Here is a 72,089-nt window from a genome sequence, read left to right on the forward strand (position 1 = left end):
TGCTCCAGCAGAAGCAAAACCGGCCCTCCCCCTCACCTCTCAGGTACAGATAAGCCCTCTTTTGCCCAGGTAATTACCCATTGATATGGAGATGAACTTCTCTCCACCCCTGAGGAATGATGCAAATGCACTGAAGTCACACTTCTTCCCACCTCTGAACACCTATTGATATGCAGATGTACTAAAGCCAGGTGAGGTATTCTGGAAATGTTACAATTTTACCCACACCCACAAAACCTTTCCTACTGTTAAAGTAAAATATGAAATGGAGACTAGACTTAAAATTCCTTGAGCAGATAAAACCATTTAAGCTATGTAAGTAAAACTAAATATAGCTTATTTCAAGAACATTAGTGAAAGTTAGGTTCTTATAAATGCCTCTGATAATCAAAAAGAAACTAAAGTCATTATCATAAATTGATATGAGATAATCACTTTTAACCAATTCCCTGCCATCTGGAAACCCCCATTGCAATAACCAAGCACTGTAAAACATAAACAACTTCCTCATTCTTCTTTATAAGCCATCCAGGAACTTCATGCCTCTCTGAACTGCATAATAGTCTTGAATTTGAAAGTGCCCAGTTCAAGAACTGTTGTTATATAACTCTTACTAAATACTATTTAACCAATCTAGTTTTAATTTTTCCTATTTCTGGATTTTTGACACTGTCCACCAAACCCCCAGGAATCTCTCCCTTCTTTGAGTTCATTCTTATTTCTTATCTGCAATATGCTGTGCCACATTGGAATTTCATGACCCTATGTTGCTAATTGGTGTGTATTTATTCCCACATAAAAAAAGAAACAGGTGATTTCCTTGAGAACCTGCACCATACATCACTTCTCCAGCACTGTCATTTTGTCTTTTGGGAAAAATGCCTTAAATTGGTTTTAATAGTAGCAGCTAACAATCATGAAAGCATTTGCTCCTGAACACCAGCCACTGGCAGCTTGCTTTGTAGTTATCTTCTCACTAACACCTCCTCTTGTAACATGGGAGCTCTACCCTCCTGCAGACAGTGCTTAGGTTGCACTGCCTCCAAAGGGACTAAGTTCCTTTCAGAAGCAAAGGGGAGAGCTCCTAACTCATGGCTTCACAGCCTCTGCCACCTGACTGGGGGCTCGGTGGGTGATCGGGAGGGTTGGGATGTGGTGTCAAGGAACTGGTAGGGACGGTCCAAAACTTAAGTGTGCAAATCATGTCTAATTATTTTGAGCTTTTGCACACCCAGAGATTCCACCTATTGACCTCTAATGGTAATGCTTCACTGTTATGTTTAAAGTTTTGTCAGTATGTTGATTTTCAGTCACTGCTTACCATAAATTTTAAAAAATGACATCCGTCCAGGCTTTCAGATGAATTTGGGTTTGTCAGAAACTGAATTTTTCAATTGGATTTTTTTCCCTTTCTGTAAAAATAGTGTGTAACTCAGTGACTTCTTCATTCTTTCTCTACCCCCATTGATAACATCTTTCTTCTGAGTTCATAGGTATAATTGTCAGGAAATCACATCCAACTCTTCTCAGAGTTTGGCTCTGAGTGGGATTTAGTGACTATGACCTCTCACATGTTATGAACTAGGAAATAAATACACATGATTTTACCATTTTATGACTTTGGTAAAATGCTATGTATAAATCATTTGACCAGATAGACTGCATTACCACTCATAAAATTCCTCTTTTCTTTCTGCCTTAGATATAGCCATGAAAACTTGAGAGTTGCAGACTTAACACAGATTAGCCAGAAATAAAAAGGTTTTAAGAGTCTGGGTTACTTTCCTTTTTTCTTTAAAGCCTTCCACAATGACCTGAAATGTGTTCTTGGTGGTACAGCCAGATTCCTGCAGGTCAGCGCACGGGCATGTGGTCCTTCTCCAGCCAGCACACCTCCAAGGAGCGCATCACCTACAGGATGTGCCAAGCCAATGCCTGGCCAGGCTGGGCTCTTCTGCACTCTGTCCCAAGATGGGTGCCTGGGGCAGCCTGGCTTTGTTCCCTGCTCCCAGAATTCAGGGGGAGCAGCGTGGGGAAAGTGACAGAACATAACAAAAGAGAGGCAGTCAACTACTTTACTTTGTAATAGAGTTCTGCCAGCCTGTAGTGAATCACAGTGACCTTTAAATCTAGCTTGATCATTGCCGAATGGGTGGAAACAGGCTCAGTTCCAGTTTTAGGGTCACATTGTCTTAGACAGCAATCACACCATGCACCAAGTTGGTAGCAACCACACAGAAGAAAACTTTCATTATTCAAAGGAGCACTTAAAAAAGGATGCTTCTCCCTCATTAATGCAGCAATTTAAAGCAACAATGTTTACACAGAGCAAGAACAAAGGAACGCTGAAGTTTCAGGTAAATTATGCTGATGCCTTCGAGGGCCCAGGACTCCCTGGAAGGTTAATTATCTCCTGGCTAATGTGCCAAAGCTAATGGGCTCTGGGTTTCTAGCCACCGCTCAGAAATGGAAATTCAGTGCCAAGCTATATGTATGAATATATATTTGTATATAATCTATATAAATAAAAAAGAGGATTAAAAAACCCTCAAAGCTCAGTTAATTTCTTCAACTAATAATGTTCATTTACAGCAGATTTTAGCATAGAGTCATCTTCACATGCAAATGACAGCAAGGCTATCCATTCATTACCAAGGTACCTCTTGTTGGAAAGTGAGATGTTCTAAGGGAACTTTCTAGGCAATGGAAACTAACATTTAAAAAGGAAACCCCTTAAAATGAATTTTCATCATTTTGTATGTTAATACATTTTAGTTTCCTCTATCTCCTTAAACAGTGTCTATTAAATGTAGTAGTCTAACATTGTTATATGAAACTTGTGTTACTGAAATAACATCAAAAGAAATCCTGGGGGCTATTTGCCCCTGCCTGTGACGGCTCTAGGAGGGAAGGCTCTGCCTTCTGGGCAGCTTCCTGCCCTGGTGTCCCTTCTCTGCCCTTACTAGCAGTTAGCACTCGGTTCTCACAGGGCTGGCACAGTACACTAGGGTCCACAAGAGGCAAATTTTTACCAATGTGGAAAATTCAGTTTTCCAAATAAATATTCATGCTTTTGAAATTATACTGATCTCAGTATATTCTGACATTTGGTGCTGAATGGATAACACTGAATGAGAATGGAGTCATGTTCCTGGAGTATGTGACCATTGTTCCTTCTAAGTATACAAAGGATGAGTAAATCGTTCTTCTCTGACTCTGTGGGTCACAGGAGGCCAAAAGGATGGTGCAAGAACTGGCGATGCTTTCATGGAACAGAGACAGTGCTACTGGAAGGGTGCCTCAGCGATGGCACAGTAATTATTGCCAACTTGCATCTTGAGACTTATTTTTTTTTACTTGTGCCAGTAAAAATTACACCGTGAAAGGTGTGCTTACTCAGAATTTGAGGAGCTATTGGGAATTTGAGAACAATGCTCTCCTTCATTTTCCCTGGGTTGGAAAGCCAGAGCAGTAATTTTGTTAGAACTGAGTACAGATTAAGTTTAAGTTCCAGGTGAAGCAAACAGAGGGCTTCCTTCTTATTAAATGTATTAAATGTACTTTACTGCCAGGCTGTAAAAAATACTTAAAACCATTATTTACTTCTGGGTTCCTTACCGTATTTTAGAAAGCTGAGGTTGCCTGACAGCACCTTAGAGAAGTAGGATGTTTGGAAAACTATCTTCAGCAAACTATGTCATGTTTGACTTCACACAAAAGGCTTGGAGGCACCAAGCTTTCCTAAAGTCAAACTCTTGGAAAATTCTTCAGCACTGCACTATGGGGAAAACTTCAAATGCATTAAAGAGATAGGTTCAAAATTTTACTGAGCAGGGTCAGATAAAGTAAGTGGTAAATACTGTATTATTTCAATTTCAACATCCAGAAGAAATTTTGTATCTAAATTTGCCAAGGAACAATCTGTTTGGCCATGTACACATTTCTGAATCTCTGTCCCCAAAGCATGGCCTTCCTGAATTTATCACTGCAGTATTTATCACTGGTTCCTCAGCACAGTAGTTTGGACAACCAAGCATGGAATGACTGCATGTGCTGCTCTGCCAGGAGCCCCTGGGGCTAAATTCTGATCACCTTCTATACATGCTTGTGCCAATTTAACATGAAATATTATTTGAAGCCATCTCCAAATTCATAAACACCTCCTCATTCACTTTCCAAAACGCAATGTGAGGCTGCTTTGTAGAAAGTTTAAGCATGATCATTTTTCAGGTTAGGAAAAGTGACCCCATGTCTTAGGAACCTGATCATTCCCAGACATTTTTTTTTCCTAAAATCATATCATATTCATCTGTTCATAAATATTTATTATTTGCCTTTTTTCTCCCACTCATCTTTCTCTTCAACCTTTGAATAAATCCCTTTTTAAACCTCATAGGAGTAGACTACTTTAGAGAGAAACCAGCCTCATAAATGGAGTCATCTGGGCCAAATTTGATGTGTCCGTGAATTTCCTTTAAGATGCCTTGGGAGACTGCTCCTACCCCTTGGTCATCAGTCCTCTGATGTTTGGGAGGTTGAGAATTCTTCTTCGGAGATGCTCTGTTCTCTTCTTACGGTGAGTGTTATCTGCAGCTCCAAAATCAACATACCTACTGGATACGTGCAACTTCAGATTCACTCAGAGTTGTGCTATCCTTCAAACATGAGGATTTCTGCTGCTTCTCTATCCTGAGGGCATGGTGTGGGACACTTAGGAATTCAGTCTAGCACACTCCTCCCTGGAGTGGGACCCTTCAGAATCTTATACTCCACTCGTCACTCCACCCTGTTCTGGCATTCATGTTCACCTCCAGCTTTACATGCTCACCTCCAACAACAGGGACCCCGAGTCAGCTCCCCACAGCTGTGCTGCCCACCTACCCCATCCTCGCATACCTCTGGGCCCCTGCTTCCCTTCTCTGGCGGACACCTCTCTCAGGACACAGGGTGGCCTCTGTCCATAGGCCAATCACAAAAACAAGTCCAGGGAAGATACACATTTCACATCTGACAGTGCAGGAGGAAAAACTCACTCAAATTTTTGTATCTCATCCTTCACATTAAAATCAACAAAAACAATGTGAAGACAATGAAGGTTTAGTGTGTTTTCTGCAGAGGCAAAAAAGCTTTGAAAGTCAAGCACTACACTCTTGGAATGCCACCCTGATTCAGGATCTCCTCTGTATGCTCTGACTCTGTACTTGCATTCCTCTCTCACAGGAAAGTCGGGCAGTGCTGGCACTTGGGCTGGCACATGGGGTTCTCCTGGTGTAGTCCACCATTTCTGTGAGTCAGTATCTCTGCCTCATACAAAGGCACTGTGACTTTTCCCAACCCAGCCATGCCCAGGACACCTGTCCCTACCCTCTGAGGACTCTCTCTTTCACTCCTAGGCCACTTACCTACCCTGTGGGAAGCAGTCTTCACTGTGGAGACACTGCCAGCACAGTGCAGAGAAACAGGTTCATGGGGCAGCCTAACCCGGGTGAGGAGAGACAGAACAACATATTGGGACTTAAACATCAGAAGGGCTTTGCTGGTGGCTATTCACCATCACAGGAGGTATGGGGTGGCACTGGGGTTAAGGGGTCCAGATAATTCCTTCTCATGCTATTGTTGCTCTGAGACAAGATGCGATGTTATACAACAGAGGGCCCTGCTTATGTCAGTGGGTATGTTTGAAGGCTGACACCACAGAGAGTGGGGTGGACTGGGAACTGCGTGCTCAGTGAGGTACATACCAAGCAGGTAGACAGACTTCTGAGTGAACAGCCTGGGGGAGGCCGGTCAGCTTGGCTGGCTCATAGTGGGACACCAGTTTTTACCAAGCCTCAAGCACTCCCTCCTAGGCAGCTGCCCATGGGAAGGGAGATGCGGTTGGCAGGTCACTGAACATTAGGGACCACACAGGGTCTTTCTAACTTCCCCAAATCCTTCATAGTGCCCTGTGTACATCATTTAAACCTTGTCTTTATGGTTTCAATAAAGGAGTACATTCATGTTACCTACATGGAGGAAAACTTTTGAAATATCAAAGCATAAGATTGCAAGCAGGTATGAGTTTTTAATTTATTTCAGCTTATAAATTTAAAAACTCTCAGATTAATTTGATAGAATCTGTTCATTTGGGGCTTTAGCATTTACATTCTGTGCTTTAGTACTAAGTTATGACAAATCACAATGCATTTTCAAAATGAAGTATCTCCTTTTACAAATAATTTTCTTCATTGCTTGTTCACCTCCAGAGAAGTGCTTACATTCCAGATATCTGATACCATCCTATTGCAAGAGAGTAGAGATATTATTGTAGCAGAATATTATAGTAATTCACTCTTAAGTGTATTTTTCCCTGTTATTTTATTGCAGCAACTCTTGAACCTTTAGTATAAAGAGAAATCAAAAGAAAAAATATTTACAATCTGAGTTAAGAAGTACACTGGGATCTGGTGACCTAAACCATATGTACAGGATATAAACATATTTATATTTTATATGTACACAGTTAATAGTTACTTATTCATTATAAATAGTAGGTTTAACTTAGATTCTACAAAAATAATGATTTAGGATGGGCACATGCAAACCAGTACACATAAACTTATTTATAAAACACATCTCTATGCTTTTCTTTTTTGTTTTTAGGTATAAATGTTGATTTTAGCCATCAGCTAAATGATTCAAATGCAAATCCAAAAGCCCCCGATTAAAAGTATAAAATCTGCTCCTAACCACAGTAACACACCGCATCAGGTATTCCTCACCTATTAGTAAAGTCTGGTAATTTTGTTGCATATGAATTATAGGTATCTATCCTGTTAGACAGTCGTCCAGAGCGAAAGCTTCCTTTGTTTTAAATATTGCCAACAGTAGACATTTGTTAAAATATCATCTTGGCTTTTACATTCTCATAAAAATGAACCAAGCAAAGCTTCTTCTTGTGATTCTGACCCTGGTGCATTAGGACGATGCAGCAAACCCCAAGGCTTCGTGGTCTGCAGAGCCATCGGGGTGGGCTGGCGACTGGGGGTCCACAAAAGGCTCATTCTGCTTCTGATCCTCCTTCAGACTGGCTGCCTGGTCCGTGATGGAGGAGAAGGACAGCTGGTCGTGCTCTATGATGTGCACTTGATCTTCGTCCTTGTCCTTCTTCACGTAGAACATCTTCCTGAATTTTTTCAGCTCATGGAGTTCACAGAAGGTTTCCAGAACTACCAACATGGCAATAAGGCCCAGGAGAAGGTAACCTGTGTGAGAAAAACAACAGTGTCTCAGCAGGACCTGGTCACGGACACACAGGCAAGGACATGGAAAGTCTTCTGATGCATACATTTGTTGCCCCTTGTCAGACATCTAGGAATGTTTTGAATTCCAGGCTCCAAGGGACTACCCAGGGAAAAGTACCCAGGGAACTTAACCTTCCCTTTGATTATTCAGAATCACAGGGTGCAATTTTTGAGGGGGAAAAAAAGTAGCCGGGTGGATGTGGACTAGTTAAATAGAGATAATGCACTGTGCTCACACACATTTGAGGAGAGGGTGCTCCACCTCCACTTCAGTCAGTAGCTCTCAAAAAGCCAGTGACAGTTTTGAAGAGCTTTTGATTTATCTTGTGTGCTCGGAAGCTTGGTATCTTTTTAGCACTCAACACTTACCATTATTTCCACTACAGGATAAGAAGCTTAGCAATAGAAGTTACAGATTAAGTCAGATGAAAATCCCATTAAGAATGAGTGTAGACATTACACACATCATTGTGTGAGGCTATTTGCACTTCTACCGGGGACTGGCAGCAAACCTTTCTATTCCGTGACAGGTTTTTTGGGCTTGTGGACCATTCTCTGCTCTACCAGCTTTTTATTCCAAAATGGCAGATACCTGTTGATTCAAGTAAAGTGCTAGTCCTTGGAATCTGTGATGTGAAAATGGCAATTTCTAGGTCAGTTCTAATGTGCAAAATAAGTTTCCAGAAAAAAAAAAAAAATTCATCATGGAAAGGAACAGAAAAGTGAAAATGAAAACTAAAAACAACAAAAATCCCCTTTCCAAATCCCAGTGGTAAAATGTTTAAGGAGTATTTTCAGAAAATAGATGAACCAGGAAAGCTAGAATTGGCAGCATACAGAGAATAAAGAGGCTGATGGTCTCTTAAAATATTAAGTGATGCAGTTCTAGTATCATTAGAATTGGGCTATTTGATAGTAATATTGATTTAATATATTTTTATATATTTGATCATTATAAATTGATAAATTACATATTTTGGAAATAGCAGTGACACACAGACTAATTGACAGATGCCCTCCTTTTCCTTTACCCATTGTTCAGTCAGACTCTTTTGAGTACTGACAAAAATACCCATGGGATTCCAGGCAAAAGCTGTGGAATTTTATTTTATCCATAACTAATATACCTTTGGAACATGCATTTGCTCCATCAACACATATCCTAGGTAGATTGCCTGGGACACCATGATATGCACTGTAATAAGTGTTAAAATGATGTGCAAGTATTTAGTATTATGTGAACAACTGAAAAAGTTAAACTGTTGGGAAAAATTTCTGAGATGACAATCAACACAAGAGAAAAGTAGAACCAGCAGACATAATTACAGAAACATATTTTAACTTCTCTAAGTCATGAAAAAATCAGATATGGTTAACTGTGTTATCACATCTGCAACAATACATCTATAAAGCTACTGGCCTACACCACCCCAGGTGTGCTGTGATTCAGATCATTTAGGTGACAGTATAAACTTATAATGCCATTTGGAAAGTACTGGGTCAATATATTCTGTGAGTCACAGAAAGGCACATTTGCTTTAGGTCAGTGACCCCACTTCTTGGAAAGATATCATAGGAGAAAAAAGTGTAAATACAGAAATACATTTTTTACAATGTTATTTATAATGCCACCAAATAGGAAGCAATCTAAATATTCAACGATAGAGGCATTGTTAAATTACAGTATTGCCACCCAGTGAAATGCTAGGTGGACATTAAAAATAATTATGGTAACTGGAAGAAATAAGAAATCATCCTTATAATGATTTGGTAAATTTTTGTTGAACTCATATGGCAGCCAGGCACTATAAAGCAATGGGGGTTTCTGAGTGAAGTACTTGTCATGGTTGAGCCCATGGTTTAATGGAAATATTAAAATACACATAGTTCAGCTAAGCATTTTGTTAGGTTAAAACTATGGCAGGGCTGCCTGAGTATCTACTATGATTTCCTAGAAGACAACATAAACTGAGCCTTGAAAAATTCTTGAGAAGTCAGAAATGAAAACTGTATGTACATGATGATGCAATTTTATACAACTTGAAAAGAAAGGAAAGGGACAAACAAAAATAAAGTTTCTTCAAAATGAATTTCTAAGTATTCCACAGTATCACAAATTCCATGAATTTTTAAAAATTGTTTAAAAATTACAAATCACTGGGCATCTGAATTTTAGTGCCTATTTTCCACCTATGAAATTCTGAAGATGGTTAACGTCTGCTAGCTTCTTTGAAAAAGAACCAGATGGACAAATGAGATAAACAACTATTTTAACCAGATTTTCCTGGAAAATTAAAGAACATGATTGACAGTAACAGGCTACGAACTAGACCTAGTTTTCTTAAGTTTAAAATATTTAATCAAGTATGGACAGTGACTGCAATTGGGTATGGGGGGGCCTCGATAACATGGGTGAATGTAATAACCACATTGTTTTTCATGTGAAACCTTCATAACAGTGTATATCAATGATACCTTAATAAAAAAAAATTTAATGAAGTAGAGCAACTTTCTTTTTTGTTAAAATTTGGTTATTACACATATTCTGTGTGGCACATTTTTATACTGCAATATAATGTCTATTACATTACTAGGAAGAAATTGATCAGTAATTTTAAGGTCTCTGGGAAAAGTAACTTTCAGTAATAAGATTTTTGCATAAAGACGTTTGAAGGGAATAATGATGAAATGAAATAGTTATAGGCAGGTGGCAAAACCGAAAAGTTATCAAAGAAACAGCAAGCAGGACTTTTATGAATGACTATTCATTAGTAGGTGGCACTCGGTATGGCAAAACAAGGCCAAGGGGGCAGAGCCTGTGACCCTTGGTACTCACATGTGATCCCAATCTTATAGAGCTCTCTGAATTTTTGATTGTAGCCTTCTCCAGGAACATAATCCCCTAGGCCAATGGTGCTCAGGGAAATAAAACAAAAATAAAAGGATTCCAGAAAGTTCCAGTCATCCTCCAGAATAGAGAACACGGCTGCTGGGATGAAGAAGAAGCAGGATACAGTGACAAAGCCGAGGAGAATGGCGTGGACGATGGCCACCACCTGTTTGGAGAAGCCCCAGCGGATATGGAAGTAGAGGATGGGCCTGCGGGTGACGTGGATGGTGACACGCTGGACCACCGCTGTCAGGAACAGGAGTGTGAATGGAATGCCGATGACAGAGTAGATGATGCAGAAAGCCTTTCCGCCGTCTGACAAGGGCACAGTGTGGCCATAGCCTGCAGGGAGAAGGAGGTCACTGAGTGAAGAGGAAGAGAGGGATAGAAAATGCGTTTTTAAGCAACATGTCTGCCATCCACCCTGCTTCCCTCCACCCAGGTGTGACACTTCAAAGTGATATTACCAGAATTGTAAATTCAACGGTGGATGCTATGCATTTGGGAAGTCCACTACTCTCTATAAAATCTTTCCAGGTCTTTCCAACACATCGAGTCTGGCTTTGAATTCATTGTCAGGCTGAAAGAGATGGATGTTCCACATGCTAAGGAGCAAGTGCCCACCATCCTGGACTTCCAGGGAAAGCTCATCATAGGACACCTTCTTCCCCAGGCTGACACTGCACCCACCCTGCTCCTCTAAGATCCTCATTAGTATCTAAACACCAGTCTACACTTGTGTCCAAAGCAAGCTTTTAACATGCTTCAACTGGGGGAACTGACAGAGCAGAGGCCCGGCATAGGCTGATGAGGAAGCCACGGTGGGTGCGGTAAGCTCAGAGAAACATCAAAAAAGAGGAGAAAAAGGAAGATTAAAGCACACAAAGTCACAAGATTAAGTACTTCTTAAAATATTTTGCTCAATTATCTAGTTAAACGGCAGTTTAGAAACCAGTATTTTTTTTTTCGCTTGTCTTTTCCACAGGTTTCATGATGCCATAAATTCCACAAAACATTAAAAAATTACACAAGGGCCACTGGCGGTCAAAGCATACGTCTGTTTTACCTTCCACTAGGTTTGAGTCATTCCCAGTCTAAGCCAGTTAACAAAGTTTATCCAACAAATGCCATCAAGAGCAAACCCTGCTGGGTGCAAGGCTCAGTGGATTATTATTTTTTAATCTCAGAAGCACTTCATCCTGAAACAACTAACGTGCCTGAACAAGTCAGTTCAGAAAAATTCAGATAAATGCATGTTTTATGGATTTGGATTCTGAAAAAAACCTCACACATGTGATTATAACTGAAAAGTGATTTCAAAAGCTTATTTCTGAAGTATATCCTGCAATTAAACAACTCTGAAAACCGTTCAGCTTCAGATCCCCAAATTCTCTGCCTTACACCAATTCCTGGATTAGGGCCCAGGTATACATGGTCATTAAAAAGTCCTACCAGTTAGTCATGAGTAGCGTCAGCACCACAGTGAGGTTAATCTATCCCCTGGAAGGCACACGGGTTAAGAGTGAACCAGGGGAATCTGCTGAGCTGTATGCACCCGTGTAACTTTGGAGGGGTGGGGGTGGGAATCCCGGGGCAAAATACCTTTGAAATCGAAACCAGTCCAAGGGAGACATAAAGTGGGAGAGACCCATTTATTGCTTACAAGCAGTCATCCACTTCTGCTCACCGGTACCTCTCATAATTCAGCTGCAGAAAAACGACCCCATGTAACTAACCTCTCAGGACTAGATGTGCCCTTGTTCCCCTGTGTAATCAATCACCTATTGATACAGTGATGACTACTTCTCTCCACCCCTTGGAAACACCTATTGATATGGAGATGTGCTTGCTAAGGCCAGTTGGGAGATTCTGGAAATATTGCATTTTTACCCATAACCTGTATGTCCATATGTGTGTGTTTTTCTGTGAAGAGGCTTCAGAGCTTACACTCTCAAAAGGATTAAGAACTGGTTTTCTGAGCATCAGTTCCTGAATCTATCTGGTCTTGGCACACCCTACAGCTGCTGGGATGCCATGGCTAATTCTGGGCATACTTAAAGCGGGAAAAGGGCAAGTAAGAGCATCCAGAGAGTAGGAGAAAGGATGGCAAGAGCTTGCTGAACAATGAGCATGGCAAGAAAAGGCCAAAGGAGAAAGTCAAATATTTATTTCTGATGAAAAAATGCAACTGAGCAATGAGGGTTTGTGCTGCTACATGCCACATAAGACCAGAGTCAGTCAGGGGTGCGACTGAAGCCAGACAGTAAGGAAGGGTGTTCCCATGTGTGCAATCTGGACATGGACATAGAATCTGAAAATGGAATGTTACTGAACCATATAAAAGCCAACAGGAAAGCAATCCACAAAATTTTAACAGAGCTTAAGCAGAGACAGCAAGGGATGGGTTTCACTTGGGCAGGAATTTTGTGGAAGAAACATTAAATTAGCTGAATCAGATGGCTCAGGTAAGAAAGATTTTAAGTCCATTATTTTATTATTTTTCATAGCATTTTTATAAATTATCTTTGCTGAAACTGCAACACACTTATTTTATACAGCCCACTTCTTCTCCATCATCTGTTGCCATAAATTACATGATTTTGGCTCTAGTAGGGAAAAAAGTAAACAAATTTCTAGTCTTGGAATATTTTTGAAATACAAGTTTTACTTCCTAGTGACCATAGCTCTTTCTCTTAGATTGTTAACTAAATCTCCACTTACTAAAATAAAATGTTATCTCCAAGCAATAGAGATAATGGTCACAGGAGTCTAGGTCTCTTTCTGCACTAATGCACTGTTATGCCAGTTATATATTGCCACTAAGAGATTTAATATCACCAATGCGTAGATCCTTACTGAAAGCCAGTTTCTTCTTCTGATGGTTATATAAATAATTTTTGTTAATGGAATAGGAAATGTTAAATTCACATCCCATTTATATTCTCTATGCTGTCAGCGAGGCCATAGTGGAAAACCAGCCCATGTGCCAAGTACACAGCAATTCTTTTGTGACAGCTTAGTACATCAGATGGAAACCCTCAGTCTTACTGAATTTTAAGGAGGTGATGAATAATTTACTCAAGTTCAATTCAAGGACCCCCAGAGCTCATTATTTTAAATTCTTACAGTCATATTAAAATCCATTACAAACCATGAAGAGCTCCGTAAAATGTTAACAAACCTCCCATATTTGGTGTTCTTTAAATTTTTCTAAGGCTATTCATGTAATTTTGGAGCCCAAAAGATTGAGCATAATGAAGTCTACTGACAAAGCAGACTTTAAAAACTTAGAATCCTGAGGTGGAACTCCCACAAATGTTCTTGTATCCTGGCCTGCGGCTCCACAAATGTGGTTTTCCCATCAGGACTCTGCACCTGCACTCCATGTTGGGAGTCATATACATGTTATGATGGTCTCCTAAGAAATCTGACTTCCTGTGGGTAAAATTGTAATATTTTCATAATATCTCTCCTGGCTTTAATTCATAGGCGTATCAACAGGCATTCCTCAGGGGTGGAGAGCAGTAGTTCATCTACATATCAATGGGTAATTACCTGGGTGACCAAGGGCTTATCTGAAACTGAAAGTTAGGGTGAGGGCTGGCTTGCTTCTGTCAGAGCTGGAAAGAGAAACAGCCCTGGACCGCAGTTTGTAAGCAATAAACAGGTTTTAACCTTTATTTCTCTCTTTGACTGATTTTGGTTTTAGAGGTACTTTGTCCCGGGATTTCCTTTCCCTAGAGTTACACTTCCCATCTAACTACTCTAACTACAACACTCTGCTAGTTAACATACTGTCTGGGCTTATGCCATGGGAGATATATGCCTTCTGGTTTTTCTGGCATTTAAATCCACCCGAATGAGGCCCAAGACAGAGAACCTTTGTGGGTTCCTATTCAGTCCATTAGAGCAAGCCACTGACAGGCAGTTTCCTCCCATGTACCACGTGCTTTGGAGGGAGATGTGGTTTACCACCACCTCTTGCAGTGACCCTGCAGATACAATAAATATAAATATTCTCATTTATTTATATTATATAATATCATATGATACAACATATGTATTTTCCATTAAGTTAGCTTTATACATGCTTAAAAAAAATTGAAATCAACCCTAGTAGAGATTTGAAATGAATTGTAATGTTTCCTCTTCTGTAAAACAGACCTTAATTTGCAATCCTGGACTTTAGCTTACTCATTATCTCTTTCCCACTAGACTCCCTGGAGATCATTTCCTCCTCTACTCCAAATTTCTCCAGGTTCCTTGACAACAGTGCTATCCAATCCAGAGAGAGCAATAACACCGTGGGGTTGTAAGTGACTTCAAATTTGGTGGGGGCAGAAACTCACTGCATGGCAATGAACAGGCTTCAGGCCAAGTAGACTGTGTGCCACTTTTATCTTTTCTTGAAATAAGTTTTTGTTCCAGTTTCAATAAATGGTAACTTTCAAATGCCTTGCATGCAAAAGATTTCATAATTCCCTTATTTATAGCAATACTTTGCAAAGACCTGCACATGGATAAACTCTGTTCATCCCTCCAATCCATGTTATCTGCACAATGGAGAATGTACAGCTTCTGGTACTTTGCTTATAGAAGGAAATATATTCACCAGGGAGAGAAGACTCAGGGAGGTATAACTACACTTGGTAGAAATACTGGCAAAGACTGAAAGAGGGCTACTTTAGGGCATGTGGTGGAGGAAGACAGAGAGGAAAGGCTAACAGAGGTAAGAAGTCATGGAGACACAAGTGGTCTGTGCTGCTCCTGGCACTGCTTTGTATTGTCCTATTCACTTAATGCTTTTCTAAACACTTCTTGTTGCTTCTATCCAGTCACAGATGGTTTCTTGTTAACACCCAGAGAGAGAGAGAGAGAGAGAGAGAGAGAGAGAGAGAGAGAGAGAGAGAGAGAGAGAGAGAAAAGAGTTAGGGCACTGCCCTGATTCTTTTCCTTGGAGTAGCCATTCTGAGATGGGTCCCATTAACACCCTGCATTTAAAGTCTAGAAGATCCTAAAAAATGCTTGAATGTCACAGATGGGGACAGCTTGCACCTTTTGCAATGGGAGTTTCAACTGAAAATGGCAGCATGGTGAGAACAGTTGGAAATAATTAGTCCAGGGACATGTGCCACACATCCAGCAGTCTCAAGAGACTGAGTTTCTGGAAAGGAGGTAGGTGAGTTCAGAACACCCTAAGAAAACAGCCACCACTTGCTGCTTGCAATGTGTATGTGTGCTTGAGTGTGTGTAGAATTGTGAATCTTCATAATGAGTTTCAAATCCTAGAGTTATTTCTACCTTACAAATGAGAACACTGGGTTTGAGAGTTTAGACAACTTGCTCAAAGTCATAAAAATAGTAAGTAGATAGTTCATAATGCGTGATCAAAACCAAAAGTTTCTGTGATGCCTGCCCTTGTACTGTTCACCATGTAAGAACTTATTCACTATGTAAGAATTTGTTCACCATGTAAGAACTTGTTCATTATGCTTCAGAAGATTGGAGACTGATGAGAATTAGGCTTGGGGTGGATTAATGATTGTGCATTGAGCATTGACTCCCCTATACAGAATTTTATTGTTGTTAACAACCATTTGATCAATAAATATGAGAAATGCCCCCTCAAAAAAAAACAAAAAAAAATAAAAAATAAAAAATAAAAATAAAAAAAAAAATTAAGTAGAGCCTGTAATCTTTCTATCATGTCACCCAGATGCATGAAGCAAAAGCCAGTGATGCCCCAAAAGTCAACTCAAGTTCCAACATTATTTCTCAGGGGCTTGTGGTGACAAGGTGGTAGTGTTGGCCATGAAAGAAGAGCACAATTATGTCCTTCCTTGGAGCTGAATGTGATATAGTGAGGCTCCACAGAGGACAGGGGAGAAGGAAAACCACAAAACTCTCACACAGAGATGGCAGGTGGATACAGAGCCTGGGCAAGTCTGCAGCTATCAGCACAAAGTTACCAGGGGCCAGAGAGCATTGGCACAAGTCATGTGGCCTCCATATTCTTAAATTCCATGTTAGAAGCCACATGGATGAACCACTGTGGTAAAATCCATGAAGAAGAGGATAGTGTTTTTAATTATGACAGGAAAACATGAAATCATAACATTAGTGGTGACCATGAAAAGTAGGGTGACTGTGGCAAGGTATCAGTGGTACAAGCATAGAGTAAGATCCAATAAAATTCTTATCTTCTTGTTCAACTGTTCAGTTTAAATGGTAGTAACTTGATCTGTCTGTATACAGATATGTAATTGCAGAGGTCCCAATCAAATAGATAGGATGTCTAGTGGCCCAAAGGATTAGTAATACTCCAAAAAGGCTAATATAAATATCAGATAAAAGTCCAAATAAGAACTATACATTGTAAGAATTACCACTTACTCAATACATAAGAGCATCTTCATATAAAAGTTTCAAAGAATACCAATGAAGCAAAAGTCTCCTTAGACACCCACCTCCTCTTTAATCCTATTTCCCTCTAGAAGTTATTCTTCAGAATTTCTAACCAAAAAATTCCTGAAAATTTTCTAAGCATTTAGATACATGTACTTTTGTTTCTATCATAAATACTATACCACATGTGCTGTTCTCCAATTGTTAAGTTTTTCTGAACAGTATATCCTGGAGATGGTCCCAAGTGGAATCAGAAAGATCCACCTGTTCCTTAAATGCAGTATTCTATGCTATACTTGTACTCTGGCTTATTTAACCACCCTCCAGTTCTTGGACAATTAAGGTGTTTCTAATTCTTCACTGTTAGTTAGCAGAAGGTCAAAGGCAGCCTGGTTAGCAAATCAAGTCACTGGGAGGAGCAGAACACAGTGGGTCAGGCACCTTGACAGTCTCTTTCACCCTTCTGTGTTTGCTCTGTAAATTTCCAGCTCAAGGGAGCTTACTAGCAGAAACAAAGAAGAAACTCCTCTAAAGCTCTCACAGTCCAAGTGCGCTGGGCAGCAGCCGCTCCCAGGGCTCCTGGAGAGTGTACACACAGCACTCGCTTTCTGGCAGAAGTGTGCAGCACTGTGGATTCCATGTGCAAACTGGCCCTTTGTCCTGACGGGTCTCATCTTCCGCGGGTCCGTCCCCATGGCCTTCTCCCTTTGGTATGTGCACAGTTTTTGTTTATTTAACTAAGAGCTTGCAGGCAACACTACTATTTTCTCTCTTGGCTTTCTAGAGTCAGTATACAACCTTGTACATACCAACGGCTCCTTTTGTTTTGATTATTCTGATTTAATAGTTACTTTTTTGTTGTTTTCTACCTGGTTATTGATTGTCCCAAATTATCCAATTAAAAATATTTTATCTTCTAATTTTAATTTTTAAGCAAGCAATTTGGCTAACTTAGGGACTCCTATTACGAATGCTTTTTTTTCTAAGCATTAACAATTTTCAGGGTTTATTGCCTCTGATCACTAAAACACATGCTTATTCATTTTACCCTCAAACTAGTAATACTAATAATACCTAAGTCTAACTGGATCCTACTCTTTCAACTCTACACATTTTATTTTCCCTAGCACCGCTTACGATTTAGTTTTTTAATTTCTTGAGTAATCTTTTCCAGCCCTGGAGTTCAAATTATAATGACCTTTTATTTTTATTTTTTCGTATTTTTAGAACTGTTTCTCAATCTTTTTAAAAAAAATCTATTTCCCCTATTACGTCTTCTCACACTAGCCTCTGCATGCTCTCATCAGCCAGCATCACCTTATGAAGCCCTGCATCATAAAACTGACATTCTGAAAGGAACAAGCAGTTGGAATAAACTCTTTGAAACGATCCATTCTTCTTTCTGCCACTGCCTCTGAGCTGATGTGCATGTGGCTGGACAGCCCAGCTTCTGATCCACCCTGTCCTCCTGGACAAGCCCAGCTTCCGATCCACCCTGTCCTCCTGGACAAGCCCAGCTTCTGATCCACCCTGTCCTCCTGGACAAGCCCAGCTTCATCCAGGTGCTCCCAGAGCCACTTGCACTATTCAGTTATAACTCAGTAATATTTACAGGAAGGCAGTGTATGTTATAGTAATACAGCACAGGGAACAGCTGGCCAAGGGCATTTTTCTGCCAAACATCATAGTTACATGTGTTCCCTATTAACAAAATCAGGTAACAAACTCCACCTTGTTGGACTATACCATCTACTGAGCCCTGTATCTTTGTTAGGTTACTAGAGGCAGAAAAAGGTAGCATATGACTCATTATCCAACATGAGATCATAATCAAATTACTTTACATTTTTAGTACAGCCTTTTCAGAAGTCACATTTACTGTGGTTTCCACAGGAAGGAGTGGCCAAGACAGGATAAGCAGGTTTAGGATTGGCTGGTTTTGAATAATTTCCTTGGGTTCGGGACACAGGGGCTGGGCCTGGTTGTCTGGCACCTTCCTGGGGTCACCAGGGCAGCGGGGCAGTAGTTTGGACAGTGAGAGCCGATAAAGGAGGTGTGGAGGGTGTGGGCTCTGGGCTGGTGGGTTTGCATAGGAAAGATATGCTCCCAGGCAACCCTTTGTTATTTAGGCTTGCCTAACCCTGGGAGAGGCAATTCCTTTAGGTTTAACAAGGCTCCAAGATTTCAAAGCATCAGCATAAAAAGACATACTTAATACAGAAGGAGAGCAAAATAGGAGCCTATGTCCAGAAAGGCATGCCCATGAGGTAATGGCAAATCCAGGGGGCTTGTGCAAGCAACCAGAGCAGGAGCCCCCCAAATGCTGAATATAGTAATGGGAGACACTCTTGAGGGCACTGAGAGAAATCAGGGAACATGGTCCATGAATAATACTAAGAATTCTTCAAATTCCTAGAACCTTTAAATTATCCCCAGATTTGTTACTTGACAACTCTCATTTCCCCCTTGGACCTGGCAAGAGTGTTCTGAGGCGTTTGGCATGTTATAAGCCAGGCACCATACGTGGGCTTCATAAGCATTATTACCTTCTTTCATCTTCACAGCAGCTCTTTGAGAATAGTGTACAAGTCCCTATTTTACAGAAAAAGAGACTCTGCTATTAAATAGCTTGCCCAAGTTCTAACATTGAGTGCATGAGGGAGGCAGGACTAGAACTGTATGTTTACCAGTTTTTAAAATCTGCCCGTTAGGTGGTGTGGTCAGTAGAAACAAGGGAACAGAAGGCGTGATGGCTGACTATGTGGGAAGCTTCCCAAGTGAAGGAATGCTCTGAGACAGACTGGACAGGACATAATGCCTGGGCTTGGCTAACCCACACCAGGAGCTCCCAAAACCCAGCCCAGTCTCGGTGTTTCAGGGGCCCTAGGAGACAGCTAGGCTGCCTGGGTAGAATACTGACTCATCCTGATCCTGATCTGTCCAGTCTGTTTCCTAGTTCCTTGTTTCTTTACCTTGGGGTTACTCCCAAGATTTATCTTTGTTCACCTTCGGTCTAAACCTAGATGGAAAGTCCAGGTCGTTTCTGATCTACCTGATCCTGATTCCATGAGAACAGGAACAAAAGGTCTTGTTTATATGTCCTCCTGGTGAACGCAATCCACAGGAACCCCTTGTAGGCATTAGCAGCCTGCTGCAGGAGGCATGCCCTGGTGTCACCCTACCCATCGTTGTGCCCTTAGCAGCACACCCTCCCCACTCCCTGCATTGGGGCCAGCACACCTGTGTGTGCCACGCACAGACCCACCCTTCCACCCCTGGGACATTGGAAGAAAGAGTTAAAACCATGATTCAAAGCCTGATCATTGTGGAAACAGCACAGCTGAGGAATCACACATTATATTCTAAGCTGTCTCTTTTTACTATTTTTTTATTTTCCTCTCTCCATCATTCCTGACCATTTCTTAGAAATATTTACTACAGCACATGCAGGGAAGAAAAGCTGGAGGGAGCACAAAACAATGGGTCTAGTTTCTTCCTGATGCCCCAATATTTTATACCAGGCTTCCTGAGCTATTAACCAAAGCCGTGTTTTATCCACCTGCCACTTCCCTTAGGTTTGCCTCCAGGTTTGACATAATTATCCTGCAGCCATGACTACCTTGAGATTCAAAAGTGATTTTATTATAAAGGCTTCCCAAGTGATGCACCTTTAGAGAAGAGTTTTAAAATTCATGCCGTTGGCAGGTTTGCCCAGGCATGAATGCTGTGCAGACAACTCAGGATTTCAATTTCCTTTCCCCTGGGAAGTGCTGGACACTCTGCTGTGTGGAAGACATGCTCAAAAGGTAATGGAAACAATGCTAGGTGAAAGAGAAGACACACCACTTACTTGATGCTGAATTTCCATGACTTCACCTCCTCATAGAACCAATACGGATTTTGCTGGACCAAAGCTTAACTCCAGACTAGTGGTCCAAGCAGTTCTAAACTCTCACACTGCACAGAGGGGTAGAGGAGCCCTCGGTATCTGCTGAATCAGACTGCATCTCTATTCTTCCCTCTACAGGGACTCAAAACAGTGGCATCCCCGGGGCTCTGGGGACTCTGGGAGGGAAACTTGAGTATTCGCTTCACCTTAGTGGGGAACTCTGTACACCTTTTGGAAGCAGAGGTTCTTGGAATAAAACAATTTTTTTTCCTTTTCCATTAGGCTTTAAAGGCTTTAAAGCTCTCAAACCTTGAGCACACAGGGAAGAAGGTGCAAACAAAAAAAGTCCTTTGTTACACCACACTTGTAAACTAAAGGTGGTACTTAGGGAACAGGCTGATGAATCTGATTTTCTAACTGGAATCCTGGCTCTGCTTCTTACTAGCTGTGTGGCCCTGATCTGTTAAATATGGATAATATTTCCTACCCTCACAGAGGTGTTATGAGGATTACACAAAATCACCAACGTAAAGCAAACCGCACAGATGCTGGTACAGAGGAAATACAGCAAAGGTAAACTTTTTTTTCATTGCTGCTGAAGGAAATAATTATTTGAATTATCTCCACAATACATATACTCTTTCACATTGGTCACACTGTCCCTAGGCATGCTAGTCAGAAGTTGCCTGTATTCTCGCTTCTGTTTTCTGCACAGCTTTTAATTTTCCCTGTGTACTTCAAAACATCTTCCACATTGATGGTTAAGCAGTCCTGGATTACAAAGACCTAACAGAACTTAGGGAACAGTCTGATATAGAGGAACTCTGTGGCCACTCTGCAGTTTGGGAGAATGCTAAGGTCCCCACAGCAGAAAAAAACAAAGACCCCCTTCTCATGTGCTCACCCCCTTCATTGTAAACTGACCCATTATGGTGACATACACCATGTCACATTTTATAGGCAGGTACTGGGAGATCCCAGTGAGGTAGGTGAGAACTGTAGGTCCCCTCCCAGAAAATTTCTCTAATAGGTGATGTGTTACAATGAAAAGAGGCACAAAACAGTCACACAACTTGTAAACTCAGGGAAATTCAAGCTCTGTTTTCTGTAGGAAGTTAACAAGTGGTTTCGTGAAATGTTCATTGGAGGCAGATGCCAATACTCTTCTAGAAGCCACGTTCAACTACTGGTCAAGTCAGCTGAGAGAATCCTCAGGATCCTTCGTTAAGTGGCAGAACACAGAATAGGATGGAATCCTAGGCCTAGAAGGCCTAGAATACCATTCTGAAGGGTGTCCATTTACTGGCTTCACAAAGATTTTATACCCTTTCATGCAAGAGAGGAACATCCCCAGTCAATCCACACCACTTGAAAACCATTCACTTTAGCAATGAAAAAATATGTTTAGAACTCCTTATACTAATTAATGGACTCTAGATATTTAGGCACTTGCTGAGATATCTTTAGGGAAGTGGAGCCCTAGTTAGGGTCTTTCAAATGCTACCTACCTCCCCCTACATTATTCCTAATTAGGGAATTTCAAATGTTAACTCCCTGTCCCTACACGCAGATTAATTTATAGGCATGCTATCACAGAGTCTATGTGGAGAAATACACCTTTTCACTTATCCTACATGTCTGCTGAGGCTGGCAGACCTTTCCTTCTGGGAAATCTTCCTTCTCTTTGCTCTGGGTTATGGCCCAATCAGTGCAGGCTACCCTTTGGAAACAACCATGAATTGAGTCTTCTGTGCTGGGAGGCCCATACCTGGTGTGTTAAATTAAAATTGTGCAGATTATGACCTGTGGAATGAGGAGGCACAAGTCATTCACACAGGGCTGGGGTAAATGGGTAGGTCCCTCAGCATCTGAGCTCCCACTCTGGGGAAGTGAAAACCACAAGGTTATTTTGAATTAAGGAGTGGTTTCAATACACCTACATGAAGGAAGTAAAACCACAGATTTACTACATACAGTCCCTGAAATGGTGGGGGACACAAATGAGACAGGGGAAGGGCAGAACTCTGCCCAAGTCAGGAGCAGAAGACGGGGTAGCAAGCACCTTATTTACAAGGTAATTGGTGTGGAAGTCACTAACAACCTTTTTTTCTAAATGGTTATTTTAAAGGGTGACCCAGGAAAAGCAAAGCGGAAGCTTGTGGTGAGAATCTTAAAGTTCAGCCCTTATCTAAATGCCCAGACTCTGGGTGCGGGCAGGGTTTTCACACTGTCAAATGCCTAGACAGCTCTTCAAAACTGCTGCTTTCTCATGACAGGGTCTACAAATAGAAGCTCACCATTCTGCTTGGTTCCAGAGTAAAGAAGGTGAGGGGCAGAGGCACCTGCATCCACAAAGGACATGTATCTTTGTTTCTATAAGCCATTGGGATCTTGGGACCATGTTGCCACAGCATCACCTTGCAAAAATTTACTAATACAATATGCCAGGAAAAAATAAAAAGGTAGGGGAGGCAAGTGGGATGGATGGAACAAGAGCTACAAGACTGTGTTGACAGTGGGCTTGTGGGCGCACAGTGTATTCATTACACACGTCTCTCTGATTTTGTATCCATGTGAAAGTTAACCTGTAACAAAAAGTTAAGAAGTTGCAGCTCTGAAATATGGATGTAAGAACACAGTTTTTCAACTATACACAGCTTCTAGGAGGCTCTTCTAGATTTTCTTTACTCCTTAAAATCCTGCTTTTGTATGGACAGCACTTAGAAATACGTTAGCACAAAGCAAAATATAAAGTATAACACAGAGGTGTGGCATTTACAAACACTAAGGTACAGCCAAATGTGATTTCTTTATTTAAAGCCTTCCAAATCAGTATCAATCCCATAACCTCCTCAGAGAGACAAGTTAGAACCTCAGACTGTTCTATGAGGGCACAAACTCCCAGGCCATAGACAACCCAGAAGTATAGGGGCTGGGCGGTTAGAGGGGAATAAGTTCTGGGGTTTCCTCCATAGAGTTTCTAGGGGTTAAAGCAAATCAACTGCCTGCTCTGCACATGGAACAGACTTTTTGGAGGAGCCCAGGTCCATCTGGAGGCTGGAGGAATGCAGTCCAGGAAGCACCTCCTGGTCTTCCCGGCCTTTCGCTGATATGCAGTGTTGTGGAAAATGCTGTTTCCCTAAGGCTGTAGGAACTGCAATTAGCTATGACACAGCTCCCCCTACACACCCTGAGCCTGACTTCCATCAGCCTATGAAACTACCATGGGTACACAAGGATTCAGGGAGCAGAGTGGAATGGAGAATTGGTAGCCCAAACCCCAAAGGCAAGGCAACACCCCCTCAATCGGCATTGTGGCAGTGCAATGGGAGCAGCCACGAGGAGCAGGGCTGTGAGGGTGCCAGGTTGAAAGGACCCTCCTCTCCAGGCACCTCAGCTGGCTCTCCACAGGCAGCCACAGGGTCCGCCATGGGGTTCTTTTAGCCTGAAGTGTCAACTAGTGTTGTTGAGTCCCACTGTGCGCCAGGCAATGTGGTCTGACAATACCACTGGCATTTGTGGTAGAAGCAGCTGCAATCCATGAGGCTAGACTATGCTCGGTCAGGGAAAGGGCCTATGGAGGCCCGCGGGATTTCATCTCCAGCAAAGTCATAGTGAAAAGAAAAAGGTTTAAATGAAAGTAACAGGTACAGATAACATACTGTTTATAAAACTGACACATTAATAAGGGCATTCAGGTACCACACTCCAAAAGATTAAATATTTGGTTCAACAAAGTCATTTTGAAGAAAATTCTCTAACTCACAAATATGCTGGATTGTATGGCAGGAAGCAGATGCTGTGAGCTGAGCTGAGGCCTCACTCACTGCTCCAGGTTTGATGGGAAGATCCATGGGCTGAAATGGCTCTGGGTGAGCTTCCATTGCAACTGCTGAGTCAGGTTGGTTTCCTCAAGGTTGCCAATTGCTGCTCACTTGTGAAATGCCAAAATTAATTCTACCCTTCTGTCTCTCAGCTTCTAAGCACCACTTGACCAAACTGATTCCTCCTTCTTCTGGAAATGATTTCTTTCCTTGGCTTCAGACATCCCTCCCTTTTCTTGTTACCAAGTCCAAGCTCATGCCACCCACCACATGACATGCCAGCAATTTGAGAGAGAAGGTGTTGGGGCAAAGAAGGTGACTTCATTTGGAAAGCTAGCAGGCTGAGAAGGTGGCAGACTCATGTCCTAAAGCCCCGACTTCACTTAGGGTTGATTTCAAGCTTTGTTTATATTGAGGAAGTAAGGGTGGGAGGGACTGGAGCACAGGAGGTGACAATGGACCTCAGACATCTGGATGTGAGCAAGGATCTGAGGAGGGTGTCTTGGGTCAGCTGACTCGAGTCATTTCACAGACCCGGGTCTGACCATGATGTTCCTGTAAGGCCTTGACAGCCCATTATCATTTTTGTACATGCCTCTTTATCTTCTGGCGGGGGAGTGAGTTTGGGGCAAGAGGCTGGTAGCATCAATCTTATGCATGAGCAAAATTCCTTTTGATGAAAATAAGCCCATGTGCAGAGCTGCAGGGCTAAGCAGAAGCTTTATGACCCTAGATTAAGGCAGCAAAGGAGGCAGAGACAATGTGAAGGCAGGGATGCCAACTTTCTCACTCAGGTACATCCTTTGCTGTCTCCCAGCTCACAGATGCCCTGCGCGTCTCTCCCTGAGCTGCCACATTAGTGTCCTCCAATTCTACTCCAGCTACACTCACTCCTTCTCTCATCTCTTTTGCCTCATGGCCCACAAAAAGAGAAACATGGTGCCAACCCCAAAACTATGGCCACCCCGAGAGCCACGGGGGAGCAGAGCCTAGTCTACTGGGGACCTTAGCAGCACCTTATTTTTTAGCAGATGAGCCCTGGGGGATCACATCCAGACCTACTTTATAAATACCATCTTTACTGTGATTCTTCAACCCTGGCTGCTTATGGGACTCACCTGGGGATACTGTAAAGACTTTATCCCATTGGTTGGGGGTGGAGTGTAGGTATCTGGGTCTCTCTCTTTTTTAAGCTTCCCAAGAGACCCCAGTGTACTGCTAGGGCTGGGAACACTGATCTATATACTAATGACTCCAAAATTTACTTATGCTTACCTCTTTTCTGAGCTCCAAATTCATGCCTAACATCCTGGTCAAAGTCTTATCTGGGATGTGATACAGGCATCCTTAAATCTATATGCCCACAAAAGATCGCTTGATTATGTCATGCTAAGGATCAAATCCACCCCCACTGTCACATCTTGCCCTAAAAACCTCAGCCCAAATGTGCCCCTCTCCTAGTCTCCCTCATTTCAGGTCACTTCTGGCCAAACACCATGTCAATTTGTAAAAGTCTTCTTCCCCTTGTCTCCAGCATCTAATCTATCAAATCTGATTGGTTCTACTTCCAAAATATCTTCTAAATCAGAGCATTTTTCTTCATTCGCACTACTGTTGATTCAAGACAAGTGATTCTGCTCCTACATGACCCCGAAAAGCCTCCTGCTTCAAACCCCGTGATTTCACCCCTCCACCCCTAACAGATTCCACAGGAGACTGATGTTGGCATATGGATACCATAACAACTTGCCACCAACTTGATGGCTTAAAACAACAGAAATGTACTGCCTCACAGTGCTGGGGGCCAGAAGTCTGAAATCAAGATGCTGGCAGGGCCACACAGCCTCCAAAGACTCTGGGAGACAAGCCTCCCTTGCCTCTTCCAGCTTCTGGCGGCTCCCTCGGCCTGTGTCCACATCACTCGAGTCTCTGCCTCCAGCTTTGCATGGCCTTTCCATCCATGTATCTTCTCCTTTTCTGCCTCATTTAAGGACACTTGCCCCTGCCTTTAAGGCAACTGCAGATAATCCAGATGATCTCATCTCGAGATCCTTAATCACATTTGGAAGGACTCTTTTTCCAAATAAGGTCACCTTTACAGGTTCCCAGGGTTAGGACATGAACATAAATTTTGGGGTGACCATTCAACACTGTAGGGTTATCTTTTAATAAAGAAGTTATATCATTCCGTAGATTAAAATGCTCCAGCAACTTTTCATCGCAAGTATTGGAAATAAAATATAATCTTAAATTCTTTGCTATGCTTTATAGACTCTACAGGATGACCCCTGCCTATTTCTCTGAGCAAATTTCTTACTACTTTGCTCCTCACATACTACCCTCTGGATACACTGGCCTGTGTTTCCTCTTCAGAAAGTCCAAGCTGGAACCTCAGAGCCTTTGCACTCGCTGTTTCCCAGCTTTGAAGCCTCCTCCACCCAAGCATTCACAGAACTGGCACGTTCTCCTCATTCAGGTCTCAGAGCAGTATCACTGCCTCAGGAGATGGCTTCCTGGTCATCTTCTCTAAAGCAGCCCCATCCCCGCCCGGTCACTCTAAAGCTCACTGTCCTGGTACAGGTTCCTGCAGCACCAAATACTACTTACACGGTTGTATGTTGCCGGCCTCCCCAGCCCACGTTTGTCTGCCTTTCAGCTGTGTGCCTAAGTGCCTAGAAGAGCTGCTTGGCAAGTAGGGGGCACTTAAGCAATACTTATTGACTGTATGCATTAGTAAGGTGGCTGTTTAAGGAGCACCCTGAAGCCCCCGGAGATGGATGGCAGTTCTACTGTAAAGAAAAATGAACTGCAACAGCTCATCTGGATTGTGGTACCATGTGTGATTCTGTCTCATCGCACTTGCTCTCCACCTCCTAAACATTCCACACTGAGCATGATGGGGGGTGGGTGAAGTGAAATGATGCCCTGTCTGGACACAATGCTAGCTGTGGTATCACACAAAAGTTCAGCAGCATCACACCCATGTGAGGGGGAGAGGTGGGCTGTGAAGCAGCTCTGGCCACTCCTGCCAACCTGCTCTAGACACAGCAGGCAGCCTGCACCCCCCTTTAATAAGTCCAGGTCTCCATTCCCCTTTCCTGACTTCTGGAAACAGGTAACAACAGGTGTTATAGTCAGAGGATAAGGAAAGAGAAGCACAGCAAAGGAGGAAGCAGAGTGTTGAAAGTGCTCTGGGAAGAGTGCAGGGCTGAGGAGCTCTGCAGAGAAGACAGCAGGCTTTGGGAGGCAGTGAGCCACTAGGAACCCAAAGACATGAACACTGTCAGCGTGAGTGGGTGGGCCACACTTTCACTCTGGAATTCCATCCAGTCATTTCATTTCAACTAATACATGCCTTCCCTCAAGTCCCTAATCCATACATACCTCAAGCCCCCACTTCTCTCATCCAACCCATCCTCCATCTCCAGCTACCCAGGGTCAGGCCAAGCTGCCTCAAACTCAACATGTCTATGGCAGAACTGGGAAGCTCCCCTTCCAGCCAGCCCCCCCACCAGTGGCTGCAGAGCGACCCCTGGCCCTGTCTGCCTCACCACTAACATGGAAGTGGACAGACACCAAGAGCCACTGGCTTTGGAAGAATTTCCCTCATTCATTCAGTCTTCTCCATCACCCTGTGATGTCTTGGCTGAGGCTTTCATCATTCCCCCTGTACACAGGAGCTCCTACTGGCTTTTCTCCTGCTCTGCCCATCCCCTATGCCATCATTTCTCACTGCAAAAGGTTAAAATTCTGACCCCTCAGGTGAACTATTGGTGCCCATATGTCCAGCCTCACTGCTTGCTCAGGGTGGATCAAAGAGGACCAGGAGACATTCTCAGAACTTCCCCTGCCCTTCACACTTACAGGATTTCACACATCTTCGTGACCCAACCCCAGCCCCTGGGGTGTTAGTCTCTGCTTAGGGCTCTGAAGACACACAGTGCTGTGACAGCCCTTAAGGCACACAGGACCCCTTCTCCCTTGCCAGTCTCTATCAGAGGCTTGAAAAGCTACACATTTCCTTTCCTTGTCACCCTGGAAGTCAGGAATGACCACATGACATGGCTCTGACTAATGAGATGGGAATCTGCCAGAAGGAAGCTGGTTTGGGGAAACCTGTTTCCTCTGGCTTTTATCACAACCATGTCCAGAGCTAAGTAGCCATCCTGTGACACCCAGGGACTCGCTTAAGGATGAAGGAAGCCTGGGGTGAAGGAGTGGCATGCAGGGGGATAGCACAGTGACCAATGCCAGCAACTGCTCACAGCCAAAGTGATAATGAGAGAAAATTGCACCCCCTCCCCATCAGTTCAAGCCACTATAAACTGGGGTTTTTCTTTATTGCAGCTGAAAGCAATCTTAATGGGTCACTGTATTACAATGATTGGTTTGCGTGTTTCTCTTTAAGATATGTGTAATTCCTGGGACTCTACCTCATTCCTCTAACTCTGGAATCCTATCACAAGGCCTTTGCATGTGGCAAGCTAATAAATGCTATGAAGCCTTACAGACCATTGCCCATGGGGAAAAGCAGTCATCAGAGGCTGTGACAGGCAGACATGAGACACACCTGACCTTTATTCTCAACATCTGTCCAGAAGACCACCTTTTTGAAGGAATTCATAGGAACACCTACTTAAGAAATTAAAAAAAATATGTAAAATGTTACCAAATTTCCTTCCTTGGGAAATTAGTTCACATGATAAGAAAATAACTTTCAAAGTCAATTCATTTTACTATTAACATCTGCTTGTAATTAATTACTTTCAAGTCTGTTATATCTTTCAGTGGAAATGAAATTAAAATATAATGAGTCTGTTGAGTTTAATCTGGTCACTAGGTCAAAAGCAATGTTGGGCTTCTGACAGTCCTTTCGAGTTCAGCGATAAGAACTCCAATTACTCCTTTATTCCTTACCTGCCCACTTGGCAATAAATCAGAGTTAAGGCCTCAATGACACCAATACTGCACAACTGCTATTTCTTAGAAGTGTTTCCACACCTTTTCTAAAACTACCTATGGCATAAAGAGCGACATTTTACCAGAGGAGTGTTGTAACTCTGGGGGTAAAATCCTGGGGCAAAATACCTTTGACACTGAAATCAGTCAAAGGGAGAAACAGAACAGGAGAAACCCATTTATTTCCTACAAGCGGTCGTCCACTTCTGCTCACCTGTGTCTCTTGCAACCCGGCTGCAGAAGAAAAGGGGCTCCCCCACCCTCTCTCATCTAGATATACCCTCATTCACCCTTGTAATTACCTACTGATATGGAGATGGACCACTTCTCTCCACCCATTGGAAACACCAGTTGATATAGAGATGCCAGGTGAGAGATTCTGGAAATATTGCAATTTTGCCCACAAGTGTATTTCCAAGTCATTCAAATGTTGCCACAAATGTTTAACTCTTCAAACCAGTACCATGTGGTTTTCTCTCACCATGGCTTTCCACATTCCTGGAGGATTCCAGTTTTTCAATTTGGAGAAGATAAGTCTCATCTAGGATCTCTCTTTGAACACAATGTTTACAGTTGCTTTTACAAATTCTCACTGGAAAATGAAAATATCCAAGGAAGAGCAGTCACCTCTCCCTCTGAAGGGCTTACTTTTTAATCTGTCTCTTTTTCATTCATCCCAGAGCCCCAGGTGAACAAAGCACAAGGCAAGGAGGAGGAAGGTTTCTGACCCCAGATGATCCATTATCAGGAGAGTTTGCATCTGGCATATGTGCAAGACTGAGCCAGCATTCAGTACTCCTTTTCAGGAAGGAGGTTGCAGGACAAAAGTCAGAGGTACAAAACCGAAACCGAAACTGAAACCCAGCAAAGTCTGCCAAGTCCAGATGACTGATTGCCTCGAAGTTGTTTTTTTAAACTCTAGACAGCTTCAAAAACTCTTGATTCTCTTCCGAGGATATTAATGGCAAGAGGATCAAGTATCTGACACAAACACACAACGTTCGATGCTTTGTCAGATGTTAGATTCTTTTGTCTTTAAATATTCTTGGCCGATAGATTGGACTGTTTCATTTAAATGAGAAGACTGCTTGGTGGTGAAAAGGGAAGTACCTCTTATGGGAGAGACTGGTTCAAGTAGGAAACACACAAGTTGGAAAATCAACCCCTCCTATATCTGGCCCCCAAAGCAGGAGCACGCTTTGGTTGTGATGTCCAGGTCTCGATGACACACCGGTTATATACCCAATACTTTTAGATGCTGTAGGTTCTTCAAAGAAACACAGGATCAGATCATGCTCCTCTTATGAAAAACACTGTTGTGGAGACAAAAAAATTCAAAACTGTATTATTAGGGTCCAAATGAGTGGCTAAAAAATGCTCTACATAAGCAAGAGAAAGGTGAGCAAGCACCATGTGAAGTTAATGTTAGCCCTCTCTTTGATCCTGGTCCAGATTTAGGGTCCAATGAATGCAAATGTCAAATTCTGTATGTTCACCTCTCTTTTTGGTGCCTCAGGACTGGAGCCTACTCATGGAGCCAACAGTTGTGGGTAAACATTTACATGGGCACAAAAATGTGAGGAGACTTCTGAAGACTTTGTTCAGAGGCAACTATCATCAGGCTTATGTTTTACTTCCTTAAACAGTGAGTGATATCCTTTGTTTATGGGTAATTACCCTGGGGTAGCAGGAAAACATATCTGCCTCTTCTGTGGACAGGCACACCACCCCTCAGAGCCAAACACAGGAAGAACAAGCTGCTTGGTAAAAACATGTGAAGTCCTCCCTTCCTAAAATGATTACTTTCTGGCATGGGACCCTTCCCTGAGTGTGGCTCAATTTCATCATCGAGTCCATGGAGGCAGAGCTGTATATTCATCACATCCTGCTCCCACCAGCTGGGGCCCCCACACAGCCTCGCACCTGTGCAAGAGGGTGGCTGAGCCAGAAGGGGGAACCTGGAAGTCCTCCTCCGTGGAGGCTGGGGAGCTGGTAGACTCCTAAGGCTCCCACTGCTCTGCGGCCTCCAGAATCTGTCAGCACTTCCCAACGCGGCTACGCAGCAGAGTTTATTCTGCAGTGCTAGGAAAGGGAAACATTCTCACTTCTGGTGAATCACAACTTCCTGAGCTATCATTTCTTCATTTGGACATGGGGAGGGTGGGAATTGATCATCAAAAATAAACATCTACTGCCACAAGGAAATTGTAATTTGAAAGAGCTGAGACGCTGGCTTCAAAGAAATGACAGTGAACACTGAGAGATGGGCTGAAAAATGGGTGAAATATATTGGTGAGTTTTTAAAAGTCCTTTTGTTTTGAATTCTCCCTATAGTCTCATCTCACTGAGAAAATGGAAGCCAACAAAACAGCCCTCCCACCCCCAAGAACCTGCTGGCACATGTGTCCCCCAAGAAAAGGAGGCCAGCCCTTTACCTGGTATGAGGTCCCCACCCCACTTACCTCCTAAGGACAAAGCCTAGCAAGTCTGCGTTCTCTCCAGAATCACTGTTCCCTGCTAGTTACATAAACAAACTGGCCCTTCTCCTGATTCTCTCCTTCCCTGACAGCTATTGTGCAGCAAAACTCCTGGAAACCATAGTATGCCTCCTGCCTCCAATTCATCTCCTCTTTTTCTTAGTAGACTTTACTTTTCTGAGCAGTTTTTGTTCACAGCAAAATTGAGCAGAAGGTACAGATTCCCCATATACGCCATGCCCCCCACATGCCTGGCCTTCCCCACTATCAACATCACTCACCAGAGTAGGCCACTTCTTCCCAAGGATTAACCTCACTGCCACATCATAATCGCCAAGAGCTCAGTTACAGGTCACTCTTGGTGCTGTACATTCTATGGGTTTGGACGAATGTATAATGATATACCTCAACCAGGATAGTATACAAAATAATTTCACTGAAAATTCCTTGTGTTCTGCCGGTTCATCCCTCACCCCGCACAACCCCTGATATTTTTACTGTCTCCATAGTGTTGTCTTTTCCACAATGTCATTTAGTTGGAATAATATAGCATGCAGCCTTTTCAGATTGGATTGTTCCACTCAGCAATATGCCTTTAAGGTTCCTTCCTGTCTTTTCACGGCTTGACAGCTCACGTCTTTTGAGCACTGAGTAACAGTCCATTGTCTGGAGGGTCCACAGTTTGTTTACTCATTCACCTACTGAAGGACACTCATTTTCTTTTGAATCTAACTCAGATTGGGCTTGCACCCTGCACAGCCCACTTACCTTTTTGTTGCAAAATCCATTGGCCAGTCTCAGCCTTCACCTTGCTCACCTTACAGTGGCATTTGACACAACCACTTATGCCTACCTGCAGCACCTCTAGCACTGATCTCTCAACTTCCTGGTTTTCCGGGAACAATGCTGACTGCCTCTCAGTATCCTCATTTGATCCCTCCTGTTTCTGCCCTCTAATGTCAGATGGTCCACACCCATACATCCAAGCACCTATTCAGTCTCTTCCTCGGGCTGTCACACAGGCATCCAAGCTGAACAGGCCCACAGCTCAGCTCCTGTATCTTCTCCACCACCTCTTACCCTGCTTCTTTGGGGTTCTCCCCTCAGTCAGGCCCCTCCATCTCAGTGTGGCCAACACCTTACAGTCATGCCTCTCTCTTTTTGTGCACTCTTTCCCCCATATCCAATCCATCACCATTAAAGGATGCCCAGACTCTCACCATCCTCCACTCTATTGCTGTGGTCCAGGCCACCAAGATCTCCCTGACATCCACAGCAATGGCCTGCCAACTGGTCTCCCTGCTCTGTCCAGTCTCCTATACACCACTCTCCAAACAGCTGCATAACAACCCTGGGAAAACAAGTCAGGCCATGTGGCTCTCATGCTTCAAACCTGCCAGCAGTGCTCCATCTCACTCATTCACATCCTTACTATGTCCCATGTGGTCCCACATGATATGACCCCCATGTCCCTCTAACTTCACCTGCTACTGCACCTGCTGCTCATTTATTCACCTCCAGTCTCACTGGCCTCCTGGCTCATGACATACTCCCAACTTGGGGCCTTTGCATGTGCTGACCCTGGTACCTGGAGTGATCTTTCCTCAATTATTCATATGGCTGGCTTACCCACTAACTTCAGGTCTTTATCCAAAAGTCACCTCCTCAGAGAAGCCTACCCAAGCCAGCTTATATAAAATATCAGTGTGCCCCCTCAGTGCAGACTGCATCTCACCCTTGCCTGCTTTGTTTCATTTTTCCTTAGCCCTGATTTTATCTGCCTACATTGACTATTGTCATTCTTCTCTTCTAGGATATAAACTCCACAGCAGGAATTTTGGTCTAAGTTGCTCCCTGATGTTCCTCAGCACCTAGAAACATACCCAGCACTAGGAGGTGCCCCAAAGGCATTTTATGCAAGTAGGAATGAATGAATGAGAGAGTGAATGAACAAATTTCACTTGGCAGGTCAAATCCATAACTTAACCTTTAACAAAAACCCAAGTTACTGGTTCTGGTGGCTCATTAACATGTTACTCACCAGATCATATGCGAAGATATATCAAAATTTCAAGTACACCTGTGATGTTCTATTAGCTTAAACTTCCCATTTTTATTCAGACACTTTGTGTAAGGAGTATCTGGATTCTGTTTATTCCCTTATTTCAAACCTAGCAGAGGCTGGCTGACAGTGGGAACCCAAAAGATATTTATGGCCTGCATGAACACTAATCATGGCTTTTATTTTCCAGTTAGATGTCATTATTTACTGAGTTATGCTGGGGTGGATAAGCCCTTAGGGGTATTCCCACCCAAGCATGTATATATGTAAAAACATTTATATGGAAAAAAATTACTTTTCCATTGACAAACTGGTAATTGCTATTAACAGAACAATAAAGTGGTTCCTGAGAAAGAAAAAAACATGGTTATTTACCTACTTCAACTATTATGAGAATTTCATTTTTTAAACATTTAATTTTTTTTAGTGTTTTAGGTTCACAGCAAAATAGCACAAAAGGTACACTGAGATCCCATATACCCACGCCCAAAACGTGCTCAGGCCCCCCACCTGAGTGGCACATCTGTTACAGCTGATGAAACTGTGGTGACATTTTATCATCACCCAGGGTCCACAGTTCACATCAGGGTTCACTCCTGGCATTGTATGATCTGTGGGCTTGGACAAATGTATGAGGACACGCACTTACCACCAGGGTTCCATACAGGGTGGTTTCACTGTCCTAGAAATCCTCTGTGCTCTGGCAGTTAATCCTCCCCCTGCCTCAAGACAATACCATTTTAAAGACTAGCCTAAACAATGGATTGGTTGGACCAGGCAACTACTTCCATTTAAACAGTCTTCTTCTGGAGTTGGGCCAATGAGCATTATGTAAATTTAATTTTGAAGTGTCCCATCTGGACAAAATGACCCCTCATATTCAGCTGCGGGACACACTGGCAAACTGAAAAACTTCATGGGACATCTGTCTACTCCCAGGAGATGATGACCTTGATTCTCTTTCAGCTTTTCATTAAATGATTCAAAAATAGCATAAATACAGAATCAGAGGCAATGGTAGAGGTTTCCTAGTGACCTTTAACCAAAGAAGAACCTGAGGCACTTAAGGAAGTTAAGGTCACCACCCCATGTGGGGCACTGAACGGTTCTAACAATCCCACAGCCTGCTTTGATTTAATACCCTATCAAAGCTCATCAGCTCTCTCGAAGAGCCCCCAAGACTATCAGAGTACTTGGGTCTGAGTTCGCATGCTACCACTTCCTAACTGCTTCTGGTGAAGCAAGCATTTGCTCTCTCTGGCCTCAGATTCCCTGTCTGTAACACAGGGATAATTATGGTCCACCCTGAACCCACTTGGAATTTTTTCACAACCAAAGTAAGTAATGTTAATGAGAGCAGTTTTAAAAATTAAAAAGACTATCACAGTGTAAATATTGATATTATATGTATATATTTTGTATTGTCCCTCTTTATTTTACTCGCTGTCAATACTGAACACCTGCTTCACCATTTACTGTACCCAGAAAATAAACACTTGGTATGTCTTGTGGCAGTCCTGTGACTCTTATAACTCCCCTGCCACTGTACTAAAGTGAAAATGGTTTTCCCTTGGCATCTACTATTAACGAGGTTCAGTGTTTTTCTCTTCAATCATGTGCCTCTTGTACCCTCTCCTTTCAAACTGTCTCCCCCAGAATACCCACAAAACAAAAAAAAATAAACACGGGATTTTAAATCACAGAAACTACCAAAACTTGTCTCCTTTCAGACTATCCCTAAACACTAAGTACATTTAATATTTTACAGGGTATTATTCAAAATCTGAGAGAAATTAGGATCACAATTTTATTCTTCTATAGAGAAGGATCAAATAGGATTCCAAATTCCATCTTATAAAATTGCAGTTTAAGGAATATAAACTCAGATATTCTAAGATTCAAGAATATTTCTTGAATTCCTCAGAAAAACAAACATTAAGTTTAATGGGCTATCAACATTTCCCAAGTTATTATGTTAATCTGGCTTCTTAATGCACTGACCTACATGCAAATGCCCTGTGGAAGAGCCCTATAATACATCTGCTAATGGAGTTTTCATCTTAAAATGTCAATTTTTTTACATACTTCTACTATTTTATACATGTCAGAAGGATGCAAACAAGTCCATTTAATATAGGGTAGATTGCTAACGGTCACAAAACGAACCAGTATTGCTTGTAACATCCACTCCAACCTGTATTTCTCATGGATCTCACCGCTATTTTCATACAATTCACTCATTTGTGGTCAACACATTTGTAATTGAAATGACATATGGAATCAAGCCCAAGTTAACAAGAGCTGACCCAGCCTTTGTAAGGGCCAGGAGGAAGCTCTGCTGTGGGGCAGGTAGATCCACAGTTTCAAAACACTTCTGAGAATAGCAAGAATGATCTCCTAACTCATTTCATTAAGGGAAAAGACTGCTTAAAGATGAGGAGTTTCCAAAACTCAGTTTCCAGAGCTGACATGCACAGGGGCCTGGGAAGGAAGACAGGCTGGAGGGCAAACCAGCACAGTTACAGGTCAGGAAGCTGTGCACTGGGCTCCTTCTGGGAAGAGGCACAACCCTGGATAACCAGGAAGGGTGGCTGAGACCTCCAAGATCAGCAGATGGACAGAGAAGTCCCCAGTTAAGTGAAGAACAAAGAAGCCTTTTGGAGTGCATGGCCCTGGAATCACGGAACCAGATCCCTTTGTGAGGCCAAGTAGCAAACAAGGGACAGATGACTGACAGAATGGCCAGCAGCAGTCTTGACAAGAATCACTAACAATTAAAAAAAGATGAAATTGAGTATTGGTAGGATTATGGGAAAAATGCACCCCACCCATGAGGCCTCTAGTCCACTAATGGACCTTACCATCTGTGGATAAAATGAAAGTTCCTGTGGCCAGGAATCTCACCTGACCCTGGTTGGCTGGCTCACTATGCAAGTGTGAGCAATACACTGCTACTGACTATATAAAGAGCTCTGCCCAGTGCTCTGGGGAACACAGTGGCACGGCTGCAAGGCTGCAGGAGAGTAGAACAGAGGCTACAGTGGTGGTAGTGCCGAGGACAGAGGACAGAGGATGGCTGTGCAGGCCACCAAGAGGCCCAGAAGTAGAGACTGGTTTGCTGCATGCAGACTCACTCTGAGTGGATGGGATTTCAGTGACTGACCTGCCACTGTGGGAATAAAGTCGGGTATGACCCTTTCACCCCAAGAATGTTCTACTGTCATTTCCTTGGTAACATTGAATCCATGGTGAACTTACCTGGCACTGAAACCCATTGGCAAGACACCATCCAACCTGGTCAAACTATTAATAAACATTCTCCTTGATATAATCAGGGAATTTGGTTGTTTCCATGTCAAAACTTACTAGCTTCATATCAGAGCTGATATTTTTTGAGAAAAAAACAAGAAAACAGGGGAACTATGTCCATGTAAAAGCAAATTCAAGCAGAACTTACCACAAAATAAATCATTAATTTAGGCAGCAGCCTTCAGGGGAATAAAGAGAACATTCCTTGGATTGAGCAGACAGAGCACATATTAACCCACACTAACATCTCTTCAGCCAGGCATCAAATGCTCACTAAGAACACAAGGCAACATTTTCCTTTTGCAACATACACCCCAGCACAGATGTAGAAGCAGAGCTGAGGGGGCACGTTTTGCACTGGCATCGTGATTGTTATGTTTGAGCAGGTGCAGTCTGGTTTGTGCTGCTGGAGGCCATGGTCAGCTTTCAGGCCAAAACTAGGTTGAGCTATGATAACTCTACTAGGGCAGTGCCCAAAGCAAAGGGGTCAGACTAGACAACAGCCTCAGTCACTGAAGTGTCTGGATGGCACAACTCTCTCTCCCTGATCATTCAGTGGGAAATGGAGAACCACCTGCTGGGGAAGAGGCTGACCCTTTCAGCAGCAAATGAGACCAAACACAGCAATGAGCCTAATGTGAGAGAACAGCCAGGGCGTTTATTTAGGACACACCCTACCAGCGAGCTGCACCTCATTTCACAGAGGAGGAAATGAGTGAGACTGAAGAATCAGAAAACAAACTAATGGTTCGCCACATAGCCCCAATACATGCCAGCTTTTAAAACAGGCAGATGGACAGAAGAGAGCGGGTAACTTCCTTGCACTCTCAGGCATACAAGCAAGGAGGAATGCAGTCACATCCACAGTGAGCTCACCTACCTCTTCAAGGTATTAGGGCACAAGCTAGAGTTAATTTCTTCTGCTTCTGAACTGCTAACTGTCTGGCTTAAAATCCTTTCATTTACGGAGAGGAATGATGACGTGGTCTAATTAAACTCTGTGCCTTAGCATGGTGATCCTCCTCCTCATCCCCAACAGCAGAGTAAACTGTAGACATTCAGTGAGAGGCACATCTAGGGCATGCCCCGATGTGGTCGGAACCCAACATTTGGTGGCGAAGGGAAGCGCTAAGATCAGTAACCATCACACCTATTTGAATTACTAATTACCAACAGAGTATAAATCAAACATCCTGTGGCTATGTCTACTTCTCAGCCTGGGGTAACATGGCTTTTTCCTTCTGCAGAAAACATACTAGAATGGAAGTAACGATGACATCATTCCAGGAATAATATTCAACTTACACTACTTGTTTTCAGTGTGCGCCCACCACATTTTCTTGCACTTTATTATTTGTAGATACTGCGTTTCTTACAATCTGAAGGCTTGCAGCAGCCTGAGTGAAGCAGGTTTATTGGCTTATTTTGTGTCACATTTTGGTAATTCTCACAATATTTCAAACTTTTCATTATTATTCTGCTTGTGGTGATCAGTGATTCCAGTCTGCTGAAAGCTCAGGTGATGGTCAGCATTCTTTAGCAATAAAGTATTTTTCAATTAAGGTACATACTTTTTTTTTTTAAGATATAATGCCATTGCATGCTTAATGGACTGCACTATAGTCTAAACAACTTTTATATGCCCCGGGAAACCAAAAAAGTCATTGGACTTGCTTTGTTGTGATACTGACTTTACCGTCGTGGTCTGGAATGGAACCGCAGTATGTCTGAGGTGTGCCTGTAAGTCATTTGAAAATGCCAAAGCCCAGCCTTCCCCTTGCTGCAAGACAGCTGCATTATCAGTTTCACATGGAGCTCTAACCGCTGACAGTACACGTGACCAAGGAGACCAAGGAGGGGGCCTTCTGACCCTGACGTTTAAGGGGCGGGTCCTCAGTTAGAGGGCAGGTTTTGAAGATATTAAAAAAATCTGAACAGCTTTGCTTTTCTTTTCAAACATTTCTTCATTTATTGGTGTATCTCTCAGCTTTGCCTGTGAGCAGCGGGAATCCCTGGGCTGGAAAAACAACGAACATGAGAAGGCTCCATGTGGAACGTGAGTTCACAGCTTTCCAGTAAGGTAGCAAGAAGGGAAAGGTGACTTTGCAAGTGTGATCAGGTCTGTACTTAAAGAACAAATTACATCTGCTGAGGAAGAAAACAAAATAAGATTATAAATCTAAAGATTTATACTAAGTGGTGCCTTGGATAAAAGCACATGTGAGGGGGCGGAGCCAGGATGGCGGAGTGAGTAGAGCAGTGGAAATCTCCTCCCAAAAACACATAGAGCTATGAAAATATAACAAAGAAAATTCTTCCTGAAATAGAGACCAGAGGACACAGGACAACATCCAGACCACATCCACACCTGCAAGAACACAGCGCCTTGCGAAGGCGGTAAGATACAAGGCCCGGCCTGGCGGGACCCGAGCGCCCCTCCCTCCGGCTCCCGGAAGGTGGAAAGAAACTGGAACGTTTTTTTTTTTTTTGGCGAGTGCTTTTTGGGAGACTTAAAGGGACAGGGACGCCGTTGCTAGGGAGGCAGGGCGGCGGGACCGGTGAGCGGGTGCCTGGGACTGGCGCCTGAGGACAAAGTTATCGCGTGTTTTTCCCTACGGGACCGGTGGGCGGGTGCCTGGGACCGGCGCCTGAAGACAAAGAATATCGTGCATTTTTCCCTGTAGGACCAGTGGGCAGGTGCTTTTTGGAAGCCTTGAAGAGACAGGGAACCCGGTGCTAGGGAAGCAGGGCAGAAGAACCAGTGAGTGGGTGCCTGGGACTGGTGTCTGAGGAAAAAAAAAAAAAATCGCGTGTTTTTTCCCTTTTTTTTTTTCTGTTCCCTCTCTCATTGTTGCTGTTGTTGTTTTGGTTTGGAGAGTGCTTTTTAGAAGTCTTAAAGGGGCAGGACAGGACACAGAGACCAGAGCCAGGGAATCTGGGGATCTCTGGGCAATCTAACCCCCTGGGCAACAGGGAGCACAGAGGCCCCTTACGGAGATAAACAGCCTCCCGGCTGCTCCCCCTCCAACGGGGCTCCACCACTTTGGAGGAGCAGCCCCAGCCAGGCCAGGCCCAACAGCGGAGATAAACTCCATAGCAAACCGGCAGGTAGCAGAAGCCCTGCCTGCGCACAGCTGACAAGCATAAGCCACTAGAGGTCGCTATTGTCTCAGGACAGGAAGGCCACAAACCAACAAGAAGGGAAGCTCTTCCAGCGGTCACTCCTACTAGGTCTGCAAAATATCTCTATCACCATGAAAAGGCAAAACTACAGGCAGACAAAGATCACAGAGACAACACCTGAGAAGGGGACAGACCTAACCAGTCCTCCTGAAAAAAAATTCAAAATAAAAATCATGAACATGCTGACAGAGATGCAGAGAAAAATGCAAGAGCATTGGGATGAGATGCAGAGAAAAATGCAAGAGCAATGGGATGAAGTCCAGAGGGAGATCACAGATGTCAGGAAGGAAATCACAGAAGTGAAACAATCCCTGGAAGGATTTATAAGCAGAATGGATAAGATGCAAGAGGCCACTGAAGGAATAGAAGCCAGAGAACAGGAACGTATAGCAGCTGACAAAGAGAGAGATAAAAGGATCTCCAGGAATGAAACAAGACTAAGAGAGCTATGTGACCAAGCAAAAAGGAATAATATTTGTATTATAGGGGTACCAGAAGAAGAAGAAAGAGGATAAGGGATAGAAAGTCTCTTTGAAGAAATAATTGCTGAAAACTTCCCCAAACTGGGGGAGGAAATAATCAAACAGACCATGGAATTACACAGAACCCCCAACAGAAAGAATCCAAGGAGGACAATACCAAGATACATAGTAATTAAAATGGCAAGGATCAAGTACAAGGAGAGATTTAAAGGCAGCTAGAGAGAAAAAGGTCACCTATAAAGGAAAACCCATCAGGCTAACATCAGAATTCTCGACAGAAACCCTAAAGGCCAGAAGAGAATGGCATGATATACTTAATGCAATGAAACAGAGGGGCCTTGAACCAAAGATACTGTATCCAGCACGACTATCATTTAAATATGATGGCGGGATTAAACAATTCCCAGACAAGCAAAACCTGAGGGATTTTGCTTCCCACAAACCACCGCTATAGGGCATCCTACAGGGACTGCTCTAGATGGGAGCACCCCTAAAAAGAGCACAGAACAAAACACAAAACATATGAAGAATGGAGGAGGAGGAATAAGAAGGGAGAGAAGAAAAGAATCTCCAGACAGTGTATATAACAGCTCAGTAAGTGAGCTAAGTTAGACAGTAAGATACTAAAGAAGCTTACCTTGAGCCTTTGGTAACCACGAATCTAAAGCCTGCAATGGCAATAAGTACATATCTCTCAATAGTCACCCTAAATGTAAATGGACTGAATGCCCCAATCAAAGACACAGGGTAATAGAATGGATAAAAAAGCAAGACCCATCTATATTCTGCTTACAAGAAACTCACCTTAAACTTAAAGACAAGCATAGACTTAAAGTCAAGGGATGGAAAAACATATTTCAGGCAAACAACAGCGAGAAAAAAGCAGGGGTTGCAGTACTAATATCAGACAAAATAGACTTCAAAACAAAGAAAGTAACAAGAGATAAAGAAGGATACCACATAATGATAAAGGGCTCAGTCCAACAAGAGGATATAACCATTTTAAATATATATGCACCCAATACAGGAGCACCAGCATATGTGAAGCAAATACTAACAGAACTAAAGAGGGAAATAGACTGCAATGCACTCATTTTAGGAGACTTCAACACACCACTCACTCCAAAGGATAGATCCACCGGGCAGAAAATAAGCAAGGACACACAGGCACTGAACAACACACTAGAACAGATGGACCTAATAGACATCTATAGAACTCTACATCCAAAAGCAACAGGATATACATTCTTCTCAAGTGCACATGGAACATTCTCCAGAATAGACCACATACTAGCTCACAAAAAGAGCCTCAGTAAATTCCAAAATATTGAAATTCTACCAACCAATTTTTCAGACCACAAAGGTATAAAAGTAGAAACAAATTCTACAAAGAAAACAAAAAGGCTCACAAACACATGGAGGCTTAACAGCATGCTACTAAATAATCAATGGATCAATGAACAAATCAAAATAGAGATCAAGGAATATATAGAAACAAATGACAACAACAACACTAAGCCCCAACTTCTGTCGGACGCAGCGAAAGCAGTCTTAAGAGGAAAGTATATAGCAATCCAGGCACACGTGAAGAAGGAAGAACAATCGCAAATAAACAGTCTAACATCACAATTTTTGAAACTGGAAAAAGAAGAACAAATGAGGCCTAAGGTCAGCAGAACTAGGGACATAATAAAGATCAGAGAAGAAATAAACAAAATTGAGAAGAATAAAACAATAGCAAAAATCAATGAAACCAAGAGCTGGTTCTTTGAGAAAATAAACAAAATAGATAAGCCTCTAGCCAAACTTATTAAGAGAAAAAGAGAATCAACACAAATCAACATAATCAGAAATGAGAATGGAAAAATTACGACAGACTCCACAGAAATACAAAGAATTATTAAAGACAACTATGAAAACCTATATGCCAACAAGCTGGAAAACCTAGAAGAAATGGACAACTTCCTAGAAAAATACAACCTCCCAAGACTGACCAGGGAAGAAACACAAAAGTTAAACAAACCAATTACGAGCAAAGAAATTGAAACAGTAATAAAAAAACTACCCAAGAACAAAACCCCGGGGCCGGACGGATTTACCTCGGAATTTTATCAGACACACAGAGAAGACATAATACCCATTCTCCTTAAAGTGTTCCAAAAACTAGAAGAGGAGGGAATACTCCCAAACTCATTCTATGAAGCCAACATCACCCTAATACCAAAGCCAGGCAAAGACCCCCCAAAAAAGAAAATTACAGACCAATATCCCTGATGAATGTAGATGCAAAAATACTAAATAAAATATTAGCAAACAGAATTCAACAGTATATCAAAAGGATCATACACGATGACCAAGTGGGATTCATCCCAGGGATGCAAGGATGGTACAACATTCGAAAATCCATCAACATCATCCACCACATCAACAAAAAGAAAGACAAAAACCACATGATCATCTCCATAGATGCTGAAAAAGCATTTGACAAAATTCAACATCCATTCATGATAAAAATTCTCAGCAAAATGGGAATAGAGGGCAAGTACCTTAACATAATAAAGGCCATATACAATAAACCCACAGCCAGCATTATACTGAACAGCAAAAAGCTGAAAGCATTTCCTCTGAGATCGGGAACAAGACAGGGATGCCCACTCTCCCCACTGTTATTTAACATAGTACTGGAGGTCCTAGCCACGGCAATCAGACAAAACAAAGAAATACAAGGAATCCAGATTGGTAAAGAAGAAGTTAAAGTGTCACTATTTGCAGATGATATGATACTGTACATAAAAAACCCTAAAGACTCCACTCCAAAACTACTAGAACTGATATCGGAATACAGCAAAGTTGCAGGATACAAAATTAACACACAGAAATCTGTAGCTTTCCTATACACTAACAATGAATCAATAGAAAGAGAAAGCAGGAAAACAATTCCATTCACCATTGCATCAAAAAGAATAAAATACCTAGGAATAAACCTAACCAAAGAAGTGAAAGACTTATACTCTGAAAACTACAAGTCACTCTTAAGAGAAATTAAAGGGGACACTAATAAATGGAAACTCATCCCATGCTCATGGCTAGGAAGAATTAATATCGTCAAAATGGCCATCCTGCCCAAAGCAATATACAGATTTGATGCAATCCCTCTCAAATTACCAGCAACATTCTTCAATGAATTGGAACAAATAATTCAAAAATTCATATGGAAACACCAAAGACCCCGAATAGCCAAAGCAATCCTGAAAAAGAAGAATAAAGTAAGGGGGACCTCACTCCCCAACTTCAAGCTCTACTACAAAGCCATAGTAATCAAGACAATTTGGTATTGGCACAAGAACAGAGCCACAGACCAGTGGAACAGATTAAAGACTCCAGACATTAACCCAAACATATATGGTCAATTAATATTTGATAAAGGAGCCATGGACATACAATGGCAAAATGACAGTCTCTTCAACAGATGGTGCTGGCAAAACTGGACAGCTACATGTAGGAGAATGAAACTGGACCATCGGCTCAACCCATATACAAAGGTAAACTCAAAATGGATCAAAGACCTGAATGTAAGTCATGAAACCATTAAACTCTTGGAAAAAAACATAGGCAAAAACCTCTTAGACATAAACATGAGTGACCTCTTCTTGAACATATCTCCCCGGGCAAGGAAAACAACAGCAAAAATGAGCAAGTGGGACTACATTAAGCTGAAAAGCTTCTGTACAGCGAAAGACACCATCAATAGAACAAAAAGGAACCCTACAGTATGGGAGAATATATTTGAAAATGACACATACGATAAAGGCTTGACGTCCAGAATATATAAAGAGCTCACATGCCTCAACAAACAAAAAACAAATAACCCAATTAAAAAATGGGCAGAGGAACTGAACAGACAGTTCTCTAAAAAAGAAATACAGATGGCCAAGAGACACATGAAAAGATGCTCCACATCGCTAATTATCAGAGAAATGCAAATTAAAACTACAATGAGGTATCACCTCACACCAGTAAGGATAGCTGCCATCCAAAAGACAAACAACAACAAATGTTGGCGAGGCTGTGGAGAAAGGGGAACCCTCATACACTGGGTGGGAATGTAGATTAGTTCAACCATTGTGGAAAGCAATTTGGAGGTTCAGCAAAATGCTCAAAACAGACCTACCATTTGACCCAGGAATTCCACTCCTAGGAATTTACCCTAAGAACGCAGCAATCAAGTTTGAGAAAGACAGATGCACCCCTATGTTTATCGCAGCACTATTTACAATAGACAAGAATTGGAAGCAACCTAAATGTCCATCGGTAGATGAATGGATAAAGAAGATGTGGTACATATACACAATGGAATACTACTCAGCCATAAGAAGTGGAAAAATCCAACCATTTGCAGCAACATGGATGGAGCTGGAGAGTATTATGCTCAGTGAAATAAGCCAAGCGTAGAAAGAGAAATACCAAATGATTTCACTCATCTGAGGAGTATAAGAACAAAGGAAAAACTGAAGGAACAAAACAGCAGCGGAATTACAGAACCCAAAAATGGACTAACAGGTACCAAAGGGAAAGGAACTGGGGAGGATGGGTGGGCAGGGAGGGAAAAGGTGGGGGAAGAAGAAGGGGGGTATTAAGATTAGCATGCATTGGGGGGGAGGGAGAAAGGGGAGTGTGGGCTGCACAACACAGAGAGGACAAGTAGGGATTCTACAACATTTTGCTAAGCTGATGGACAGTAACCGTAATGTGGTTGTTAGGGGGGACCTGATATAGGGGAGAGCATAGTAAACATAGTACTCTTCATGTAAGTACAGATTAAAGATTAAAAAAAAAAAGAAAGAAAGAAAGAAAAGGGGGATTACTCCTTGATAGGATAAAACTATTGGTAAATCAAAGATCAACGCATGCTTTAAATATCCTTAATGTTGATCACTTAAAGGGTGTCAGATGATCAGCTATGGAGGTACTCTTTTCTCATAATATTCCTTTCTCTTAATAAAAAAAAAAAAAAAAGCAGTCCCTGTGTGCTGACCTCCAGTGAGTTTTGCACAGTGGTATAGAGGGCATGTGAAAGTGTGGGCAAAGGGTCTGTTTGTTTCTATGCAGAAGATCAAGGCCTAGCTTGGATACCCAGAAAATGAACTAAGATACGATATGAGGAGGAGCTTCCGGCATCAGCACTCTCTGGAGGACTTGTGCCGGGGGATGATCATCAAAAAGCCTCCACAGGGATCCGGACGATGCTGCGGTTGTGGCTGCATCCAGCCCACCGTCTCCTGGACTTGCCATAGGAATGAGGAGGGAGATGTCTAGGCTGGCATGTGCATACAGTGAGACAACGAATTTGACCGGATCTGTAGTGTTGGAACTCAACCAGGAGTTGGGAGGGGTGCAAGTTGTAGCACTCCAAAATCTTATGACTATAGACTATCTACGATTAAAGGAACATATGGGATGTGAACAGATCCCAGAAATGGGCTGCTTTAATTTGTCTGATTTTTCTCAAGACTGTTCAAGTACAGTTGGACAATATCCATCATGTCATAGACAAATTTTCACAAATGCCTAGGGTGCCTAAATGGTTTTCTTGGCTTCACTGGAGATGGATGGTAATTATAGATTTGCTATGTTTATGTCACCATATTCCTATTATGTTAATATGTGTGTGCGAATTAGTTAGTTGTTTAAAACCTATACATGCTTAAGGTACTCTACAAGAAGATATGTCAAAGAAATAATCAATCCTCCCATGTTTTCTTCCATATGCTACCTCTACAGCTTTTCTTCTTCCTTCCTAATTACTGCCCTTAAATAGAATTCGTGCCTCATATCGAATTTACCAAGTATCGTAATTCCTCCAGGTGGTAAAGATAACCTCGAGACAAGTGCTGGGCATAGAAGCCACAGGGCATAAATCTGCAAAGAAGTAAAAAGCTAACCTTTTCAAACAATATGGCTTCCCTCTCACTTACCAACTTTACATTTCCCTGTATGGCCCCGGAAGATGACTGGTTAGCCAGAGATGGGTAAGATTCCTCAAGGGAGGAACAACCTAAGACAGGCACAGTCGCAGGGGGGCCATCAGGTGAGAAACTGGGGATCAACAGAGGTGAGGCTCAGAACCTCATCCCCCCTGCTTTGAGAGAAATCTTCTGCATCCGTGGATGTTTTGCTGCCCTTGTCTAGCTTGGATTAATACTTAGTCCATAGGCACACACCTGATCATCTGATCATCTAAATTTGCCCTCTTACAGCACTAAACTATGTTTTCTACCTTTATCTTGCATCTACCTACCACTTCAGCATTTTATTAAAAATAAAAATAATAATAATAATAAAGGGAGAAATGTGGGATCTACATATAAATCAAGTATAAAAATCAAACGAATATTCATATTTGACCTGATTGTTTATAGTTCATAATGCGTGATCAAAACCGAAAGTTTCTGTGATGAATGCCCTTGTACTCTTCACCATGTAAGAATTTATTCACTATGTAAGAATTCGTTCACCATGTAAGAACTTGTTCGTTATGCTTCAGAAGATTGGAGACTGACGAGGAAAAAAAAAAAAAAAAGCACATGTGAGTTTTCAAATGGTAGTCTGCCATCTCAGCTTCCTGGTGAAGAGTGGGTCTGTAATACTGGAGGCCCGTAATCGAAAGTGAAAACGCTGAGACATTAAAGAGAAGCCAGACATCCTCACTGAGTGCAATGCGGTGAGATTATCTTGAACAGTTACAAAAGGCAAAGAACTGTATTTATAATACCTGTGCTTCTTCTAAAGACAAAAGCTTCACTCAGTTAGAGCTGGGTTACTCAGGAATGGGCTGAAGCTGAGATTTGAGTATGTCATTAAAGCTGACTAATAGTATGAACACTCTCTGGACAATGTCTATTCTACTTAGAACTTTCTATTTAGAAATGTCTCCTTGTAACTAAAGGACATACTAATTACAAGTAAAATTATAGCCACACCTTTGAGAGCTTACTCATCATTTTATGGCTAAATCCTTGAGAACTTGGAGTGGAGGACCCAGCTGTCCATAGCTCCATGTGTTCCCAGAAGCAACCCAAAGTCTGGGGTTTTGTAGAGGAGCACAGAGTTAGGGGCTGTTCCCCTCTATGCTCATTGCTATATACATACCTGGAAAGAACTCATCTACAGCAACACCTTAGCTTGTTCGCAGGCCTCCCGTCACGTTCAGGCTATGAAATGCTTGGTATGCCAGCCCAGAGCAAACCTCTATTGTGCCCAGGGCCTAGGAGTTCCCATTTACATCCACCCAGGGACTCTGCATGCAGTCTCCCATGGCTCTGCCCTGCCCCACCCCTGCGCCTCTGTCCCCAAATCCCGGTGGTCCTTTGGGCAGCTCTTTTTTCTTCAGCACAAGGCTCCTTGGGTCTGCGTGACAGCAAAGACTCAGAGCCACGTTGCCCAACTCCAGCTTTCCCAGTTTTAAGCCAATCTGCAGGCAGACAGTTCAGTGCAGCTCAGAAATCTACAGTGGCTTCCTATTGCCTACAGAGTCAAGTGCAAACTCCACTTCCCACATTCAAGGCCCTCTGTCTCCATCCTGATGCCTCTTATCAGCTACCGGCTGACAGGTAGCTCTCCACTGGGTGAGGCCAGGAGCCATCCCTCTCCTGGGTATCTGTGCTGACAGTATGCCTTTTCTTAACAGCCTTCTTTCCTCTGTGCCACCCAACCCGACCATGCCCATGCTGTTCATCTCAAGTGTCTTCCAGAAGCTTCTCTGCGCCCTTCAGTGCATACCTGTCTCCCCCTCAAAATCCTACAGCTGTTTCTAGAACCCCATGCATTTCAGCTGTAAGGTAGCCACACTGAATACAACCCCCCAAGAGTTTTGTATTTTAGCTTAGTCTCCCTGGCTGGACTATAGGATTTCTGAGGTCAGTGACCAGCTCTTTACAGTATTATTTATGTGTCCTGCATATTGGGCACAGAGTCAATAAGCAGTAAACACTCCAAAGACCTGGGGCTGGAAGAGGAGCTTTTTCAGCCCCTTCACTGTAGATAAAACAGCTAAGCTCTAGGGAAACTGTTGACGAATTCTTGTTGATGAAGACTTCCTTGAAGAGAGCCCAGGCCTCCCAGTCCTCAGATCAGTGCCTCATACCCCACTCCACCACCTTTTGCTTAAGCCCCCAGGCTGATTTTTTTTTTAAGTTGCCTGAAGCACACTTCTAAGGGACATTCCCTTAGTCTATGTAGGGTCATTCAGTATACCTGGGAGTCAAAAGTCTCCCTGAAAATAATTTACGATGCTCACTTCTTTTTTTTTTTTTGTTCAGTCAGGCTGTACCTGCCTAATATTACCAGTGTTTGACATCACTGACCACAGTCGTACTTAGCAACTGTAATCCCCAGGCCAGGCGGGAAGAGCCATCCCTGCCCGTGTTATGAGGGAACACTGCCCTCAGGCGCCCCTGCCCTCGGCCAGCTGGCAGGGGACAACTGGGACACGGAGGAGGGATAGACCAGGACAGACAGACAGACACACACACACACACACACACACACACACACACACACACACACACAAAACCCACCAGGGCAGGAGACGACCAGCACAAATCAACACCCAAAATGCAGTTGTGAGTGACATGAGAGAGGAAATCTTGACGTGCAAGGTCAGGTGCCAAATCTCTTAGCCTCATTCAGATTACCTTTACATATAGGTAACAGGTGTTCAGCCAGAGCTGCTGGAAGAACAAATGTCGGGTCTGGTCATATTCCATAAACTAACAACAGAAGCTAGCATTTCTAGTTGTTATAATTTTAACTTTAAACATAAGATGCCCTGCAGAGGCAGGGGAGCATAAGATGGGCATAGCAGGTAACAGACTGCTTGTCCACACAGCACTCTTCCCTGCGGTCTGGGGGCGTGGAAGCCTAGGCGCCCTTGGCATTCCTGCACAGCAGCGCATCTGTGCAGGTGCGGGGGCGAGAACCTGTTTGCTGCCAGGGCTTGTGTCATTGCGCTGGGTGCCGGGGAGGCCTTGATGCGCACGGGCTTCTCCCCAAGCTCGGAACTTCTCAGCAAAGCGGGTTGACACGGGCAGCTGCAGGACAGCCTCTCCAGAGTCTTTAATTAACTCAATCCACCTGACCACAGTCCTTAAATAATTGAGTGCCTTGGTAACTAATGTCCGAACATTTGAAGAATTCTGTTAGGAGAACGGTTTAACCTTTGGATTCTAGTTTCAAACATTCTGTTATTCACAAGCTGAAGCGACATCAAAAAATTAAGTGCTTGAGAAAAAGAAAGGGATGAGCAGGGAGTCATGTTATTCGAATGGGATCATTTCAGACGGTAATTCAGCAAACTGAACATATGGAAAGATGAAAATGACTCAGGCGGTTTTCCGAGTCACATGATAATTTTACCATCTGTTACAACCTTTAAGTGTGGTTATTTGAAGCTGACAGACTCCTAAAATTCTGTGGAAAAAATTTGTTTTCCTTATTTACTTCTTCAAAACAAAACGACCTACATTGATTCTTTGTGACTTTGTTTAACATCGGCGGGTCCTAAAAAATATAGAAAAATATTTATTTCTTATTGTTCTTTGGACTACAACGTAAATGCTATATTGAACTACTGTATCAAATACTAAATATTCTATTATTAAAAAAACATGAATCAAATCCTTCTGCCTCCCCCACCCCATCCCAGTTTTCCATACAGCCTTACATAATATTAAATTAGAAAACAATAATACAGTTTACTCTTTCTTAGTCTGGAAGTTAACGCAGTTTTAAACTATTACTAAATATATTTATCAAACGCAATTCAACCCTGAGAATTCACATTCTTAACCTAGAACACCTTCTCCCTCTTCTCTGTTTACAGCCTCTGTATTTCTCCTTCAAGGCCAAGTTCAGATTCACCTTGCCAAAGCCTTCTGCCAAGTCTGCAGAGAAACGAAGCACGTGACGTCACGAAATCACGGTCCGCCCCCCAACGAAGCCCTCTGGGCACCATGTTAGAGTGCGTGCGTGCCTTGTGTACGCCCCCAGACGCCCGGTAGGGATCTCAAGTTCAAGAGGCGCACAACTGAGCTCAGGACCCCCGAGACCCTGCTTCTTCCCGGCCTTCCTCTGTCTCCACGCTGCTGGAGGCTCAGACCGAAATCCTTGTGGTCATCTGTATCCAAAATCTGACCACTTCTCACCACCTACTCCCACTGCCCTGCTCTGGGCTATCCTAACAGCCCCGTTTAGGTCCTCGGATTCCAACCTTTGAGCTCCTCCACTAGCCAAAGTGAAGGTGATACAATTGGTCAGATCATGTTACCCCTTTGCTCAAAACTTCCCAGGACTTCAACCTCCCTCAGAGAGAAGCCAGTGCTTTGCTGTGGCCTGGGTGCAATATCCTACATCATTTGCCCCTTCTTCCTTGATCCCATCACTCCCTCTAACTCAGCTCCAGCCTCAATGGCTGTCTAGCTGCACCTCCAATATTGGAACTTTGTTCCAGAAAACGATTCCCCAGATAGCTGTATAAAGCACTCCCTGCACCCTTCAGTTCCTCACAGAAATGCAATCTGCTCAGTAAGGCCTTTTTTGATTTCCTTATCAAAGACCACACCCTGGACCCCACCCTGCCTGAGGGCACCCCAGTGTACATTCCTGACCTCCTGTTCTCCCTTTGCTGTGGGATATGCCTCCCTAGCAATGTATCCCTTGGAACACAGTATGCAGTTACTTAGGGTACATTAGAAAAACTCAATTCAGTCTGCCTCTAGGTTTTCCCTGTGTCTCTCTTTTTTGTGTCTCCTCTGCTACCCACAAAAAGCACTCATACTCACAACTCTTGACACTTCTGATCACCAAATGGGTGGAAGTTTTTCCCTGTAACAAGGAATTTTCTGCATCACCAGTGGGGTGTCTTACAATTAAATGCAACTCTGACACAATCTACTTGGAGATGTGCTCAGATCCCACATGGTAAGGGCTCAGGCCCACAAGGTTGCCTCTCTCCCCTTCATATGCCAATCACAAGTCCAGGCTGTTACCTGAACTTCTGGCTTATCGGCTGTAAATCAGTTTCCCACAAGCCCCTCTTCAGCCTTCTTGCTAGAGCTGCTCACAGAACTGAGGAGAACAATTTATGCACTGGATCACCTATAAAAAGATATAACTTAAGAATAGCCAGATGGAAGAGATACACAGGATGAGGTCTGGGAGGGTGCTGAGCACAGGATCTTCTGTCCCTGTGGAGTTGGAGTACATCACCCTCCCAGTGTGGATGTGTTCACCAACCTGGAAGCTCCCCAAACTCCATGCTTTGGGATTTTTATGGGGGCTTCCTCATGTAGGCATGATCAGTTATGAACTCCATTTCCAGCCCCTCTCTGGAGGATGGGGTTGGGGCTGAAAATTCCAAGCTACCCAGAGTCACCTCTTTAGGACAAAAGATGAGCCTAGTGCTCTTATCACTTAGGAAATTAAAAGGGACCTAGGAGCTCTGTGCCAGTAAGCAGGGCAGAGACCAATATACTAACTTCTATTATCTCAGTTATCTTGCTTATTGTATCTCCTTCCCTCTCCAAGATAGACACATCCAAGAAGGCAAGATCCATAAGTGCCCTGAACAGTACCTGGTGAACTTAACTGCTCATAAATACCTCCTGAAGAATGCATGCTTCTCTCCTCTTTAGATTTCTCAAGGCCTCACATTTATATATACACATGAAGCACTCATATAGAGCTGTTCATACATAAATAACTGCAAATGTCATTTAAGCAATGTGGGCCTCTGTTTTCTCATCAAGACAATGAAATTATATCTAAGGTCTCTTGAAAATGAGCAACATCTTCTGAAACCCTCATTTTACAGAAGAGGAAACAAGCTCAGACCTGGGAAGAGATGTGCCTTATCTACTTACTGCAGACCCACTGAGTGCTAGGGATGCAAAGTGAGGTCAAGACCACTCTTTTGGGAGGACAGATAGGAAAACAAATAATGTCAGTACAAGGTGATAAGTGCTGTAACAGAAGAATGGGATATCCCAATATAAGGTGGTGCGCAAGGTGTATGGGAACCAGCAGGCAGAAAGCTAAGTGCTTGGGAGAAAGCAGGAAGAAATGGGGTAGGGCTCTGGGAAGACAGTGAGTAGAACCTGCTTCTATGCAGCCCCCAGGGCTGCATGCCCAGCTCAGCATGTCCCTGGGCATCTCTCCTGCCTTTCCTCCTCAGTGTATATTTGGACTAAAGATCTCTTTCAGCTGTGCTGCAGATCCAACAACGAACCAGGGTCTGAATAAAGCTCAAAAGAGGCTTCCGTAAAGCAGAGTGGAAAGGGGACTGAGCCCATCAACTTGACTAAATGGCTGAACTCTGGCCACAATGCCACCTAAGTACTGACAAGGGACGAGTGTTATAATTAGAGCCTCCAATTCTTATTTGTAATGTGTGACCCACTGACCACACTCAGAGGGATGAAACCTAGCACTTTTTATTCTGCATGCCTTTGTTTTCCCTGCAGCACTCCCTAACTGTGTTTGTATTGACTGTGCATTACCTAGGTCTCTGAGGCCCCTGGGAGCTTTCTGTTGAAAAGCTCAGCACCAGGTACCAATAAATAAAGCTGCAAAGGCTTCAGAGTGCAGGCTTTTATTTCACAAAGCAAGTCAACCTTAACCAGAGTGGCCAACGCAAACAGAATCTGGTCTGGATCAAGCATACAGTAAATAGCTAAAAAACACTGACAATGTCTAACACAAAACCAATCAATGTGTCTCGCAGAAGAATTGATTCTGTTCTACAGATTAAAGAAGGGAAATATGAACACCAACAGAAAATATTAGACAAGCCCTACTGGTCTGATTCATTCTCAGGGAGACAATCACACAGTCCTCTCAGAAGTACTCCCTCTACACCTCCGAATCCTGCTTCACCCCTAATCCACTCTGAATGAATACAGAAGGCAGACTGCAAACTGAGTACAGGAGGGGCATCAAGAAGACACCCCCAAAGTTGCCTGCATTCCAGCCAGGATGACCACTTGATGGCAATCGATCTTCTCAGGCTTGAGGGTTGTTATAATTTGTTAGAACTGGTTAGAATATACAGTGGATATCCTCAGGTTTGAGGGTTATTATAATTTGTTGTAATTTTTGTTACTTGTATATTGTCATGGATGGAATTTGCTTACAATGCTCCAGCTTTCCCGCATGGACCACTGCAGAGGATTGAGGGCACATAAATTGAGAGGAGAGAATCCTGGAGGGGTGGAGTGTGGATAAAGTGAAGGTGCCTGTGGCCAGGATTCTCACCTGTCCCTGGTTGGCTAGCTCACTACACAGGTGTGGGCAATGTGTCATTATTGACTCTATATAAAGAGCTCTACCTAGTGCTCTGGGCAACACGGTGGCATGGCTGCAAGACAGCAGAGGCTGGAGTGACGGCAGCACTGAAGACAGAGGCTGGGACGGCTGTGCAGGCAGAGAGGCCCAGAGGCAGAGACCAGCTTGCTGCATGCAGACTGGCTTTGCGTAAATGGAATTTTAGTGATTGACCTGCCACAGTGGAAATAAAGTTGGGTATAGCACTTTCACCCCAAGAACATCCTACTGTCATTCTTTTGGTCACATTGAATTCATAGTGAACTTGCCAGGGGCTGAAACCCATTGGCAAGATAATCATGCTTTATTTTTTTATTTTTAAAGTACTTGTCTTCTCATCCCTTTCAGTTACACTTGCCTGTAGCTGTGCCTTTGCTTTGCCGGCAGAGTTTACGTGTTTGGGTTCAGTGGAATTCCTTTCCTTGTTGCCATTTCTGTTTCAGATATAAGGTCTTTACTGCAGATTTTAGATAAAGTGATCCCAATGTGAAGTGTAGCTTTGTCACCATTAAGGAAAAAAAAAGCAGTGTCACAAATTTAACCCCAAACTAGTGACATCCCTTCAAAAACAATTGTTTGTTTTGGGAACAGCTTGGGGGTGGTACTGCGTGATTTAAACGTGGCATACAACTTCAAGCAGTGCAAAGTAGTCTGAGAGGCTAAGCTATCTTTCAAAACAAGTAAAGTGCTTTGAACTCCTCTGACTTTGAGTTCCTACTACGTATTATTCAAAAGCACGGTTCAGTAAACTTTTTCTGCAAAAAGGCCAGATAGGAAATATTTTAGGTTTTGCAGCCAGATGGTTTCTGTCACAACTACTTAATTCTGCCATTATAGTTGGAAAGCAGCTGAAAATGATACAGAAACAAATGGGTGTGGCTGTATGGACACTAAAATATGATTTTCATAAAACTCTAATGTGCCAGGAAATAGTTTTTTCTTTTTTTTTTGTATCTTGTTTTTGGAGCCATTTGAAAAAAAAACATTCTTAGCTCAGGCCTCACAAAAATGGGGTGGGTGGGTCAAACTTCGGCCAGGACCCCTGGTGTGCCCACCCCTATTCCATTCTAAAAACTCAGTAACTATTTGATGTTAGTCATAAGAGATTTGTCCTACTGAAAACAATTTGAAAACTAAGAATCAATCCAGTACCCCCATTACCTTTTCCCACCCACTGTAGTAGCTCTTTATTTTACCTAAATCAAAAGCCACTGTAAAACAAGCCAAAGTAAGTTCCTTTTCTGAGCACTTGAAGAGTTGCAAAACATCTCTTCATATACAGGGAAAAGGCAGCACCCTGATGTAAGGCACCATGCCTACAATCTACAGAAAGAGGGACAAAGCTATCATGGGAACCCCACATTTACAAAGTAACACAAGGCAGTGGCAGCTTTATATTCAAATGCATACAAAAACTGTAATTTCGCCAAACATCACCATCATGATACAACCTTGCTTAGAGGAAGTGAATAAAAAAGCAAACTTATAGTAAACTAACATGACAAGTGGCTCTTCTCACAATGACTGCTGTTTTACATGGCTACTAAAGATAACATTAACAAAGATTTATTTCTTCCTCCTTGTCACCCTAGACAGTATTCCCTCAATAATTTTTTTTTCCTTAATAAAGATGTTTTCTTTGAAAAAGCCATCACAGTATTAAAAGTTATATGGGAAATACCCCAGTCTGTAATACCTCCTTTTATTTTTAAACAGACCTTCCCTCTGAAAAGATAAAAGTGTATTGTATTCTTTCTTCCATTCTCATAAGATTCCTATGTAGATGGTGCCGTATCTTTTTTCAATCTTAAAGTGGACAGATGTTAAATTGTTTGCTGGAAATAATGCAGAGTCCTTGGCGGAGCAGAGAATGAAGGCCACATTGCTGAGTTACCCTCCAAAGGCTTCTTCCAAATAAGGAAACCATTTCCATTCAGGAAATGAAACCCTGTACTTTCTGGGATGAGAAGATTCTGACCTGAGTACATCTGTGTTCCTGTATTACAAGGTTGACTACCAAAGAACTCTGTAAGGCCTATCATTACCATTCTGGACAAGCAGGGGTTGGCTATACTGATGGATGGAGTGACACTTATCTCAGTGATTTGCCATCAGCAGTGCTAAGAGAGCCTAAAAGCAAAAGTACAGCATGTCTAATATCTACCTGAAAGTGAAATATGATCCACAACTGCAATTCATTTTTGGAGTCTGGTACTTTTTCAGAAAATATTTTTCTACTAATTAAGTATACCAACTTCACTCTGAAAATTATCTGAACCTCTGCCACAAAACCAGTGCCCTGTTACTATATGGAACATCAAACTGTCAAATAATGGGTCAGTGTAAAACCAGCTGAGTGTGTATCTTTGATTCAGAACAGCATTCTGAAGTCCACAAAACTCTATTTGAATTAATACACTCAATTCTATTTTATCAATGACAATTCATTGATTTGCTATTTTATAAACCAAGAGGCACCTTTCTCATTTAGTTTATCCTTAAGTGCCCTTTGCACTAATTTCCTAAATGTACTCTTGTTGTTTTGCATGAAAACAGACTTCCTGAAGAACCACAGTGCAACCCGAATACCAATAATGAGACATCGATCCTGACCTTTTTTTTTAAACAGGAACTGCAGTCTTTCCTAAAAAAGGCAGGGAGGAGTATCTAGGAAATAACTATCTATCTACTGAAGATGTAAACTCGTATTTTGATATTTAAGTGGATATGATGTTGAGATTGTTCATGAGCTGCATCAGTGGTGGAAAATTCCTCTAAGGAAAAGCAAACATGTTCCTTCCTTATAACCTTGTTCTTATTCCTGTTCTATCTTTAAAACACTACTACTTAGAAAGTAATAAAATGTATCATCATTCTTCACAATGTTTCCCCAATACTGTGACGCAGTTGTCGACTTTCTGTGCCCAGGAAACACTGATGTAGAGCCCCAGTCGCTGGGCACTGCGATTCTTTTTTTCTTTTTTTTTTAGAGGGATAAAGAATATTTATTGAACATTTGCAGTAAACCAAACATTTTATAAACACAATTACATTTTCACAATGATTAGGCACTATTATAAATTCCTATTAGGCACTATTATAAATTTTACTGATGAGAAAAGTGGGCCTCAAATAGAGTAAGACAGCTGTCTATAGTGACATTAGTTTGGATCACTGACAGGTAACCCAGGTCAGAGTCTGTCTCCCCCTACACCTCACCCCAGGGCCAGTCAATGAATAGTTCTTCAATTTAGCATAAATGCACTCTGAAGGAAAGGCATGGTGATTACTAAATGATATGAAGAACAGCGCTGGGTAAAAACAATGGAGAGAGTGGTTGTAAAAATAAATCTGAAGAGTAGTGTTGGCAAAGTTGAAAAGTAAGATACAGGTCTGTCCTGTTTTGGGCTGCATTTCACAGTTTTCAAAATATCACAATACAAGCTAGAATTCTACTTCTGTTTACTGCAGGGCAAACTCTCATCCATTTAGTAATGCACCCCAGAATACTAAATCATTGTTTTACAAGACCTCTATGCATACGGTACTATTGTTGCTCATTACCAAACAATTACCAAAATAATCATTTGGCTTTAACCCAAGGGGACTATAAACAAACCCTTGGAGGTGGAGAGAGAGTAGGACTAAGGGATAGCTCAAGTAACACAGTGATTCACCTGTACAGGTGTGTGGGGGGGAGTGGGTGTTACAGTGTTCCTGGAAGATATCACAAGGCCTAGACTGGGACTATACTGACAACTAAGTGTGTGACCTTGTGCAAGTCAAGATGGATTGTTCAAAGACTTGATCTCATGGATAAAACGATGGGATTTTGTTGAACTATCTTTGAGATACTTTACAGGGTCCAAACACCAGTTTATAAATATTTTCGCCCAAGTGTCTGTACTTCACTTAGTTTCTGGGAAAATTCAGCCTCCATTCATCTAATCCAGCACAGTAAGGGCACCCTGGAGCAGGCCTCCTTTCCACCTGGACTCTCCTGCGTCGTTGGGCGTCCATCTGAGTGAGTCGGGGGAAAGAGGCGCTTTGAAATTGAAGGGTGGCCTCGAATGCCTAAAGTTGAAAAACTGCTGAATCAGGATGCCCCTATTTTGCCAGATCACTGGCAATCGGATGCTCCCTTCCCTCACCCCTCCTGTACTCTGCCAAGAAACTGGATCGGCCTGTCTACTCAGAGGTCAACTGCGAAGAGCAGACTGATGTCACTCAGTTGTCCTACAACCGCCCCAAGGTAGAAAAGCGCCGAAACACCTCTGCATCCTCAAAAGAGAGGGCATCCTCCGGAAGGTGACCCCTTAAGGCATTACTATCTGTGCAGCCTCGGCCTGCGGGACGCGGTCAGGAGGAAGGCGAGCGCGCTCGGGGCGCTGGAGAGTGTCCGTCGCCCCCTCGCCTCGCCACGCCCCGCGGTGGCCAGGATCGCACGGACGCGAGCTGGCCGGTCCGGGGGAGGGTATCCCGCAAAGAAAGACAGCAGCTCAGGAAGCCCCTGCAGTCGCCCTGGCCGAAGCACTTAGGGACCAGTTGCCCAGAGTTGCGGCGGCAACCCCCGCGTCCTGTTCGCGGCCACCGCGCGGGCTTCCGCCTTCCCGGAGGCTGCCCGGGCGAGTCAGCGCAGGGGGCGCCGGGCAGGGCCGGGCCGGGGCGCGGGGCCTCCTACCTGTGGTGGACAGCACGGTGCTGGCGAAGAAGAGCGCCGAGGTGAAGTCCCAGTTCCAGTTGCCCGACGCGTTGCTGAGCACCGACACGCCGTAGTTGCTGGCCTCCAGCACCCGGCCCAGGAACTGCTCGAGCTGCTGCTCAGACAGGCACTCGTGCTGCTCCAGGAAGCGCCGCTTCAGCTTGCGCAGCTCCTGGCGCAGCAGGTCCTCGTAGGGCAGCTCCACCGACGAGAAAACCACGGCGCCGAAGACCAGGTAGAGCAGGTAGCCGAGCACCAGGAAGCCGAAGCACCAGGCCGAGCGGTGCCGCTCCACCAGGCGCACGCACGAGCTGCCGGCCAGGGACTGCAGCATCTTCCCCGTTGTCTCCGCCGCTGCTGTTGTAGCTGCCGCCGCCGCCAGGCCCGCGCCGCAGATCGGCCCGTGCGGCCCGCCGCCCGCCGCCCCTCGGCCGCCCCGCCCGCTCGCGGCCTGCGATTGGCTCTCTCTGGAGAGAGTTTTCTTCCTTCTTGCCCCGGGTCCTGGCAATAGAAAGAGCCCCGGTGATGTGGCGCTGACGTGGTTGCCGGCTCAGGTAACCCGAGAGGCCGCGAGGCCGCGCGGCGAACTTGGCCGAGACCCCGGAGCGCCGCGCTCTCTTCCCACCTTCCCTCGGCTGCGGAGCCCACCCGGGAGGAGAGCAGAGGCGGGGAGGCGGGCAGCGGGCGCCCCCGGGCGAGGGGAGCCCGGGTTCCTACCCATTCTGCTGTCGGCCTCAGGGGCTCGAGGGTTGAGCAGCCTGCCGCCGAGTGTGGTAGCAAAAGCAGAACCTCAGGATTTGAGGGCACCTTGGGTCGCAGAAGCCAACACCCACCCACCCAGCCCCTCACCGCGGGCCCTGAGAGCAAAGGAGAGTTTTGGAAAATCCCATTTCTGACTTACAGTTCTTTAAAACATGAAAAATGAAGATCCCAATATCCCAACTACCACAAGAAGCCTAGCCATTCCCAAGTGTTTCTTTTTAAGGTGACGAGGGTCAGGGAGCCAACTTTCTGTGCGTGAGAGTAAAAATTGGGGCACCCTTTGAAAGGTAATTGGGCAATATGTTTCAAAAGCCTTGAAAGAGTTTGTGTACTGTTGAAAAGAAAAACGCAGGCCCAACACGTGGTCACTTCTGGGCCAAATGGACTTAACAGTGCAACCTGATTGCAGTTTCAGCCTCTCCAAGAAGCGGGATTTTAGACCAGTCAGTTTGGAGCTTCCTAAGTGAGGTGACCTGGGTAAGACAGACACCGCCCCCACTCCTCCTAAGGGACTTGAAACAATCCCTAATCTATTCTTTCGCTAATAAATTCTTGCCCCCACTCTCCTGTCTATGAAAATCTTCCATTCTGTAAAACTTAGTAAAACATTTCTCTATTTTCTAAATGGGATGCTGCCTGATTCATAAATTGCTTAATAAAACTAATTAGATCTTCAAATTTGCTTGACTGAATTTTGGTTTCTAACATTGCTCTGCCTGCATGATGTGTCCTAAGAAAAAAATAATCAGAAAAACAGATTTATAGACAAGGCCATTCATAAACAATTATATATATGAAACAGGTGTGTGTGTGTGTATGTACATGTATATAAAAAATAATGAAGAATCAGGAATAATCAGAATGTTCCAAAATAGGGTAATGGCTAAATTATGGTATCTCACAGTGTGGATACCATATAGCTATTAAAGATGTGCTTGAAGACTATTGAAAAATAAGCAATCATATGTATAGAATATACACAATTTTGTGTACAGAATCTCAAATATGTAACATATTTGTATTTTGTATTGTAAAACACTTCTATTTCTACAACTATATCTTCATAATAGATCAACTGCATGGAAATAAAAACACCTCCTAACTAGTGTCTTTGGATGATAGTAGAGTATATAGGTGACTTTAATTTCTTGTACTTCTAATATTTTTAAAAGTTTCTCCAGTAGATATGTTACTTTTATAATCATGAAAAAACATTTAAAATAGACAAAATGAGTTGTACAATTATTTACTACAATTCCTAGCTATCTGCCTACTTTACTGAATTCTAAAAAAGTAAAAATCATATTTTGTGTTTATCTAGAAATTTTCATGGAAATGTCTAACATATTCTTCAGTGATTTTCACTTTCAGCAAATAGCTTTACCTCCTTCTTTACTCAGAAGACTGAAGTCATCCCTTCACTTCTCTGCACTTCACAATCTCTTAATCAGTAATCCAATTCTTTTTCCTTTCTTACTCGTGAGGAAAAAAGTACCACTGCATTTTCAAGGTGAAACAGTTAAACCACCACTCTGAATCTAGCAGCCTCCGGAAACTGTTGCCTGTAGGCAAGGCCTCTACTCTTTTAGAACTTGAATCCCTCCTTCTCTACTAGCTCTTTTCTTTCTACTGAAAAAAGTCACTCAAGTCCCTACCATTCTACAGTGTCCTTCTCTGCCATGTGATGTATCAGCTTTGTGCCTCCCTTACCCATCCTTCTCAGACTTTGTCAATTTGACATGTTGGAGGACCTGTTTGTTCCCGAGACCTCCTCCTTCTGTAGCACACACTCAGAGTTTCCCTCCTGCATCCTATGGTGACTTTCTTCCCCATGGCATTTTTTTGGGTGCTCTTTCTGCCTCAGTGTCTCTGCCCATGTGTTTTGAACAGTACCTGCTCTCTACCCATCTGTGATATAGTACCTATCCTTCAGGGCATGACTTACATGCCATCCCTCACCCACAAACCTCTGATGCCTGAGGGATGTGACTTCTTCCTCCTCTGAAACCTTTGGGTATGGCAGTTTGTGAGCTAGTGTGTAGTTAACAACTGCATCCGTGGGTGTGCTTTTATCACCATGCACTCAAATAGACATACACATATAGGGCAGCTTTAACATATGGTTGCAAATTCTTTGACCCTCCCCTCATCAAAAGGTGGAGTTTGTCCCTTGAAACTGTGGGCTTGTGACTATTTCAAACAAGAGAGTAGATCAGAAATGACAGTAGGTGATTTCAGGGTTAGAACATGGTAGATCAGCAGCATTTGACCTTGTTTGCTGGAATGCCCCTCTTTTGGAGTCCTGAGCTACCACATAAGATCTGTGCACCTTGGGATAGTCACAGTAATCTGCCATGTTGGAGAGGCCATGTGTTGGTGTCCAGATAACACTCCCAGCAGAGCCAGCCTACAGCTAGTCCCACTGAGCCACCAGGCATGAGTGTAGCCATCTTCAACTCTCCAGATCAAGCCATCCTGTTATTCCACCTGTTGAATAACACCAAGGGTCCTCTGTCAATGACCTGGAACAAAGAATCTCCCAGCTGAACTTGGGGTGAATCATGAGGTGTGAGATGGTTGTTTTTTTTCAGCCAGTAAGTTTTGGGATAACTTTTTATGCAATGATAGATAACTGTAAAGCAGGCATCTGGACTACACTGAACTTTAAAATTCATCATTAGAAGCTTTCTTCAGAAGAATTTGCCCTTGTCTCCCTGTGGGTAAAATTATAATTTACCCAGAATACCTCGCCTGGCTTTAGTACATATGCATATCAACAGGAGCTCAAGGGTGGAGAGAAGTATGGCTTTAGTGGATTTGCATTATTCCCCAGGGATGGAAAGAAGTCCATTTCCATATTAACGGGTAATTACCTAGGCAACCGAGGGTGTGTCTGAACCTGATAGTTTAAATGGAGGGGCTAGCTTGCTTGCTAGTTCGCTGCTGCTGGAGCAGGAGAGAGATGGTCCAGACTGCAGTTTGTAAGCAATAAACAAGTTTTAAACTTTATTTCTCCCTTTGACTGATTTTAGTTTTTAGAGGTATTTTGCCCCGGGATTTCCTCTCCCCAAACTTATACCTGGTGTAGTCGGCAGGATTCCTCTGAACCCGAAATCTGTCATAAGGTGTATGACCTTTGGGAGGGTCACCCCTAGAAATGATGGGGAGAGGTGGTGCTAGTGCTAAGGGACATGTGTCTACACTCGTGTGGTCATGGAGGTGCCATGACCACTGCTGGTGACACTGACCCCAGCCTGTGGCCTGAGCCTAAGGCTACTGCTTCTGCCACTGCTGTTGCTCCTGCTGCCAGCCAGAGCCTGGTCACAGCTATGGAAAGGAGCAGAGGTCTAGGTCACCTTGATAGAAAAGCAACTGGCTGCTGTGTACCACACCCTGCTGGCTACGGAGCCCATCACCGGAACAGCTCTGACCTATCCCATTGCAGGGTGGGTGAGAGACTGGACCCAAAAGCTACGGAGTGCTGTGGCACAGACACCTACCATATATCGTGTGACCGGCCATTTACCTCTGGCATCCCCAGGGAATGACAAAGCAGATGCATTGGCCCAGGTGTGCTGGCTGAAAGAAAGCCTGCCTCTGATGTGGTCTAATGGCTACATCAGCATTTGTTGCATGTGGGGCAAAAGACAATGTGGACCCATCAGTGGGGCTTGCCATTGAACTTTGAAGAAGTCAGCCGAGCCCGGAAGGAGTGCCCTGCATGTTGTGTAGATCAGAAAACCACCAAGAGGGGTCTAGAGCATCTCTCTGCAGCCTATGGCCGGTCACTGGTGATTGAGATCAATCAAGGCACCCACTTTATTGGACATGTGTTACAAGGATGGGTGCAGCAATTAGGGGTAAAATGGATGTGGCCCTGGACATTTTGATACATGGACTGGTGATGGCTGGCTCTTCTGGCACCTTGGGGAAAAGTCCTGGAAGCTGGCCTCCTGTGTATTCCTGGAAAACAGAAAAGTGGCCCCCCACAATCATGGTTATTTTGGTTATTTGTTTCTGCAGTCCTTGTGTCCTGGATGTGCCCCCTGGCTGACTGGAATGGACAAGTTTTGGACTTAATCTACATGGGACTTTGAACCTACCTGAATCCTCTGGCTTGAGAATTACCATGATTTTATTGCTGTTGTCAAGAAAAAGAAATGTTTAAAGAGAGAATTGACTTTGTCTCATGTTTGGTAAAAGTTTTGTGAGTAATCTAGCATGGTTGTTAGGAATGAGTAAAGAAGTGTAGAAACATATTTTGTGCTTAGTGAGAGACTGTTCTGTAAAGTACATTTACTTAATCTGCATGGGCTGAATCCTCTCTCTTGAGGATTATCATGATTTTATTGCTGTTGCTATTCCATGTCATTAGTTTGGTCAGAAGAGAAGGAAAGAATAAATTGTAAAGCGTGGTTTCTTGAGGGGTGGCCTGTGGGTAAAATTGTAATTTATTCAGAATATCTAGCCTGGCTTGAGTACATATTGTGTATCAACAGGAGCTCAAGGGTGGAGAGAAGTATGGCTTTAGTGGATTTGCATAATTCCTCAGGGGTGGAGAGAAGTTCATCTCCATATCATTGGGTAATTACCTGGGCAAAGGAGGGCTTATCTGTATCTGAGAGGTGAGGGGGAGGGCCAGTTTTGCTGCTGCTGGAGCAGGAGAGAGAGATGGGCCAGACTGCAGTTTGTAAGCAGTAAATGGGTTTTAAACTTTATTTCTTCCTTTGACTGATTTCAGTTTTTAGAGGTATTTTGCCCTGGGATTTCCTCTCCCCGGACTTACATTCCCTATTTCACTTCTCTGACACTCTGCCCAGGTCCATATTACAACCAGGCCAGGGATCCCGAATACTTTAAAATTGTATATTACCCTCAGACTACAGGTAGAAAGTGGAAATACCGTGCCAGTGGTTGATAGGGACCAAGGTCTGTAAAGGAGTGCAGAGAGCATTAAGAGTCAGGAAAAAGAACTAATAAAACTTAGCTAAACCTTAACAGCAGACCATTCCGGAATAGTAAGAGATTCAATGTCTAAACTTAGAGAGAGACCAGATCAAAGGAAGAGAGAGCGAGAGGCCTGCCAAGGGCTATTTGAATCCTAGTTTACTAAATCCCCATGGTTTACAACCCTGATATCCACCCTGGCAGGGCCCTTGCTTATTTTTATACTGCTTCTCACTTTAGGTCCCTGTATCTTAAACCGGCTAATAGCCTTTGTTAGGGAAAGAGTGAGTGCTGTTCAGGTGCTAATGCTGAGACCGCAGTATCATTCACTCACACAGCAGGAAGAAACAAACATTCCATGATTGGAATGGTCAAAGGAAAGTGGGGAAATGTAGAATCTAAGCATTAGTAAGATTAGTAAATTAACATAAGCATAGCCATCTTAGAAACCTAGAAACCATTTTCTGAGAGTGTGACTCAGAGGAAAAAAAAAAAACAAAACAAAAACAAACCCTGGGCCTGGGTAAGGCCTTGAAAAACAAGTTAATCATGAGCACCGGGTGGTGGGCAGCTGTGACCCTTGGTCAGCTAACCTTGGTCAGTAAATCTTACATACCAAGCTTATCGTGCAGAACCTCCCTAACCATTGAGGAGTAGTCTTACCCTGCCCTTGCTTAACCCCAGGATATATGTCTTGCAAGAATAATGTATAGTTATAGAAAATTGCTATGAGTTAAGTGCTTTGAAATTGCTATATAAACCCTTGGCTCAGAGTGCTCGGGGTCCTTGTTGAGACCCGCTGCGTTGGGGCTGACTTGGACCCCAACTAGTTGGCTGAATAAAGACTTTGCTTGAATTTACATCTCTATGCCTGTGTAGTTTGTTCTCTGGGGAAGCCTCGGAAGCCTGCACCCTAACATTTGGGGGCTCGTCCGGGATTCGAGCGGCTTCCCTGAGAACAAAGGACAGCTGGAGGCAAGGTCTAATTGTCCGGACGGGGCAGTGTAATTCGAGGGTCGCCCCCTCGTGTCTGCATAAATCCATTATAAAGCGGGAGTCGCCATCCCGTGTATGGTCTCGGGTTAGTGGTCCCGAGTGAGGAAGTCCGGGCTGGTAGTCCCGGCCCCCAGGTTAGTGACCCTGGGTAAAAGTCCAGGTAACCAATCCTGGCCCTAGGGTCCGAGTGACTCGGCCTTAGGAAGGCAAATCCGATCGGCAGAAAACTGGCACCCGAGGAGGAAAAGATCGAGCTCGTCACCCTGCGGCAGTCCGAGTGGACGCCCTTCGGGAGAATTACGAGAGTTTTTGAGGACCCTGAAAGTGGTGAGTGTGGTGCGCACCAGAGTGAGAGAAGGACCGGTCCGAACGAGTGCGATCAGATGTGGTGTGTATGTTTGGTGTTATCATTGATTGTTTTACTGTGTTTTGGTTTTGGTTTATATTTCTTTTTGCACTTCTCATTTTAAGTTTCCTTGTTCTAAGGTTCTCCTGCTCTCTCCGTTCCTCCTTTCTGCCACTATATCATTCCCCGCGGGCACGGGTCGGGCAATTAAGAGCCATTAGGGCGCCCGCCGCTAGAAGACTCCCGTGACAGGATAAGGGGGTCACAGCCGCGAATCCCAGATAAATTCGCGTCCCCCGCAGAAGAAAAACTGTGCAACGACAGGCACTCGTTCACAAGCACATACAACAGTCATTTTGTTTGTCTGTTCCTCCTTTCTGCCACTACATCATTTCCTGCGGGCACGGGTCGGGCAATTAAGAGCCATTAGGGCGCCCGCCGCTAGAAGACTCCCGTGACAGGATAAGGGGGTCACAGCCGCGAATCCCAGATAAATTCGCGTCCCCCGCGGAAGAAAAACTGTGCAACGACAGGCACTCGTTTATAAGCACATACAACAGTCATTTTGTTTGAAGTGGCATCTTCATCCTTCGCCTTTGTCTCCCCTCATATTCTTTTTCTTCTTCTTTCTCACCATGGGTCAGACTCAGGCTACTCCTAAGAGTCTGATCCTCTCCCATTTCCCCAAGGTCAAGGAACAGGCCTTAAGTATGAGCCTTGGCATCAAGAAGGGTAAGCTCGACACCTTTTGCTCAGTCGAGTGGCCTTCCTTCGGAGTAGGCTGGCCGGCCCAGGGGTCTCTTTCTTTGGACCTTATTGGCAAGATCAAAGCCATTATCTCCCGGCCAGGTCCTGAGGGCCACCCTGACCAACTTCCCTATATTCTTGTCTGGGAAAATTTGGCCGAGAATCCCCCTTCCTGGTTGGAGCCCTTTTTGGTGGAGAAACCTCATACTGACCCACAAAAGACCTCCGTCCTAGTTGCCCAGGAAAAATCAAAGCCCTCTGATCGCAGGGCCAGAAATCCTGTGCGCCCAAGTGCGCCGCCTGTCCTCCCCAACAGTTCTCCTCTTTACCCCCTCCCGTCGATTGAGCAGCCACCCCCGTATGCAGAGGAGAGGGGTGAAGCTGCCGGGGGGATAGAAAATGCGGCTAGGGAACCCAGCGGGAACCCTGCAGGCGGCTGCAGCTTCCCCAGATTCTTCAGCAGAGGGAGGCGGGAGGCCGGAAAGAGCTTCCTCACACTCCCCCGCCCTGGCCCCACGCTGGGCGCCAGGTAGAACTGGAGGAATGCAGCTAAGGTCTAGAGGGGCCAGGGAACAAGAAGGGGAGGCTCCCTCCTCCACCTCAGAAGGAGCAGTGCCAGTTCTGCCTGTGCGTGCCATCGGTACCGGCATTGCTCAGCAATATCAATATTGGCTCTTTTCATCTAGTGACCTTTATAATTGGAGGACTCAGAATCCTCCCTTCTCAGAGGACCCCAAGTGTCTTATAGCTTTAGTGGAGTCCATTATGTTTACCCATCGTCCCACATGGGACGACTGCCAGCAATTACTCCGCACTCTCTTCACAACTGAAGAACGAGAGCGTATCCTCAATGAAGCCAGGAAAAATGTCCTCGGAGAAAATGGAAGACCCACTACCCTCCAGCCCATCATCGACGAGGCGTTCCCACTTATGCGCCCAGATTGGGACTTCGGAACTGCAGAAGGTAGGGAGTGTCTCCGGGTCTACCGCCAGACTCTGATGACCGGTCTCCGGGCGGCCGCCAGACGGCCCACTAACTTGGCTAAGGTAAAAACTATTGTTCAGGGGGAAATGGAAAGCCCAGCCGCGTATCTGGAAAGGCTGTTTGACGCTTACAGGCAGTACACCCCCATAAACCCGGAAGCAGAGGAACATAGGTCAGCTGTAGTCCTCTCATTCATCAACCAGGCAGCCCCCGATATCCGGAGAAAACTCCATAAGCGGGAGGACCTAGGGGAGATCTCTATTAGAGAGCTGCTGCAGCAGGCAGAGAAGGTCTTCAATGCTAGGGAAACTCCGGAAGATAGAGAAGAAAGGCTGAGGAAAGAGAAATGGGTAATGCAGGAGAAAAATAGGAAGGAAGACAGGGAATTTCAGAAAAGGGAGAACAAGAAGCAGAGGGAAGAGATGGCCAGGATATTCCTGGCTGGAGTGAAGGAAGGCCCTAGGCCACCTCAAGGAACAGGACCCCGTCAATCCCGACTAGGACAAGATCAGTGCGCCCTGTGTAAGAAATATGGACATTGGAAGAGGGAGTGCCCCCAAAGGAGGGAACAAGGGAGAGGGAACCCTGTTAAGACCCTGCACCTAGGAGAGGAGGATTGACGGAGACGGGGCTCGGCACCCCTCCCCGAGTCCTGGGTAACCCTGTGCGTGGAGGGGACTCCCATTGGGTTTATGGTAGATACTGGGGCACAGTATTCAGTTCTCAACCAGGCCCACGGCCCCCTAAACCCAGGACGCACAAGTATAGTCCAGGGAGCGACAGGGTCCAGGAAATGTGCCTGGACTACTAACAGAAAAGTGGACCTAGGAAGGCATCAGGTCTCTCACTCATTCCTGGTCATACCGAAAGCCCCGCACCGTTGCTGGGCAGAGACTTATTAACCAAGGTCGGGGCTCGCATTCATTTTGAACCTGAAGGGATAAAAATCATGGACAAAGAAGGGCAGCCCCTACAACCGGCGCATGTGTTAACTCTTTCCCTGGCCGATGAACATCGTCTGTTTCAGGCGGATCAAGAAAAGGGGGGCCAGGGAGAGATAGACTCTTGGGTACAGAAGTTCCCTTCCGCATGGGCTGAGACCGGAGGAATTGGTCTCGCTAAACACCTATCCCCGGTTGTTGTTCAACTCAAAGCTGCAGCTCTACCCATCCGGGTCCGGCAATATCCAATGCCAGAAGAGGCTAGGGAAGGGATAGCACCCCATATCCATAGACTGTTAGAGACAGGAATCCTTAAGACCTGCCAATCTGCATGGAATACGCCTCTGCTTCCAGTGAGGAAGCCTGGCAGTAAAGATTATAGGCCAGTGCAAGACTTGCGGAAAGTCAATGAGAGGGTAGAAGACATCCATCCTACAGTGCCCAACCCTTACACCTTACTCAGCCACCTGCCACCCACGCATGTGTGGTATACTACTCTGGACCTGAAAGATGCCTTCTTTAGTATTCCACTCTCTGAAGTTAGTCAGCCTTTGTTTGCCTTTGAGTGGCAAGAGCCAGGGGGAGGAAGAAAAGGGCAGCTTACCTGGACTAGACTGCCTCAGGGCTTCAAGAACTCTCCCACCTTATTCAATGAAGCCCTAAGCCAGGACTTGGAGCCCTTTCGCAGGAGCCACCCCCACGTGACGTTGTTGCAGTATGTAGATGACCTGTTGCTGGCCACAGAAACCCGTGAAGAGTGCGAAGAAGCCACGGGGAACTTGCTGGCTGAACTAGGTGAACTGGGATATCGAGCCAGCGCCAAGAAAGCCCACATCTGTCAGAGGTCAGTAGTCTACTTGGGGTACACAATATCTAATGGGGCCAGGTGGCTAACACAGGCCATGAAGCAAACTGTCCTGGCTATCCCCATCCCTTCCTCACCCCGGGGAGTGAGAGAATTTCTTGGCTCAGCCGGGTTTTGCAGGCTCTGGATTCCAGGGTACGCAGAAATAGCCCGACCACTATATGAAGCAACCAAAGAAGGGCCGGGCTGGCAATGGATGCAGGAACAACAAGAGGTGTTTGACAGACTAAAAGAAGCTCTCCTCCGGGCCCCCGCCCTATCTCTGCCAGACCCAGAAAAACCCTTTATCCTGTTTGTAGATGAAAAGAAGGGAGTAGCTAAAGGAGTTCTGGCTCAGCAGCTGGGCCCGTGGAAGAGACCTGTGGCTTATTTGTCCAAGTGGCTGGACCCAGTGGCCTCCGGGTGGCCACCTTGTCTGCGTATCCTAGCAGCCATCGCTCTACTGGTAAAAGAGGCAGACAAGCTGACTTTTGGCCAAAATCTGAGAATAACAGCCCCACATACCGTGGAGGGGATCCTCAAGCATCCTCCAGGCAAATGGATGACGAACGCAAGACTCACCCACTATCAAGGGCTCCTACTAGATTCTCCCCGAATCACCTTCTCTGACCCGGTAACCCTAAATCCTGCCACCCTTCTGCCGGACCCAGATCTGACGACCCCCATCCATGACTGTAGAGATATCCTTTCCGAAATTATCCAGGTGCGAGCAGACCTGAAAGACACACCGTTACTGAACTGTGAGCTAAATTGGTATACGGATGGGAGCAGCTTTGTGCAGGAGGGGGTCAGGAGAGCAGGGGCAGCAGTAGTAACCCACGATGGGGAAGTTGTCTGGAGCACAGCTCTGCCCCCTGGCACCTCAGCACAGAAGGCGGAACTTATTGCTCTCGCTGAGGCCCTGGAAAGAGCAGAAGGAAAGCGGGCCAACATTTACACAGATAGCAGATACGCCTTTGGCACTGTCCATATCCATGGTGCCATCTACCGAGAAAGAGGATTCCGTTCCGCGGAAGGGAAGGGACTGAGGAATCTGCAAGAAGTCCAAAGACTATTAGCTGCTGTCGAAAAACCTAAAGCAGTAGCAGTTATACATGTACCGGGCCACCAATCAAAGAAGACACCCGAGGCCATCGGCAACAGCCATGCAGATGCAGAAGCTAAAAGGGCAGCCCTCTCGGACTCTCTTGTGCTAGCGGCCCTCGAAATACCCATACCTGAACTGCCCGCACTGCCGCCCAAACCTGAGTATTCCCCTCAAGATCTTGAGTGGATTAGGAAACAAGTCCCGGGGGAAGTGTTTGGAGAGGGACATTGGGGTAGGGACCAGGAGGGTAGATTGATCTTGCCAGAAGCATTAGGACAGTACCTGCTTGCTAATCTGCATAAGTCCACCCATCTAGGTGGAAAAAAACTGCTCAGCCTTTTCCAGTCTGCGCAGTTGGTGTTTCCCCACCAGAATGAGGTGACTCGCCAGATCATGAAAGAATGCAGTAGCTGTGCAATGCTAAGACCAGCCCCAAGAGGGCTGCACCCAGCAGGTACCCGGGAAAGGGGGAGGGCTCCAGGGAGGAATTGGGAAATAGACTTCACCGAAATAAAACCAGGGAAGTATGGATACAGGTATTTGCTAGTTATGGTAGATACTTTTTCTGGGTGGGTGGAGGCCTTTCCAACCAAGCATGAGACTAGCCAGGTAGTAGCAAAAAGATTAATTGAAGAAATCATCCCCAGATATGGGGTCCCTGAAGCAATAGGTTCCGATAACGGCCCGGCTTTCATTAGCAAAGTCCTGCAAGGACTAGCCCTAGCTTTGGGAGTAGATTGGAAGTTACATTGTGCTTATAACCCACAAAGCTCTGGGCAGGTAGAGAGAATGAATAGGACCTTGAAAGAGACCCTTTCTAAATTGGTATTGGAGACTGGTGGGGACTGGGTGACTCTCCTTCCCTTAGCCATCTTCCGCGCTCGGAACTCCCCCTATGTACATGGTTTAACTCCATTTGAGATAATGTATGGGGCCCCTCCACCTATAACTCGACGAGTGCAGCTTCCCGATGCAGAGGACCCGGCCCCTGACTATCTGAATGTGTTGCAAGTTCTTGCTAAAGTGCAGCAAGAAATATGGCCCCTGATCAGAGCATATTATGAGGGCGGGAAAATTCCGAGCCCGGAACATGGCATAGTCCCAGGGGATATAGTATGGGTCAAAAGACATCAAGTGAAGACTCTCGAGCCCAGGTGGAAAGGACCTTATGTTGTATTGTTTACCACCCCCACTGCTCTCAAGGTTGATGGTATCGCTCCCTGGGTACACCACACCCACGTTCGAAAAGTCCTGCCTCATAAAGACCCAGGGGCCTGTAAGGAAAAATGGAAGGTGCAGCAGCATCCTGCCAATCCCCTAAAACTACACTTAAGCCGAAGATGAAAGAGATCCTGCTAATAAGCTCCTTAGTATGGATCTTCACGAGAGCCACATCTGTGGGGATCAGAGGCACCAACCCCCATCAACCAAGGAACCTGACCTGGATGCTGATTGATAGTGACAATGGGGAAGTCATCAACTCCACACAACACAGTGCGCCAATCGGAACCTGGTGGCCTGACCTGTATTTCTGCTTTCGACAGATCAACCCCGTTTACCGATCCATCCCT

The 72,089-nt window shown here is 44.1% G+C and overlaps 1 protein-coding gene across 1 annotated transcript; it reads right to left on the minus strand.

The window, feature by feature from the left end:
• Positions 1 to 6,044: 6,044 nt before the first annotated feature.
• On the minus strand, positions 6,045 to 59,544 carry KCNK1 (potassium two pore domain channel subfamily K member 1). Its single transcript, XM_017649834.3, has 3 exons — positions 58,822 to 59,544; positions 10,120 to 10,515; positions 6,045 to 7,244 (listed from the first exon to the last, which is right to left on the minus strand). The coding sequence occupies exons 1-3, from the start codon at positions 59,174 to 59,176 to the stop codon at positions 6,958 to 6,960; spliced, it is 1,038 nt and encodes a 345-aa protein (XP_017505323.1). The 5' UTR covers positions 59,177 to 59,544; the 3' UTR covers positions 6,045 to 6,957.
• Between the last annotated feature and the right edge of the window lie 12,545 nt (positions 59,545 to 72,089).

Source organism: Manis javanica, chromosome 7 (genome assembly GCF_040802235.1).
Source record: "Manis javanica isolate MJ-LG chromosome 7, MJ_LKY, whole genome shotgun sequence".
Classification (NCBI taxonomy): domain Eukaryota; kingdom Metazoa; phylum Chordata; class Mammalia; order Pholidota; family Manidae; genus Manis; species Manis javanica.

Coding starts and splice junctions, on each gene's coding strand:
- KCNK1 (XM_017649834.3), bottom strand. CDS start 59,176: ATGCTGCAGTCCCTGGCCGGCAGCTCGTGCGTGCGCCTGGTGGAGCGG. Junction 10,516..58,821: donor CACCGTGCTGTCCACCACAG/GTAGGAGGCCCC, acceptor TTCTCCCTGCAG/GCTATGGCCACACTGTGCCC. Junction 7,245..10,119: donor CTATAAGATTGGGATCACAT/GTGAGTACCAAG, acceptor TTTCTCACACAG/GTTACCTTCTCCTGGGCCTT.